Source organism: Leptosomus discolor, chromosome 5 (assembly GCF_034619465.1).
Source record: "Leptosomus discolor isolate bLepDis1 chromosome 5, bLepDis1.hap2, whole genome shotgun sequence".
Lineage (NCBI taxonomy): Eukaryota > Metazoa > Chordata > Aves > Leptosomiformes > Leptosomidae > Leptosomus > Leptosomus discolor.
The window spans coordinates 79,602,857-79,673,813 of NC_141395.1; the positions used below are offsets into that span (position 1 = coordinate 79,602,857).

Consider the following 70,957-nt stretch of genomic DNA (forward strand, 5'->3'; position numbering starts at 1 on the left):
TGCTTCCCTTTTCCCTAATGGCTCTACTAGGCCTCTTCTCTCCTCGTGCCTTCATTATCACAAGAGTCCTGAAAGACTTTGTTAACAATTAACTCATTCATCGAAGCCTTCAGGACAAGCTGCCTGAGCATCAGCTCACTCTTCCTGCAGGTGGTAAGCGCTTGTGATTGTAAGTGCACTGTCCTTTCAGGAAAGGTGTAAAGAGCTGAGCATGTCTGGGGTTTTTTTCCTAATAAACTTATCAGTTGGAAATTTAAGCATTTCTGTTAGGAAACTTTTTTTTAAGAAGGCCCTAGCCTTGCTGCTACAGTGTTTTGGGTTTTTTTTTCACTATCACTTTCATATGTATTCCTGTAGTCTGGTCATTCTAATGAATTCGGACTTCTTTTTGTTTATAGCTCAGTGAATTCAGTTGGACTCTCATCCAAAATCATCTTAACCAGAGCTCTTGACTACCCAAGGAAAAAAAAAAAGAAGTATCTATTTTTAGGTAGATTTTTTTTTAATGTTCTTAAATATTTTGTCCTATTTGATTTTTTCATTCACTTTTTTCAGGAAATGAGCTTTTTGAAGCACCAGTGGGTCTGACTTTGGTTTTGGTTTCTCTGTTTGCGATATCAGTTATGTTCGTCCCTGACCTGCAGGCGACAAACATTTCCCAGTCAGTGTTTGATTATTGTTGCTTTGTCTCAAAGCATGAAATGAGCAGTCTGCAGTCATGAGGAGGGGCAAACCCCACCATATCGGAAATACACCTGGGGAGGGTGGGTGCATTTTAGGGAAGTTGCAGCATCTCTTAGGAAGATAGTGCTGTTAACTGTCTTTTTGTCCTGTGAAGTAGGTGTCCTGAAGTACTCACTGTTGCTTAATACTGAGAGAGTGAAGGGACATCGAAGCCAACTGTCAAAGGACAAAGCAGGTGCTGCTCAAAGAAATCCTAGTCAAGGGGGAAGCCTCTTTGAGAGAGATGTGTGCACTGGAAAGAATGGAGAAATACATTTGTACAGATGTCGCGGTGTCTGACAGTTGTGGTTTTGCTTATGTTCGGTTCTGTGGGTTGTGAAGAGTTGTACTCGTTAGGGCCTCCGCTCTGCTGCTTATGGATAGATCTGTGGTGCTGTACATCTCCAGAGCCTTCCCTGTGGTGCTGTACATCTCCAGAGCCTTCCCTGTGGTGCTGTACATCTCCAGAGCCTTCCCTGTGGTGCTGTACATCTCCAGAGCCTTCCCTGTGGTGCTGTACATCTCCAGAGCCTTCCCTAGCTCATGGTACACTGTTACGTCCTGTGAAGCCTTATGAGATACTCTAGTACTCCGTATCTTCTCCTTCAAAATGTGCTATTAACAGTTTTTTCACCAGCCTTAAGGTGGTGGTTAATAAAAGTGTATAGCAGCCTGAGACTGTCCTAGAACGCTGGTTTTATTTGTTAAGCAAGTGGTTTTCAGTGGTGACTTGAAAATACCTTCTCTGGAGGTCAGCATGCAAGCCATGAACTTTTTTCAAGAGCTAATTTGTGTGCTTGAGTTAAAAATCTTGTGTTATTCTCTTTCTTTTTAAAGAAAAGTGAAATGCAAGAGTAAAAATTTGCCACTAGTATTTTATTGCAGCTTTGACTCCTCAGTAATTACATGCGTTATGGGATGTGCGTTCTTACGGATTATCTTAAGACCAGCAGCCTTTTTTCCTAGAAACCGTTTGTTGCCAAACAATCGTGTTCCTTATTTATTTACACACGTAGAGATGAAACGCAATTCTGTTTGTTGTGACACTTTTCAAAAGTCGCAGTAGCGTATAGATGCAGAACTATGTTTATGAAGTAGATCCAGAAAAATAGTACAAGGCTGGGAACGGTTGTATGTTTGCTTTTACGAGGTCAGGTAGCATTACATTTAAGACTTTAGGTGTGAAAGAATGAATTTTCATCATCTCTTTTTCTTTTTAAAACAGACTGGAGGCCAAGAACAGAGTGCAGCACTGGCTGTAGGTAAGAGCTGAAACTTAACCTGCTTGAAAACTCTCTTGACATACAACAAGCAAAAATTGTCATATGTTAAAGAGCAGAAGATGGGACTGTGCTGAATATTAGCAATTTCCTCTTCAAGAACTCGTTTTCTCCCATTTGTTTTTACAGCTTTTGGAAGCTGTAGTGTTCACTAGGAAGTCCTGATCTATGACCTCATTTCTGCATCTTTAGGGTTCAAGATGCTGAACCAGGTTGCAGGTGTTTTGGTTTTTTTGCTTGCATGGAACCTCACCACACAATCCGGTAATGACTTTGAAAACTCTTCACTGTAGCGACATGAAAAGTCCCATTGTTTCAATAAAGGCATTTTTAATGTGCACAGACTGTAGTAGTTTGGCCACATTTAAGAACTTACCCTGAAAGATGGTGTTTCATCTTGCCGGAAGATTTGTATGAAGAAATAATGTTTTGGTGGTTTTTCTTTCTCAGTCTCTTTTAGTGCAGTTACTGTATAACTTCTTTTCTGAACCTGATGCCTTATGCCAGAAACCAGTGCTCTGAACCGGCTTGTAAGATTGAAGAGGTAGCATATGCTGACGTGAGGGCTTTAGCTTTTAGTTTTATAACCTGCTACTTGTCATCTAAGCTACTGCATATAGTGTGTGTGTATTATACTTCATGTTTATTGTGCTGTGCCAGCAGAGCTAACTGTCTTCTGTCAGACCGGGAAGGTAATGCTACCAAACGTGAGGTAGGATTTTTATTTTTTTTTTTCCATTTCTGATTAGTCACCAAAAAGCTCTTTGAATTCTGGGGAGCTGGTTAAGTTGATTTGTCGTCAGTTTTGTTGACAATAGTAGAAAACACTTCCAAGTGCTGTGTCCCAAGCTATTTGAATACTCCATTTGTGAATTAAGAATATATGGCCTTATAAATGTGTTACTAAAGTAGTTGTGCGTTATTTTAGTACATGACTGATGTAGCAAAATACTTGTTTTGAAGAATCGCTGGTTTTGATGAGACTTATGTCACTTTCTTGTCATTCTTAAGAGAGCTTATGGCGATGCTGGGTCAGACCAACAACCCTTTTAGCCTATCTTGCTTCTCTGGGATTATGGAATGAGCCTAGGACTGGGCAAGCGTACAGCAATATTTTCTAAATTTACAATAAACTAACGGGAAAAAACATCCAGGGCCAGCAGCAGTGGTACCTTTTTCATTTGGTAGCTTTTACTTCCGAAGTCAGGAATAGGTGTATTAGCAAAGCTGCAATTAGAACTAGTGCAGACTTTTATTTACAGCGTTGTTTGCGTTTGCAAAGGATTTTGGGAGTCACTAAACTGAGTGAGACCGTGTGTCCATCTAGCCAAGTAGAGTCTCCAGGAATCGCCATCTTACTTCCCTCTGCATGGGTGCCCTTGGTTTCGCTCATCCTTCCACGCCCCCGCTTAGCCTCTACTAGAACAGCTGCTTCCGCGAGTCGTCCAGAAGAGCTGGGAAAACTCAGGGGGCGTTGCTGGGAACGGTACTGCCTGCAGAAGGAGGAAGGCTGTCCAGCAAACAGCTATAGCATGTGGCAAGAAACTAGTATTTTCTTTGAGGAAACTGAACCAACAATGTCTTGGGTATTGAAGGGAAAACGCGTCTGCTTCAGGTGCTGTTGTCCGCTTCAGCAGCCCTAGAGTTCATGCGTGTGTCTGAGGATGCTTTCACCTTCTCCTGCTGTGCTGAGACCAAGTAGCTGCCAAATGCTTAACAGCGTCTTAAATCAGGTGAGAATCACCGGTGCGAAGGGTTTGAAGGGACTGGCAGAAGTCCTGCCCCGGGAACGCTTTTAATAGGAAAGCACCAGTAAGTTGACAATAGTCAAGAGCTGGAGACTATTGAAAACTTTGCCCCGTTCTTTGAAGCTTAATCAAACTTAACTAGATGTCACTTTCCGAATAAGGTTAAAACTTGGAAAAAAGCTTAATATCCATCAAAACCTGAACCTTCAAGTGTGAGCAGATGCCTGGGGAAGGGCAGGAACAGGGAGGGCATGTACTGGTGCTTCTTCCAGTATGTAAGTGTTTTCAGGTCAAGTATTTTTGAGCCAGGTGTGATTATTAGGTGTATTCAGTATTCTTTCATGGCTTTCTGTCCTGCATACATACCTTGTTTTCCCCAAGAACTGCTGCAAACTCCTTGTCAGACGAGGTGAGATGGACTTGTAGAGTTCCCAGAGGGACTGGTGCAGGAAGTCATGACTCTGCATGATACTCTGCATACTGGCTACTCAACGAATTGCAGGTGGTATATACCACTGGAGAATAGTAAATGTTGCTCCATATTTCTGATAGGCGGATGAAAATAAATTGTCTTATGGTATCTTACACTTATGGGGTACCTTTGGATTGATTTTTAAGGTTAAAAGAAAATTTGAGGTATGTTGGGAGGGATGGAAAATTAGATAAAAGATGATCAGATTTAGCCCAACTGGGAGAATCTGGACCAATGTGGTCTGTTGGGGTTTTGTTTTGGTTTTTTGCTTGGTTGGTTTTTTACACTTGCTTTCTAGCGAGAAAAACTATCCGGACTCAATAAAAGCAGTTGATACTATGCTATGCCTCTTGTGGCTATCTGAAGAAATAACTGGAAATAACAAAGGTGGCTGTAGAACTTTGGTCTTGCGAGAAATCTCTTGTGAAACTTTAAAGAAGCGAACAACTACGTAGAGACCAGTTTTATTCCCCCACCCTGCCTGTCTGTTTTGGTACTGTTTCTGAGAACAGATGGGATGGGAAGGAGTATCAGTCTGCTAGCCACGGTCTGGTGTACCATCCCCAACTGGGTGTGTTTCATTAGCCTTCTATGTTCTGCAAACAGACTTTGGTGTCTCAGATGGACAGTCGGTGTCAGGTTCGTACGCACGAGGCTTGCGGTTTAGTACTGTGACACTCCAAAAAGCCACCCTTGAGACAGAATATCTCAATGAACGCTTATATCTATTAACCTGATGACTAGATAATCTATCATAATATTGTTAGGGAGGGCTTTGCAAGCCAAGGCACTGAAGGGGTGCAACAGTTCGGAGCCAAACTGAAAGAAAACGCTTCATTTGAGCACTAGTGATGCAGATGACTGTACTCCTTGTCCCGGTGCGTTAGGTGGCAGTGTTACCAAGGCTGCTTGTCAGAGCCTCCGTGCAGCTTCATCTAGCTTGGGTACTGAGACATATGGCAGTCTGATTCTCACTGAGGGGAATTCAGCTATTTTGAAAGAAAACACATTTCCAAATAAAGCTAGGCTTGAAGAGGCGTGCTTTTTCACAAGTAAAATACAAACTAAAAGCTGGTAGATCAATGGGACTAGACGCTGTAGTGAAGTTAAGGATTGAAAATGATTTTTTCTAGCAGTTAGATAAAACTTGCAGGTTTGGGGGTTTTTTTTGGTGGTTTTTTTTTTTTTCTTTACACTGAGATGAAAAGCTGGCAGGAGAAAGATTTATCATACAAGTTATTGATGCGTTTGGGTTTTTTGGAGATAAGAGCTTGACAGCTGTTAAATTACGGGCTGACATCCTTGAAATAGGAAATTTAGTAATGTAGTGTAGCACAGTTTTACTAGACATACTATCTTTTGTAGAGTAAGAAGCTTTTCAGTGAAATAATAAAAAAGCAGTCTGTAAATCTATGACATGTTTTGTTAAAAGCTTCTTTGCGTCTTTATGTACCTGATAAAGATAGAATGTGCTCAGCGCACTTTGAAAAACGGCACACTTCAAGGTCAGTCGCTGTTTCGATAATAATGCCACAGTATCATGGACTAAATTGCAGTATTTGGGCTGGAAGGAACTTGCCGGCTGGGACCTGTAAGACTCTAAAGAGCATGAGCGCATTTGAAGCTTACGGGTCTCTGGAAGATCAAACTGTAAGGCAGTGACCTCTCTTGGAGGAGTTGCAGCACTGCAGCAAGCTTCTAAGATCTCAAACTTATGAAGGAGAAGGCAAAGTGTAAATTGCATTCAAATGTAAACGTCCCTGAACTAAAAGAAGTTGGTTGGTTGGCTTGTTTCTGGTGGCTGCAGTCTAACTGAACTAAAAAGAGCATTTTGCAGAATTCAGTTAGAAAGCACGTTGAGCTCGCATCGTTTTGAAAGAGGAAAGCATATCTGATTGTTTTGTAGCCCCAGATTCACTCTCGGCAAAAATGTGCGGTTCCTCGTTGAAGGGTAAATCAGAGCAGGTTTTTGGAGCATAGGCTCTCCCCTTTTCGGTACAAGTTCTGTTTTAAAAATAAGAGTAATCCTTTCAGACAAATTGGGGTTTATTCCAGACTTGTGTGGGCATGCTAAGTTGTTTTATTGTAGCTGCTGTCAAATAAGTTATTCAGTGTCAGCTGTGCCACTAAAATATTCCCGAATTAACAAGGCTTTAAGTCTGCCTTTTCTAAAGGAACTGTGGATTCTTCAGTGCCTTTCCCTTGATTTTGTCTAAGTGGAAAAATGGACTGAATAAACACTGACCTGACCGTACTTTACAATTCTGGTTTTGAGGAATGTGAGCCTTTTTTCACTAGACTGTTTTCCCTGGCAGGCCTCCATTTTCCTGATATGTCAAGTTTTGAATTCAGCTTTGTTCAGAAAAGAGACTTTATTGATGATGTGCGATCTCAAAAAAGTAACTTCAGTTTCAACTAAAACAGTTTATTCTGTCAGTCAGTTTGGCCAAAAGAACTGACATCAGAGGCAGCTTTAAAGAGCTTTTAAGTAGCCTGAATACTTACTTTCCTATCCAAAAACATTTTCTACCTGGCTGTTTAAATTGTTTTTTTCAGGTAAGATACTGATGGTTGAAGCCCCAGGAATTCAATGGAGGTTTTTTTGTTTGGTGTTTATTTTTTTTGCCTTGCATGTTTTCTGTTCTTCTTGTGGTCGATTTGCAGCTAGTGGTTTGTGGAAGGATAACCACTAGGTGTCAGGAGCGGAAAGCGGTGCGCAGAGCTTTGCACAGGTTTAGGGCGTGAAGCGTGTCGTGAAGTGTATCTAAAAGCTGATGAAGCCTTGCATTTGCCAGAACAATTTGTCCAGCAATGAATTGAAATAGTGTTTTATAACTGACTGGTGACTGGTGTGTGTTTGATTCAGCAGTCAGATGTCAGTATCTGAACTCTGATACCTTTAGTTGGTATTTAGTAGGTGATGGGTTCTGAACATGAGACCAGCTTATCCAAAATCTTAACTTGTTTTAAGCTAATAGGACCAAAGTGCTTCTTCCTAAATCTCAAGCTCATAATTTCCGTATGTTGGTATCTTTTCCAGACTGAGTGATAACTACTCTATCTGTTTTACTATTGTCTCAATGATTATTTCTTGTCTGGACAATCTGTTTTATTACTTTGGGATTTTAGGTTTAATGGTAAATCTTTATTGCTTTAAATCCCGCTAATATCAATCGTAGGAGTTAGAATGTGTCAGAGGGCGTCTGTGTTTCTCTAGCACTAATCAGAAGATAGATGTCTGTGCATCAGAGTAGGAAAAACAGGTTTGGATCCGAGGAAAATACTATGGCTTTCTGGAAAGAGTGATGCCCGCGCTGTAGCTCACAAGCCTGTTTCCGTCTCTGCAGCACTCCAGCTTTAAGGTTGAGGGCACGTATAGTCTCGCTGCTCGTGAAGCTTGGCTGCTTCCTCGGGAGAGAAGATGTCACTGGATGCGATAGGCTGCCTGCTCTGTGATGCCGTGTGTTGCTAAGGGCTGCCTTGCGTTCAGCCCATGTGGGCAGCCGCCTGATCGCTGTCTCTTCTCCCCCCCCCCCCGCCCCTTTCATGGCTTACATACCATGGGCAGAAAATGTTCAGTAAGCCCTGAAACAATTGCCAGGCTGATAGGTTTATCGTTCCAGAAAACCAGGACAGGCAGACAGTCAGCTATGGTTTTGTTTATGTGGTAACACTGTAGTGTTATACAATAACATCAGGCTTTTCATGCCTTAAGTGTTTTTCACTTATTATTTTGTGAAAATAGCTCTGAATCAGAGGTTTATGCTACACCATTGACCGACTGAAAATTTAAAACTCAATCCCTGGAAGAAAATGTTTGCTCTTTCATTAGATGGGCTTTCCGTATAATGTTGCGCTTAACTTCCTCGTCCAGACTCCAAAGCATGGATACAGGGTTTTTGTGGAGAACAGTTTTCATGCTCTGGATGTTCCTCTTCAGGCTTAAGCTTCATTAAAAGTAGTTTTGGGAATAGTTTATACTTTTCCAAAAGATGAGCCGATGTTTTCTTCAAGCAGGCGTTCTTTAATGGTCACGAACGCATTTTTTAATCTATTTATTTAACTGGGATTTTTGACTGCTTTGACAAGTATGCTATTCTTCCTATAGAACAAAGCAAAATATAAAATGTCACTTATGAATGTCTTTGTAGTGTTTTACCTCTAACAAGACTAAGTTTTTTCCAGCTGCTCACCAGTTGCAAGCAAAATCCTTATGAGTGTACAGTTTTGTGGGTTGGTTTTTTTTTTCCTTTCAGGTGTGAGTGGGGGAAATTTATTTAGTGCTTGGCCGAATTTAGTTGCATCATGTATTTCTATTAAATTTCCCCTGGGCTTAGCTTAGAGGGGAAAAAAAGAATTGAAACATGTCAGGGATGTTTTCAGCATGAAGGGCATGCGTGCAAGACTTGTTTTGAAAATATGCCTTTGCTTTCCGCTTGTCTGATCATGACACTACACGCAACATCATACAACCCCATAAGGCTGTAATGGGCCAAATCACTGTAATCAAATGTGGCATTCCGTATGTCTTCCTCCGCAAGTAGGTCAAGTTTAAACCACGTTCTTGGCTCGTGCTCTGATTTCCCGTCACCTGCTCCACGTGGCTCGAGTATTGTGCTGGAGCGCAGAGCATGCTAGGAGGGGTTCTGGGCAGCTTCACAGGGACAGTTGGGTTTTGGACAGAGACTGGGGGATGGCTTTTTTTTTTTTTCTGCTCCGATTTTATGATGTTGGATTCATGGCAAGAGAAGATTTCAGTGGTCTAAAGTGTGCTTTCACTGAATCTTACACTGTCAGTTTACCTAATGAGTTATCTTTGGACACGGCGTTCTAAAATCCTAAAATCAGTAAGACCCCTGGGAGAAAAAACAGTTTGCAATTTTTGAAGTGTACTACGCTCTAAATGAGAATACCAAATAAAATTGGACGGGCGCGTGCTCTGAAGCTGTGGAAGAACAAGTAGGTAGCGACCTACTTGTGACTTAAGGCTGAGCATGTGAATGTTTTCATGTTGGTGATTGCAATATGCAAAATTCTTCTTGGATAAGGATTACAGCTTCAGTGTGGATTTTGTTCCGGTTGCGCTGGAACAATTGTAGGTCCAAAGGTCCGTTAACACCCACAGAAGTCACCTCCAGTCAATGTTCTGAGTCAGCTGTTTGGCTCTGAGGCAAAGCCCAGCTGCAGGATATGAAAGTCAGTAGTAGTGCTTGCTCTTGGCTTTGCTCTTTATACAGGCTCAAATCTTTCTTGAATTAGGGCTGACTGATGTGGCAGTGAGCTCAAGAAGGATGCAGTTAGTGCTGGAAGATGTCCTTGATGAGGCAATGATAGCTCAGCGTCGGGGCTAGTTGACTGGAAACACATCTGGCTTTCCAAAACAGTAGTTCTACTTAGTTCAGCTGAAGTTGTGGACTTTCAAGGAAATCAGAAGAGTGCCTGGTAAGTCGGTACTGACTGGGCATGCCACTGTGGTCGTTAGTTACCAAGATAAGCTTTCGTAGAACTACTAAAATCTTCTGTGCTGGTGATGCTTTTACAAGGCATCAAGGAGCAGAAGAGGTCTCTGAAAATACCCGTGATGGCTGGTTTTGTAGGCTGCTTCTTTGACTACATGCAGGTTGTCGTCATCTTGAATATTAGAGCCAGTAGTGGACCTTCTTTCACGTGTTTTGGGCCCAGCAGAAATGCAAATGACGAGCCATCTTGAACAAAACAAAAATCTCTAAATTTGGGTCTGTCAGGAGCCTGAGGTATCTCTGGGCTAGGTTGCTTTACTCTAGATTTTGCTGATAGAGCAGCCTCTCAGAAAGGTCAGTTTTCTATGCTGTGACACCACGGTCTCGTTTCTAGAAGGCCATTTCAGAGCTTGAGAAGCTAGTGCTTAGCCTTGCTGGACGAGTAAATTCCCGTCTGTTGGATCTTGCGCTCATTATCTCAAACGCTAAGGAGAGAGAAAGTGTCCTCCCAAGAAGTGCTGGAACAATGACATCTTCTCAACTTCCGTCTCAATTGAGTTTTCAAGCTTTCTTTCTAGCTTCTTAAAGTCTTTTTGGGTTATAATTTGGAGGAATGGTCGTTTTCACAGCTCTTAAAACTTAAGGAGTACTTGTGATCCTTGAATAACTTAGAAATCCTCTTGATACAAGTGTCAAAAATACTGTGTTTGTGCAGCTCCTGCTAGATTTCCATTCACTCCGTAAAAACTGAATGTGCAGTGAATGTTTTCCTGCTAAGAAAGCAAAGGCGATTGCGTATCTTGTGTGCAAACTGTGACGTGACTGAAGGTGATCAAGATTTTTTTCAGCATGCTGAATGCACGAGGGAGCCGTTACCAACTTCAGCTTCGTTACAAACAAGCGTTCGTGCAGCTTTGTGTTCATGCAAATGGAAATGTATTCCTGTATCGCATGTTGGGATCTTGCTGCTGTCGTAGTTGGATTAATCCATTCTCATCATCTTCAGTTTCTCTCTGCTTCTCAGAGAGGCAGTTCACTGAACTGTTACCATTAGGCCAGTTGCATCTTCTGCTTGAGTTTGTTTCACATCTACTGTTTCATTGTAGTGCCAAACCATTTATTGTGCTTCTCTGTTTGTTAAACTCACTCCCAGGAGAGAAACCATGTATTCTTATTCACTAACTTTTCTGAGGGATGGAGGTCTGAATGAAGGTTGTTTGTCTTGTAAAACTGACTCCTTGACCCCTTACTCATTTTAGGAAGTGGTGGGGGTTCAGTTAAACAGTCTGTTCTGCAGCGGTGGTATGCTCTTCTGTGAACTTGTCTTCAAAATACTTCAAGCCTATAAGCGTGCCCCTACTCTGACCTTCAGAAGTCGTGTTATCCAATATTTAAACCACATGCATGACCTGGTAAACTCTTAGGAGACTGGTTAATATCAAAACAAATGCAAAACCTGCATAGAGGCGTTTACTTGAGGTATTGAAAATATTTGGGTGGAGGAGGGGATGGTGCAGCTGAAGAGCTGGAGCGTGGCAGTATTTGGAGGTTAGAGTTCTCTTTAGGCAGTTAGTGCCATTCACTGCTGTGTATTTTACACTTGCTTGTTAACGTTGGAATTGAAATGTGTAATACACTGCTCTGAGAGCGAGGTCTGTTTTTTAAATCCAAATCTACAGACTCAGTCACCGTTAGAGAGCTTGTACTTTTGGGTTTTTATTGCTCCTGTTTGAAAACATTTGTTTAAGAATGCCTCTGTATTTCAACTTTTTCCAGTTTGTGAACGTCCTCGTTGATGGGGAGCGGACTAAGTGGCTTATTCAGTCCTTTGTTGCAGAACATGCTTGTGAGATACGGAAAAGTAATTTCTCTGCTTGCTGATGCTGCTTGTTTACACAGTGTTACTGCACATACAGCGTTTGAAGAGTTCGCTAAGCTTTGGAACAGAAAGCTCTGGAAAAGCTGCCTCTGAAGACACAGGTTTTGATGGATTAGTTTTTAACACTTCCGCTGTCTGAACTGGACGCCCTGATTTAAAACTTCCTTAATGTGTGTTTCTCACAGACTCAGAAATCCAATCTGACTTTCCAGAAAACTAAGTTCAAATGCTTGGAAAGCAGGACTTGGGTTTTCTTGAGTTTCAAGGAAGAAGTTGAATGCGCAAAAAAGCAAGTGTATATACCTAGTGATGAAGTTCTATGGGCAGAATCCACTGTGATCAGTTGGATTACACTCAAAGTCACTTTTTTAAAAAAAATACAGATTTTTAACTATTTGGTCATTCTATAGAAGTTGTTTGAGTAAAGACTATTGTAACTGGTGGTTGGAGCAAGGACTGAGTGATTTGCAACAATCTGGGGTTAATTCCCCCTTCCTTCTCTAACTTTTATGTGGCTGCTTGCTGAATCTTATGGATCCTGAAAAATAAATAGCGTGCTGTTCTTAGTTTTGCTTTTCCCCTCACACACCAGTTGCGTTTTCATGGAACTCAAGAAATCTGTCAAGACGTGTTCTGAAAATGTGTTTTGCCAGACCGTTTTGCTTTGTCTTCACATTGCTTCTGTTTTCTTGATTCCTAATAACGTAATGATTCTGACGGTCATGCTGCCTCCCTCCAGGTAAACATCAGTCTCCAGTAAAAATCGGGGCGGGGGGAGGGCATACACTGGTAGGTGGTTGGTAGGTTGGTAGAGTTACACTAATTCAAGACTTGATTTTTTTTAGATCTTATGCTTGAAGCCAAATGTCAGACTCTTGATGACTTATTCTTAAATAACTTGAAATCAGATTTTTGGGTAGTGTCTTGTGTTCGTCTTGCAGCAGCACTCCAGTGAACTGCTGTTTCAGGGCAATGGTTCTTAAGTATATTTTCAGCCTCTGTAAAACATGGGAGGGTCCTTGAAAAGGCTGCCTGGTTGTGAAATGTAGTTTTCATAGTCCTGCTGAAGGTATCGATTTCTGAAACTTATGGTAACGTTTGAAACGGTTTCATTAATTTATCTGACCTTGAGTAATCTAATGACGATTTAATTTTTCTTCCATTTTTCATTTCTTTTAGCTGGGATGTGACAGCAAGCATAAGAAGAACTGTTGAAACTTGTTTATCTCCTGTTTTTGGAAAACTCTAACTTGTGTTTAACTCGTCACTTTACATGATTTGACAGGAAGAGCTGTTCGTTGGCCACAGATTACTACTACTAAGAGGCTTTCTGAAATGTGTTTTGGGTTATGGAGTGATAGTAAAAAATCAGGCTTATGAGGACACCGGTTCCGTTTGAGGTTGCTTCTGTCGTCAGCAACAATGTCTTTGTTGGCTGCGGGTTGCTGCAGTTACGCAAACCGATTGCTCAGTCGTCGTACGTAACGTATTCGTTAAATGTATTAAACAAAGATGAAGTCGTCAGTAATTCACATCTTTGTTTTTCTGAAAGCTGTAACTTTGGTTGTTTTTTTTTTTTTTTTCAACCATCACGCCTCCTGAGAAGGGGAGTGGAAACGCGCTGTACAGTGCACGTTTCCTACTTCCCACCAGGAGGTGATGAACCCAGTGCTGAAAACCCGACAGGAGCCCTGCTCCAGGGAGCCCCAGGCGTGTACTGAAGACAGGAAACGGTTGACGGAACTAAATTATGTTGCCATTTTTATTTTTAGGTTTGCTGGCATGGGTAATCTCATTAAGGTGCTAACCAGGGACATAGACCACAATGCAGCACATTTTTTCTTGGATTTTGAAAGTAAGTCTCTCAGCCCTTCACAGCGGGTGCGTTTAAAATGGTAACAGTAGGGTTGCTTAGACCTGCTGCAGTGAAGGCTAGGGGACGCCGTTGCAAATCTGCGATTTGAAAGAGTTGCATGTGGTTCTTTTCCGTTCCTGTTTTATTTCTTTTTTTTTTCCCCTCCAGTAGTAGCCAAGCCACCATCATGCTACTGTGTAAATTTTCTTTCCTTGTGCTTAGTCATTTTGGGTCTCTGTGGTCCGTGATGTCCATCCATCTGCCTGCAAATCCCAGAATCATAAAATAATAAATTCTGTCAGTATGCCATAGTGATCTGTGCTGAGCAGGTGTTTACTGTAAATCTTACGCAAGAGTAAGTACGAAATCGTTCCTGATCCTGGTTTGGCCGTTCATGGTGCAGTTAATGTGCATTTTTCACCTCCAAAAGTCCAAAGTGGAATTGATGTTTTAGGCACCTTGTGTAAGAGATCTGTGGCATACCTGTTAGCGTTTTCTGCACTCTGCAATGATGTGTCTTACACGTTTCTCTGTAATGGCTTTCTGACAAAATTGTAAGGGCTGACCAAAGTGAAGCTCTTCCGTTCTGTTGTCCCATCAGGTAAAAATCATCTGTAGCATGGCTACCGTGTCAGTGCTTGCAAATACGGTACTTGGCCCTCACCGTGGTGCTCCTGCTCGGGACACTGGTGCTCGGGTGTACCGGGACAGAATTAGTCCCTGGCGAGGCCTTCGGATGGAGCTCTGCCCCTTGCTCAGAGGGGCGGCTGCGGAGCTGTGGGCGCCCTAGTCACTTGTTACAGGAAAGCTGCATTGCATCTCTGGGATCACCCGCTGTACGTCCGCGAGGTGGGGGTCTCCCTCCACCCACCAGGGCGGCAGCCTGAAGGACGGGTTCATGCCTGATGGAACTCTCTGATCTTCTTTTCCCCCACCGCTTCAATCAACTGTGTTTGGGCTGTTCTTTCTTGTAAAAAGAAAATTTTCTTTTCTCTCATTCTTGTCTTGGCAGGTACCTTAACATGGGGAACCTTCTAAAAGTTTTGACATGCACAGACCTTGAGCAGGGGCCAAATTTTTTCCTTGATTTTGAAAGTGAGAAGATGATTTTATATATCTATTACTCTTTGCCTGCAGTAGACTGCATTTGTCGTGTACTAAGTACATGTTTTCACTTTGCCATCCTTCTAACAGCTTTGCATGCCTGAGCTATGGATAGTTGTTCAGCGAACTTTTGTAGAAACCAATAATCTGTTTTAAAATAACCTCAGTTTCTAAAATTTAAAATCTTTATTTCAGGGAGGGCTTTCAAATTATGTTTTTCTGTTGGGATCTGATATGGTTCTCGTTTCAAACTGAAATCCTGTCTGCATTTAATCAAAACTTTAAAAAGAATTTGAATTATTTGAAGACTTTCTGAAATGCCAAGGAGATACGTGCGCCTTAAAGGAAGGACTGAATATGAAACCTGATTCTTTTTCCTTCGCTTCCAGTGTGCCACTGAATAAGGCTGCATATACAGGCTGGTTCACAACAGCTATTCATAGCTCCCCAGCATCATCGTGTTAAAGGTGTCTATGTGAACCTTTATCTGATTTGGCATTGAAATTTGACAGTTAACCTCATCCCCCCTTAAAAGGGGGGCTCAGAGTGTAGAGATGAAATTGCTTTTGAAAGAAGAGATGTATAGCTTGTCTGATCAATGCCAAGCGTTCTGGAAGGTTTACATATTGTTGGTGCTTCTGCTTTTCCTTTTTGTTGCATGATATAATATAGCCTAAGAATGGCAGGTAAGTGTTGTTGGCTGCTGCTATGCATGTTTAATTACTTTCTTTTGGGATATGCTGTTGCTTTACCGGCTGTACATCAGCAAGCATAAAATAAGAAAACTAATATTCAAGGGTGTTTTGACCATGTAATAATATACATTGAAATAGCATAAAAAATAATTGATGAAGTATTGTGATATGGATAATTTGAGATGCGTTGTATTTCCTTACCTTCCCCCAAATTATTTTTCAGTTGTGTTTGAAACAGTAGCAATTGGTTATATTAGTTCTAATATGAAAGCGAATGCTTGGAGAAATATGGGTTTTGCTTCGATGACGTTTAAAGTTTTAACTTCCCCAAACCTTTATCCTGTACTGTTGATTTTAGCAATTGTCTTTTCTGAATATATTGTTGTTGGAAGATGATAGCCGTACAAATTATTCTTAAAGAGAAGACAATAAAGGGCTGTGTTTAAAAGTAAATAAATAAATAAATAAATCAGACAGTGAAACTTGTTTAAAACCGTTTCAAATCTCACATATCATCAGAATAGGTACACCTTAGTGAAGTAGGGAGAACTAATATGAGAGAATATTGGAGCTGTGAAGCTCCAGCTTAATCTGCAAATACTGACCATTTAATTGGACTAAGTTGAATTCAAGTTAGCTGGATACAAGAGGCATAATTCTAAAATCAATTGCAATAAGAATAGCTGCTGTTTTCAAAAAGATACTGATTCTTTAGCTATCAGTTTTGTTTTGAAGTGCATGTTTTGAGCATGAACAAGATTTGGCATGAGAGTAAGAGGTTGCTGACATGAAATGTTTACGTATGCAGTCAAATTAAGTGACTTATATTATGGCTGAATTGTTAGACTGTTCTTTATTCATTTTTGGACCCTGTCCTGCGTTTGTTTGTGCTGCTATACTGTGTATCCCTGCTTCTTTCTACTCTGTTTCAGATAGCTTGCCTTGACAGGATCTTGGCTTTGACACAGTCAAGATCTTTCTTCAAGACTTGGCACTTAATCTTGTGATACTTAATGTTGTGTTTTTATGTGGAAGAGCTAGTAAGCTCTGTGTTAAAACCAAATTTGCCAATTCTGTGTTGCGCCTGGCCCAGTAATATGCAATTTGAAGTCTTTTGTTCTTAAATGCATATATATCTTTGGAGTGAGCAGGCTAGTTAAATGTTTCTTGCACAATACCATAAAGAGCTAAAAATCTAATGTTCGTAAAGCTTTATATAAATCTTATACATATCTTGGTGCCCGATTCCAGTGGTTTCACTATCAGAATACCTGCAAAAAATGTTCGGATAAATGATATATGGGCTGTTGGCTTTTCCTTGCTTTAACACTCATTAAGCTTATGTTTTCTTTGGGCGCTCTCCTTACCTATTTGAAACAAATAGTTGTCTTAAGTATTCTACTGGAGCCTCTGCAGTGCCACTTTAACGTGAGCAGAGGAAAATGCACAGCTTTAAGGACAATATTGTTAACATAAACCAGCCACCTACCACGTGGGAAACCTACCGCTCAACTTTCGTGTTGGTGCCATTACTGTCACAGCGCAAATCCTGTCCAAATTTGCTGATCAGAATAGTAGCTAAAATACAGAGTACTTTTGGTTGCAGATGGTGATCTCAAGGTAGTTCTGAAAGTATTCTGCATTACCTCCGAAGAACTTGGCTAAGTTTCAGAGGAGCCGCAAAGATAGCCTTCTCCGTAGTAATGATGGTAGAGATGAGTAAATTACTGCATCTCCAGCAGTCTGAGGTTTTTCTCTCCCTTGTAAGTTTTGTCCCAGACGATTTCAGACGACTTAATGTGTTCTGCCCTGGGAAAAAACTCAGTTTAACTAGTGTTTGCTGTGCAGTATAAACTTTTAACCCGAAATTTCTCTCCCTACTAGTCCTGTAGGCTAGCCAAGTATTTTTTTTAAATAGTCACTAACTGTGTGTGTTCCCCGCACGTAATATGTTGTCATGCTTCCGTAGCATTTAGTTCATATAACAGTGTTTGTATATTGTTTCAAGTCTACTCTTTTGTCTTTAATACGTTACTGTGTGAGCTTTTCTGAAGTCTATATTGCATCTAGTTCAGTAACATTCTGAATAGATTTCAAATCAATTTAAAGATGCCCATTTACTTGAGGGACCTCAGTCTTCACTTTGCTGACTATTGGACTGAAAATGGGAAGGTTGCCCTGAATAACCGGCAGGCAGCTCTCATGGCAACAGGGTCAAACGTCAGAGCAGTTCAGTGAACTGTGCTGAGCTGTATCTGTCCTTTCTATGGAGAACGTTGCCAGGGAAAGGCAAAGCCTTGTCATAAAGTTGTAGCAGGAACTTAGATCCATGGAAGAGGGGGAAAGGGAAATCCCTGAAATTGTATGCCTCCTTCATCCTGCAGTTTGCATGCCTGGCGTTGCTGGTTGCTTTTTCTTGGTTGTCAAGACTAACCCCAGCAGTACAACTCCCTTTCCTGCTCTGTGCACAACCACATTGAGGAAAAAGAGTTCCACAATTGGTGATTCTCAAGAGAAAGTCCCGTAGCTTGAGTCCTCTGGTACATGCTGATACGTGGGAATGCTACCTCCATCTGCTGAAGATAACAACAGGGCTTAGGAGGGGGATCTTCTTCCTCTTTCTCCACCTGTGATGGGCTTTCAGAATGCAGCACTGCAAAGCAAATAAACCAATTGCTTCGAGTCAGCCGGCACTAAGGCTTGAAGATTTCCTATATTGTGTCTTTTAAATCTATCCTAGTAACATCCTAAATGTGTTGTAAAGTGAATATAAAAGAATTTAGGTTTACTTTTTAAATTTAAGCTCTTTTCTAGGTGCAGAAGAATTACAGATGGGAGAGGAACTTAGTTGGGACAAATAAAGTTTGCAGATTTCCTGTGCTGGAGAGGACTTGGTGCACCGAAATGAAATACATACCAAAAGAAATAATCCAGTGCCTACTGGATTTTAAAATGTCTATATTTAGAAGTTTGTTATAATCAAAACAAACATGCAAAAAACAATAACCAAAAAAACCCAATGCCCCAACAAATTGAGTGTAAACCATTGTTTTAGGTTTCCTGGAACACTTTAGGGAAAGGAAATACAGTAGTTGGCTGGTTACGTGCGAAGTGAGACAGGCTAACAGAGGTGTTGAAGGTGTTGACTTGTGTAGCCAGCCGTTCAGTGAAGGCCACTTAATTTGTATCTGGAAGATGATTTTAATTTCTAAACTAGAGAGGGTAAAGAAAAAATGGCATGAAAAATTAAATAGGCAGGAGATGTACTCGGTGTGAGACGATCCAAGTGGCAAGTCTTGATTGCATTATTTAACACCACAATCTGGAATGCGACAGAGCTTCACGTTTTAGCCTGTATTTCACTGTAGCATTTCATGTTTGTGCATGAACTGCTGCCAGTCAACTGGTGCTTACCTGTCTGCTCTTTTCTCTCATTTTTTTTTTTTTGTCTTCATTTCTTACAGCAGTCTTCAGCAGCTTTCAAAATTAGAAATGTGACCTTTGTGGTGATCTGAAAAGCACTGGCCACTTTTACTCGATGCCTAATCAATGTGGTGGTCTTACGCTTTTTTTAAAAGGAGTGACCAGCTTTTTGTTTTACCCATGCTAATTCTTGGTGGTTCTCAAAATATCGCAGTTAAACTGTTACAAGGTCTCTATATAGGCATATTTGCTAATTATGCCCACTCTCTATGTGTTAAACCATAAAAATAAGCAGTATTATGCAAAAATTACAGCGAAGTCCAGACAGGCAATGCATGTGAAACTTACTTGCTCCTAATACAAACTTCATTTTCTAGTGTTTTTTTTTTTTTTTCTGGTATGCAACACTAGGATACTGTGATTTTTATTTTTTTTTTAAATTTTTTTTTTTAATGTAAGTATGTACCTTACTTCCATCGTTGTTAATGGGAGTTAACATATGGATCATGGAAAAAGCACTTTAAAAAAAAACAAAAAAAAACCCCCCACATTTCCCAGACTCTTTAAACTGCACAAAATCATGAGGATATGTTGTCCATAGATAGATTTTGTTTGTCCCTGTAAAAAAGAATCTATTGTTAATACCCTGACTTTTGGCATTGGAAATCCTGGATTAAAATATCGTGATACTTATTTCATAACATATTTTGCCCACGTAAACAGAGAAGTTTGTGGGTTGTTTGGGGTTTTTTTTAAGATCTTCAGTAGCAGCTACAGCAACTACCTAAATGTTTTTCCTTCAGCCTAAAAGGAACTAATCTTATGGCTTCCATCAGAATTTTAAAAGTTGGTCTGAGATACTTGTACTAGGTGATTACTTTTGAAGGTTAAAGCCTTTTATAGATTCTTCTCAAAACATACTTCTTGCTGAATCATGTTTCTTTAAACGTGTATGTGTAGCTTTTGGTGATGACGACCAAATACGCTTTTGGAAAGTCTTTAGCTTATTACGGAAAAATGGGGAGACGGCACATATCCTTAAAGAGGGTGGAGGAGAAAAAAAATCCAAACAAACGTTAGATCTTTTTGTTCTCAGCTCTGATTTTGCGATTAGAGCAATAAAGAATATGTTTTGAGAAGTAAATATGTTTAAAAGTAAAAGATATAGCTACTTTCCCAACCAGTAAAAGGGGAGGCAGGGGAGATAGAAAATAGTCTGATGGAGCGTTTCTAGATAACAATAAACATGAACATCCCCTGTAGTATGTGCAGTGAGGGTGTCGGGTGCTTACCTAAGTCCCTTCCATTGGGCTTGTAATGTACCCCAAGGTGAGAGTGATGTGGTAGTCGTAAAGACGACTTGTGAGGATTTCTTCTCCTACCTCAATTTTCAGTGATTCAGGAAGGATAGATTCCATGTGGATTTTTGGGGCGCTAAGTGAAGCTAAAAGGCTACTAAACTGAATACAATTATTCTCTTGGAGTTCCTCCTGCATTGTAGTAGCTCTTCACAGAATGAAAATTCTTGATGAGTTGCTGCATGAAGAATTTGTCCCCTAGGTTGTGCCTATTGAATTCCGTATTTTTGTTAAATATATATATATATTTAATATGTTCTGCTGTTTAGATGCCCAACCTACAGAATCTGAAAAGGAAATTTATAATCAGGTGAATGTAGTGTTAAAGGATGCAGAAGGAATACTGGAAGACTTGCAGTCATATAGAGGAGCTGGCCATGAAATACGAGAGGTGAGCTAGAGCGTTATGATTGTGCACAACCTGGGGTTGTTCGTTGTCTGATCCTAACCAAATACTGCTGGATTTTAACTGTGCTTGCGGGAGCTGTTTTGGCAGAGCATGTTGTCTATTAAAATTGCTGTCTTGAATTTCTGCTCTGGAATGTTCCTTTTTAACAGCGAAACAGACGTCGCTTGTTTCAGCAATATTAATGCACATTTGTGATAGCAAATGATGATTCTCAAGCTTTTATGGAATTGTTGCTATAGATTTTTCTTTATATTTCCACATAAGCTCCTCTTGAGCTAGTGGGGAGTTTGGAAAGAGCGTGGCCTGACCACAATGCAGTGTTGAGTAGTGTCGGCATCTTTCTGTACATTAATTGGAGAAGTCTGATGCGTGGTAATCCTTACACAAAAGGCATCTCCTTTTCAGTCCCTTTTAATTGGCTTTTGTTAATTGAAGGAGATGTTTGGAGCAGAAGCAAAGTTTCTGTGCAGTGTGTCACTCCATTTTGCCTTTACCTTTAAGAAAGGGTGGAATAAATACTCTCTCAACCCCCTTCACTTTTTCAGATGCAGCAATGGGGGCTGCTTTGCTCCAAAAGTGGGGAGTTACTCACTGTGACCTAGTCTAAGAAACGCTGTTAGATCGGAGGAATCTCTGCTTACTCCAGATGAATTTGAGATCCTCATAGCCGTTCAACATTAACTAAATTTTTTCTCTCTGTTAAATTCATAAGGTAGGTTTAAGAAGGGTAGCTGTGACACGAAAACACTTAGTAGGGGAGATAGGTTGCTTGTTCTTCAAGGAAGGAGCATGTTCAGGGAGAGGCTGTAGGACAGGGCAGGAACAGGAGCCTGCAGCTCCCATGGAGAAAGAGACGCTCCTGAGAGGAGGTTGACGTTGCAGGAAGGAAACTTTGTAGGGACCAAAGGAGCGTGCTGCTGCAACTCACAGCCCAGGGTTGACTGAGATGTTGGAATCAAGGACTTGACTGTGAGGATGCAGCAGAAGTGATCAGCATTTTTTATTTCTATTTTCTTAGTAATTAGTAGTTGCCAAGTGGTCTAGTTTCTCTCTTAACCTGGAGAGATTGAATCTGTCCGGGAAGCTTAGTGTAAAGACAAGGTCTATACGTATATACCGCAAAGCCCTTGTATACACCATGATTTGGTGGTGGTTTGTGTTGATGATGCTTAAAATGTTCCTACTGTAATATTTTGTCTGTATTTCACAGCAAATTTGTTTGATCCACACACCCCCAAATCAGAAATTGGTGATAGATGCCAACATTAGGATGAGGCTTTGATCACTCAGTTTTTTTGCTGTTGATTTTAATTAACTAGATCCGGTTGTGTAAATTTTCTCATTTGAGTAACTTTATTTTTAACAATGTCTTTATACTCTCCAGGTTGTTTTTCTATTCAGGATACTTTTTGGGGTTTTTTCAACACAAGTATTTAGAGCTTTTGGAACAGATGTGGGTTAGTACAGGTTTGTCTCTCAACTGGATCTTCTCTGTAGGAAGAATTTTTGCTTACTAGCTATTCAGACAGTTGCCCTGCATAGCTTCCCCCCCACCCCCAGTAGTGTATCAGTTATTCTGAATCTAAGCCTACTTTTTTCTTCTTCTTTTTTCTAATTCAAGGCAATACAGCATCCTAATGATGAGAAGCTGCAAGAGAAGGCATGGGGTGCAGTTGTTCCACTAGTAGGCAAACTAAAGAAATTCTATGAATTTTCTCAAAGACTAGGTAAGTGGAACGGTGTCCACTTGGGTTTTTGTCTTCATTAATTAGTACATTTGGCGTATTCGGCTGCGATCACATCTAGGTCAACCCCTTGTTAGGGGATAAAAGCTCACATTGCATAGATTCCTTCCATACGCTGGATTGAATCTTGTTTATATCTGTGTACTGCCTTCTTGCATGTGAAACCAAACTTGCCCCAGTGGATACTTGAGAGGAGAGAGAGAATGGGAGCGTACTTGTCATCCTCTTTCTCTCCCCTTTTAGTAGCTCTGGAAAGCGCTAACCAGCTGATTGTTTTGAAAACTAGTGGACTAATTCATCGGGAATGAATTCCGTAAATGCTTCTGATACCAAGAGTACTTAAAAGTGACTGTGTTGTTCCCCCCCCCGCAAACATCAGAAATAGTTTGGTCTCTGGAAATGCCTGATCTTGGTTCGTGCAGGTGCAATAATACTTCAGATGGTACTTCATGCCTCTTACAAAACCACCTTGACTGATGTTGTGCCTAAGCTGATAAAACCCATTAGACTTGATTTGTTTTTTTTTTTTTTTCACAAATTATCTGTTGTTACCTCACTTTTAAACGGAGTTATTAGCATAGCTCATGGAAAAAAATGAGCTTAAAAAAATGGAAAGTTTTTGCCGGCAAGTTCTGCTTTGTTAAAGAGGTGAGGTATTTTTCTCAAGAAGATGAGCAAGAAGTTGAATTATAAGCTTATCTTAAAAAACAAACATGCCTTCTGCTGTTAGGTGTGTACATCTTGAATTCTGTGTTCTCTTAAAGGCAGCAGTCTGTGCTAACACAGGTTATTGAAATACGTTTTACACAAATGTTGCAGACAAAGCTTGAACAAAACTTTTCAAGAAGTTTTTTTTCGTGGCTGTCAGTGCTGATCAGACCTAGTCTTTACAGCAGCTTGTAAGTAAATACTTTTAACAGTGGCACATAGAAGCAATTCCTCAAGTCCCTTTATTATTAGGCACAGTGTGTTTCGACAGATGTATATTTTAGGCTAGCATGCAGAGTATCAGTCAGGAGGGAGAGGAGAAGCAGGTGCAGTTGTATATTGCAAAACATCTCCTCTCATTTAAGAGGCAGGATTGCGAGGTCTGTTGGGAGCCCTGACCAGCACTCCCTATTCACCAACGCAACACCTGGAGCGAGAGCAGGCTCTTGCTAAGCAGTTTGCAGAAATTCTTCACTTTACACTCCGATTTGATGAGCTCAAGGTAAGAAATTGTTGCGATTTTGTAAGCACAAAGGCTAGCAGAAAGAAAGCAAGTCTGTGTAGTGAAGCCGTCTGGGTTGTGCTCTGTTCCAGGAAAAGCGTGATGGTAGGTACTCGGATATCTGCTGTGCTCGGCTTGTTCGTGTGACCTAGGGTTAGGTTAAACTGGAAAGCAGATGAAATACCATACTAGCTTTAGGCACTTGTTAGATTTCAGTTCGTATTAATCATGTTTCTTCATCTGAATTTGGCGTATCTCTTGGGATAATGCACTCCTGCTTTTAGCATGTGCACCCCCATGGTCCAGCTATTTTCCTGCTAATGTGCAAAGAACTGAGATGAAATTATATTAATTTGCTGGTCTTACCCTTGGAGTCAAACTAGCAAAGTTTGGGGTTTGTTTTTTTTTCAACCTACTGATTTCAAACTCCTGTTTAGGAGACTACTCCTTTTCTTGTTCTTGCTAGAGCTTGTTCTGAAAAATCTGAGAATTTAACCAGAAAGCTCTATGTTCTACATAGCACTTCCCAACATCGCAGGCCTGTTTACTTCAGAGGGTTGAATATTTTCTTGTTCTCAGCATTATATTTGATGGAAACATGTCCTTACATATTTTTTTTTTCTTGAGTTTGTCACAACTCCTTTGCTTCCATGTCTATATAGATGACAAATCCTGCTATACAGAATGACTTCAGCTACTATAGAAGAACTCTGAGCCGTATGAGGATTAACAATGTCCCAGTAGGTAACCCTTGGATGAGATGAAATGTAATCCTGTATTACCACCTATCTTTCATGTTCAAAACAATTGAATTCTTTTTTCCTTCTATTTTATAGGCAGAGGGAGAAAATGAAGTCAATAATGAGCTGGCAAACAGAATGTCTTTATTTTACGCTGAAGCAACGCCAATGTTGAAAACCTTAAGTGATGCTACAACAAAGTTTGTGTCAGAGGTAAGAGTATAAATTTACGGCTTGGATCGTGTACTTCAAAGCGCTACAGGACCAGTCATAATTTTGGAACACAAAACTCTTCTACCAGGCTTAATCTGGCATCTAGAAATTAAACTTGTATTTTGGAGCCTCAAGGAACACAAAAGTAGCTTTCTGAGACGCTGTAGAGGTTAGGGTGAGTGCAGCTAGGCACCTCGTGGGTGCGTCACAAGAGGTTAATGGGTAGCATGGCAACACTGGTAGCGATAGCTTTCCTCAAGGAGGGAGGGGGGAGCAGTAGTATGTATGTTGCCTGCGTTTTGGTGGTGGTTTAGAGCAAAACTAAAGAAAATTGAAAGGGAAACGGCTTGATTCTCTGTGCTCGACATAGGGAACAGCATTGAAATGTAGCTTCCTTGTCTCCTTTGCAAGACACTGTTGTTTCACTGTGTAAAGTCAAGTATACTTACAGTATCGTGGAACAGGGGAGGAACCTGAACTGGAAAGGTATTGCAGTATTTTTGACACATCCCTATTTATTAACTACATAAATATTAGTGGTAAAATCCAGTCATTACAAGTATTGTGCTTGTCTTCTGATAGCCTGTGGTGATTTTTCTGACGTGCAAAGAACGCACACTGTTTCTTAATAAAAAATAATTGCACATCACATGATTAATACAAAGATACATTTGTCTTTTTAATATTTTCCCTGAGTTCTGCTTTACACTTGAAACGCCTTGAGAAAAGTGGCCCCTTACTTTACATTTGAGATGTTTGTCTGCCAATTTTAAGTCTTACTGTTGCAGCAGATGAATGCATATGGCTATAGAGCAGGTTAAAGGATTCCTTTAAAACTTCCCCAAAGTCGGTAGTGTCAGTGGCGTATTTCTTCAGCTACAACCAAGCAAGCAAAACCCATGTGGTAGCCTTCGCTCGGGAAGTTGCTGATCTGTATTGTAATATTTTTAAAAACCAATGCGAGGCTGTACCTGACTTACTGTAGTTGTGTTGATGTCTTTAATTCCTCCACGTTGCCATGCCAGCAGATCACCGATTTGATTTAGATGTTGTAGTACGATATTTCACAACAATTGAATGTGAAACTGTTCATCCTCTTCTTCTGCAGAATAAAAATTTACCGATAGAGAATACTACAGATTGCTTAAGCACCATGGCTAGTGTGTGCAGGGTCATGCTGGAAACCCCGTGAGTATAAACAGTGCTTGTATATGCAATGCTGGTAAACCATCTCTGTATTGAAGGCCTGACTTGTGATGCATAAGGTGATAGAAATATAATTGGAGTAATTAGGAACGATGGCGTTTTTCTTTTTACCAACTTACGTTGTTTACCTTGCCGTGAAACTAACTTCTCATTTTGCTAGCCATGGAAGGCATGCGGTCTGCTTTTCAGAACATATTAATATTTAAAAATGGAGTGGCTATGAAAGCTAGACAACCTCTTGGCACTCTTTATAAATGGTTTTCTCATGTATAATTCAGGAAAATACACTATTTGAGCAGGATTGCCTAGGGCCTCCTGAAAGAGGGGCTGCGGGCGATGGGTTGGGTGATGCCTCCTTGCAAGTTGGCTCGGCTGGTGGCTGTAACAAAATTACAGCGCTGCTGCCTGGGGAATCGTGAGGGGACTTTTGGGCATGAAGGCAGTCTGTTGTCTCTGCTGCAAATTTGGGAGGCACTGGGAGTATGAACAAAAAGTCAAAACTAAACTTGGGGTTTTGTCTGTTTCCTCTGGGTTCTAAGTAGTTTCCCATTTGTAAAAGTACTGAGACATGAGGTACGTCTTAATTTAAATAAGTTTCTGTCCAGTACATTTGTTTTGGAGCACATTAAGAGCTCCAAACATTTATGTTCTTACCCTTCTTAGGAATGATCTGTCCCATTCAAAAAAAAATAGTTGAGTGTCATTCGTTAAGCTTGGGGTTTTTTTACTTTTTTTTTTTTTTTTTAATTTCCTGCGTTAGAAGTCTGGGTTATGTGTACATTGGGGGGTGGTGGGCAAAAGGATATCACAGAATCATGAGGTTGGAAGAGACCTCTAAGATCATCAAGTCCAACCATTAACCCAACACCACCATGCCCACTTAACCATGTCCCGAAGCGCTACATCCACAGGTCTTTTGAACACCTCCAGGGACGGTGACTCCACCACATCCCTGGGCAGCCTGTTACAGTGCTTGACCACTCTTTCAGTAAAGAAATTTTTCCTGATGTCCAATCTAAACCTCCCCTGGCGCAACTTGAGGCCATTTCCTCTTGTCCTATCACTTGTCACTTGGGAGAAGAGACCAACCCCCGCCTCACTACAGCCTCCTCTCAGGTAGCTGTAGAGAGCCATAAGGCCTCCCCTCAGCCTCCTCTTCTCCAGACTAAACACCCCCAGTTCCCTCAGCCGCTCCTCATCAGACCTGTTCTCCAGACCCCTCACCAGCTCCGTTGCCTTTCTCTGGACACGCTCCAGCCCCTCCATGTCCTTCTGGCAGTGAGGGGCCCAACACTGCCCACAGGATTCGAGGGGCGGCCTCACCAGTGCCCAGTACAGGGGCACGATCCCCTCCCTGCTCCTGCTGGCCACACCCTTTCTGATCCAGGCCAGGATGTTAGTATGTGTTGTTTTGATCTTTTATTTTCTGGGGGGGGGAAAAAAAAAAATACATTCCTGAAATGGTGTAGCAGCAGGGCACTATTTTAGGTTTGAGGATCTCTGTTAATCTCCAGGTAACTCTTTCTAAGCAGTGGTCTGACTCGTAGGAAAAAGGAAAACTCAAAATTTCTGGGGTTGGTGGGTTTTGGGGTTTTTGTTTGTTTTTTCTTTTTTCTCTAAGGATTTATAGTAGGATTTTTCTCTTTAATCTTATTTCTGACGTTACTGGTATGTACTCTTGCGTTTGATAGATAATAATCTGTGTTTTTTAAATTTCAGTGAGTATAGGAGCAGGTTTACAAATGAGGAAACAGTATCCTTCTGTCTGAGGGTAATGGTGGGTGTCATCATACTCTATGACCACGTGCATCCGGTGGGCGCTTTTGCCAAAACTTCAAAAATTGATGTAAGTTTATTGTTACTAAATAATCTTTTGAGTATTTAAATAGTGTGTAGGTTTCTTTTCTGTCCTCCAGGTTCTAGTAGCAGATGTACGCTTCAGATTGGTGAAAAATGGATAGCGGTAGGTGTTAGCAAACCATGTACACAAGTAGTGAGAAATACAAACTAGGCCTTCAGACGCGTAAATGGTCACTCTTAGGTCATGAAAAATCTGTTCTGCTGGAATTCAGGTTGTCTCTCAAATCACTTGTGAACAGTGGTAGTGCTGAAAGATTCAAATCAGAATGACTGGAAATAACAGTGGCATCTGGCTTGTTCCTTGCTGCCTGGTAAACACCTAGGGTCGTCATCCACCAGCCTTCAGGTCTTAACGTTCCGCTGGTTGATAGCGAATGCAGTGCGTGCCGTTGCAGTGTGCTGCTCCCTGGTTGTTCCAGGTGGACTGTTATCCCTTTGTATTAGCTGCAGAGCTCGTCAGTACGTCGCTGGCTGGATATCATCATTCTCAATGGGCTTAGGTTGTTGTTTACAGTTGCTTTTTCTAAGGTCGGTAAAGCAGAGCTTGACACCAAAGTGGCATTGTCTAAAGATATGCAGATTTCTAAGTACCTAAGCCATTCTGTCATAGGAGAGTGTAATACGGAAAGCTTAATCCCTTTCTAATATCCAGAAAGTGTCTTCACACTGCTGCAGTTTTAAATACTTTTTTTTTTATTCTCTCTGACAAACTGAATATGAAACACTTCTGTTAACGTAGAAGGTATTAGCATGAAAAAAACGGTATCATTTCTTTAACTCCTAGATGAAAGGATGCATCAAAGTTCTTAAAGACCAGCCTCCTAACAGTGTAGAAGGCCTTCTAAATGCTCTCAGGTACTCTTACTCTTTTATTTGAAATATTTGTACGTGCATTTTCATAAATTGTCCAGGACATTTCCTTCAGCAGCGAAATATGCAGTGTTACAGGTAAAAGGTGAGTGTGGCTGTGGCAGGCTTCTTTTCCAGTGTGTCTTGAGACCAGCGTGCGTGAAGAAGCGGCTGTGTTCGCAAAGCTCGGCGGTAAACCCGCAGTGGTTCATCCCAAGGTGACTTTTTGTGTCCTTGAACCGCACGCGGGCTAAGAGCGGTTCTGCGGAGGTAAGCGGGACCGAGCAGACGTTGTACCCGAAGTTAAAACCGATGACCAAGTGTGATCTGTCCTGAACGCAAACCAGAAGCTAACTGTGATCACATCTGCTGACTGAACGGCCAAACAAGCAAGCGGGCGGCTGCGGCCCGCGCGCCGAGACTTCTGCCAGCTTGCCACAGAAACGGCTGGATTAGCTTGCACTGGCCACGTCCTTAGCTGTGCGTGGTTTCACCACGGCTTAATGATTTTATTTATTGTTAGCAGAATATAAGAGGACTTTCACGTTGTTCTTTTATGTTTCGCAGATAGCTTCAGGCAGGTAAGGCAGATAGTTTTTTAGTACGTAACTCGAAATTGTTCCTCTTTCACGAAGTATTTATAGTGAGGTAATTAAGGCAAGAGTCTCAGTGTTTTCACTGTAGAATAGATGAGACAAGAAGTTGCCACGTTAATTGGAGAGGCTAAAAATTAATAATTCTGTATTGAAGCCTAAAAGCTGCTAATTTGGGTCATAAAACTGTATCTGTAGTCAGTAACGTGCTCTTCATGTGGGTGTCCGGCGTCACAGCAGTGGCAAGGAATGCCAAGACGCGATAGGCAGTTGAAGGCTTCATTCTTCTCCTTGAAAAAATACCGTAGTGCTTTGGTAAGAGTTAACAGTAACTGGGTGTTGGTCGTGCGCTCCCTTTGAAACGTGGAAGCTTTAGTTTGGCTTGCCTGAAAGCGTGCGGTTGCACTCGGTTAGTCTTACCTGTAGTGAAACTGCTTTAATTTCATTTGCCTTCTGTTTTTGTGTGAAGATGTGGTAAGGAGTGAAATGATGTGCTATTACGATAGCAACCGGTTATAAGTGGTTTCACACTTGGAAAGTTTTTTTGAGATTATTGGCTAAAGAAAAAAAATAGGCTTAATTTCAGCCTTTGTGTGGGTATTCCCGTACCTAAATCATTTTGTTATTTGTCTCTGAACCTTGTGTGAAATGGTGATCAGTCAAAACTCAAGCTTCCAGAGGGAAAAAGTTATATGAGCGTTTATTTTCTGACTAATTTACTGTGATTCCAGCTGCGAATGAGCGCTGATCTTTACAGGTACCCCACTTTTCCCATCGTGGTTTTGACACTGTGAAGGAAAGTGTAGTTCAGGTTCCCACTAGTTCAGGTTCTCACTCCGTTGTGCGTTGTTTGGTGGTGGTGAGTGTAAATTCAGCCTGGGCTGCCGCGATGACCTTTCGCCCCACCAGCCCATTTCATGCATACGTACTTTAACAGTCCTGGTTTCGTACATTTGATTACTCCTCTGGATGTTAGGATATTGAAATCCTTTTTAAATCACATTTGGAATTGTTAGGAAAGAGATGCAGAGATGAGCTGCTCTGTGGGTGTGATGAAAGCAGGCTCAAGATGATGCCATGAGAAATTAAGTACAAATCTAAGTCTCTGATTCTGGAGGAGTGTTAGAAGTTCTCATCTTTTCTCAAGAGACAGATAATGTGTCTTAAAAGCAAATGGGAGGTGGTAGGGATTTTGGAGGGAGATCAGCTGTTTATAATTGGAAATTCATGTCAGTATTGTAGTCGTGCTCAGCTTTCTCACGTGGGCAGAGTACCCAGTGCAGTGACATTTCAGGATTTTAGAAAACCTTAGGCCTCTTCTTTGTGGAAAGTAGAGATTACCAAAAAGTGCTGAAATCGATATTGGTCTTAATTTCCAAAACAAAAAGAGGTTGTACGTTCTTAAAGTGAACAACTAAAATATGACTGCAGTTGTGGATAACAATGGAAGTGCTAATTGAACGTGTTACAATTAAATTCCAGAATAAGTTTTTACTTGGGTTTAGGTTACAGTTAGGGAAGGAAGATCAGGGAAATTAATACTACTGAGAAGCCAACATTGAGGCTATCCAGTACTTGTTATTTTAGAGTAGGAGATGACTGTGTTTTTTGTAGTGATTTAAAAATGCGCTGATGTCCTAGAGCATTTTGAAGGGGGAAGGGGCTGGAATGAACACGTGTGTCTGCTCCTCAGTTTAGCCCCGCAGTTACTTAACTAAACAGGCCATTTGGCTGAAAAGCCAATGAATTCCATTCCCATTGAGGGATCTTAGAAGGGTTTGGTCAGTGGAAATTTAGAAGGGAAGCTTCTGAAGCTATGTTTGTTTGAAGATGTTTCCTACGGGCAGACACCTCAGTCTCACTGATAATTATCACAAGTGGTAACAGGAGTTTGCTGTGAAGTGGCCTATGAGCACGAAAGCCGACATCCAGCTGAGGCTTGTATTTCACTGCCCTTGGTGCAAGGCTGTTGGGTTACAGATCTGGCTGATAATAGCATTTTCCGACCAGAATGTCCGATCTGTGTACGCGCTAACTGGGGAGCGGGTGGTGATCCGTGGCTGAGGGGTTTACTCCGATACAGTCGGGTTGAGCCATTAGCCGAGAAATGACGTCTTTGTTAAGGCAAAGTAAAATAGCATCTATGCTCTTCTCAACTTGATTTTTGTTTCTGTGTTTAGGTACACAACAAAGCATTTGAATGATGAGACTACCTCCAAGCAAATTAAATCCATGTTGCAATAACAGTTACCTGGAATTCGCACCTGCTGTAGACAGTATTCTGCAATGACTGAGATGCACAGATTTTTTTTTTTTTAGTGATTGCAACTACTATCTCGTTCATTCTTGCTTTTTATTTTCTCTCTTCCTGTTTACCCTTTTTTTTTTTTTTTTAATCACTTTCTTGTTCTTGAGTAAGCTCAGACTTCTTTTCTGTGCCAAATCAATGAAAATTACCAATTCTGGAAAGTATTTCCACTTTTCAGAATAGCCATCCTAAGTGGCAGCTAATTATGCGTTGCATTTGGATTTCTCTGTACTGGGGAAAGATTTGTGACTTGAACTAAATATTTTTAAACTTGTGGTTTTTTTTTTTTCTTTTTTTGAAAAACTAATATTTAATATTGCTTCTTCTGCATGGCAAGACTGCCTACTTCTGCTATTTAAAAATCCCTTGATGACTTCATTTTCTATTGCAGCTTATTTTCATGTGCAACCATGAGGAAACTAAAAGCAGATTTGTTTAAATTAACTGTGTTTGTACAAAATGGTACCCAACACAAAGGTTTTTTTAAATGAGTAAAAACTGTTTTGTTTAAAAGTTACGTTTGCATTTTGACTCATTTTTGTAAGGATGTATGTTGTATGTTTAACCTTTAATAACTAACGTTAAACTGTGGTGTGTGCGTAGCAAAATTACGTATGCATGTTCCTGTCAAATGATTGGCTGTGGGTAAGATAATAAAATCAGCTTTCATTTTTCTAAGTGTGGTTTGATTTACCGGTATTTTGAGTGAGATGTCTTCGTGCTCTTTGGATTTTTACAAGAAAATAAATTTATAAATTTTATATAGTGAAAACTCTGCTGTTTCATTACCAGTAACCACTAGTCTAACCTCCTGCTTCAAGCCTGGCGTGTTTCAGGGTTCTTACTCTCCGCTCCGCGCTACTTCCCTGTCCCCAGAAATATTACTCGTACAGGGTCTGGCGGGACGGGAGGGGGAGAAGTTTGTCCAACCCATATAAATCCTGGTGGATGTTGCTGAAGAACCTGCAACCAGTGGTGACGTCTCAGTGCAGACATCAGGAATGACGTTGCAGATTAGGCTGCCAGCGTGGCTCTTTCTGTGCCGGCAGTGAGGAGGTGAACTTCCCCCTCTCTATGTACCAGTGTGTACTCTTGTGGACATAGATATTTGGAGCTGTGTCAAATCTGAGTGATCTTAGCGTACTAAACAACGCTTTCTGTTTGGCTCGCATTTTATTGCAACAAGGGTGAGGCTTTTCTAGGTTGGTGAAGAAAATAAAGCTTTTTTTTTCTTTTTTTTTTGGAGGCAGGATTGAAAGGGAAAGCAAGAATTGAGAATTACTAGAAAGAACATCTCTGGGAAATGGCACGCTTTGCACCGGTGGGCAAACATTGGTGCACCTCGTGTGTGTGGTGCTGTTGTGACTACGCCTGAAACAAGTTCTTAAGCGTTTTGGGAAAGCTCTGAAACCTGCAGGCAGGTGTGAACACCCTCAGCTGCATTTGCTGGACAAATAATGTTTTGTACATTTACATGGCGCGCCAGCTCCAAATACAGCACGGCAGCGTGACCGTGCTGGATTTCTTGTGGACGCCGCTTCTGCACCGTCAGGAGAGATGCTCCTTTTTACTTCTTGTTTTTTGCAAATAAGAGATCTGCAAAATTTTAAATTGTGACATTGGAGGAAGGGTTCGAAGGAGGTCTAAGTGTGTATTGCTGGTACCCATACGTTTCCTCTGTTAGGCAGGGTAACACGTTTTTAATTTCCAGCCAAAGATGCTCTAGCAGAGCTCCCTTCTGCAGGGAAAGCAACCCATGTGCTGTGCTGGCTGCAGGAATAAAATACTCTTGCTTTGACCTGATGCTGCTCTCTAGGCCTTTTTGGCAGCATCACGGTTGAATCCAGCTGAGGAAGGACAAAACTTGATTTGTTTGGGGTTTTTTAGAAGGAAAAAAATCTTTCCCTGAATTGTATGAATGTCACAAACTATCCAACCCACCGTTCTGCATGGATCTGAAAAATAAAATAATTAATCTTAGCCTTGTTATGTGAATACAGTTACGAAGTAATAATCACAGGGGGGCAAATCGTACTCCTCTCCAGTGTTGTTTTTTGGAAGTACAGCTTTCTAAAGGAAACTTAATTTACAGAGAATAGGTTTATAAGCACAACCTGGGTCTTTGACAGTTTTTATTTCCGATCTCGTTGGAAACCCCTTGAAATGGTCAGTCTAGCCTGGGTGCTGTTATGGGAGAACTAACCCTGAAGTGGGTTGTTTCTTTGTCTTGCCTCAATGGCTACTGACTGAAACAACACAGAATTGCTTCAGTCGACTCCCTTGGACAGCTCTTCCTTGCTGCTGCCCTGCCAATATCTTTGCTTTTAAACATCGTTGTTCTTGTGGCCTGAGAATAATTGGAACTTCCCTTTTTTTTCCCCTCCGGCGTTTGTGTCCTGCAGTTTTTCTGTGTACGCAGCTGGGAAAGGAGATTAGAGCTGGCACGCCTTGGAGTTGGCTGGCCCGCAGCTCCACCAGCTTCCCTCGGCGGCGCCTTTCCGAGAGAAGGAAACAGGCCTTCCAGTGCGTCGGGCATCAGCTGTTTGCATTTTTCAACTGGAACCGCCGTGTCTTTGCCGCTCAAGCTTTGGTCCTTGTTCCCTGCAAAACCACTCTTTAATCTTCTCCCTCTCTTTGTTTTAGTTCTTCTTTTACCTGTGGTAGTGGACAGGGGAGTCGCTGGCAGGCTTAGCGCTCAGTATTTGCCACTAAACAGCTTTTATGTAAGTTTTGGGGGAAAATAGCTCGCTTTGGGTGGCGCTGCCCTGGCGTAGGTCATAGCCTAGAGTCTTGGGGTACAGGGCTGGGTGGCACTTGATGGTTTAAATAAATGCCGTGCTCCAATTAGCCGTCCTCCCTCTGCTGGGAGCTGGTGTGACCACCCCGTAGCTGTCGGGGGGGGGGAGGCCCTCTCCTTGTGATGCCGTGTCTCGGAGTGTAACCACTCTGGCTTGCTTATGGGCCTCAGGTTCTGGACGCAGGTGGGTCTCTGGGGGAATTGGGTCCACAGTGGCTCGTGTGATGTGTGTCACCGTTCAGAGGCAGGAAAGCGGCTGCGTAGCTTCGCTCTTGGTCGCAGGGCTAATGGCTCGTGGGGTGGCACACACGCTGGAATTTTTTTTCTGCAGGTCTTTAGTAGCAGCCTGCTTGTATGGTACTAATTTGGTTCTTAAAATTCCACCTAAAAAGTGCACGAATTATGGAAACGTTTCTCCTAAAAAGAAGTATCCTTTCCGGTCTGTACCTTTTGCTTATCAACCACATCAGGATTTCACTTTGCCAGCAATGCTGCTCCTTTCCTAGTAGCTGTATTGCGGCTGGAGCAGAGCTGGAGAGGGAGATCCTGAGGTGGCTTGTTGCAGGGGGACTTGGAGCGTTCCCAGGCAAACACCTCATTCGGGATGCACCATCCTCCGGCTGCTCTCTCCTGGCTCGCAAAGCCACTGGCAGCAAGTCTTCTGCAGCGGGGGTGTGGTGACTGCAGGCTCTTGCTTCGCTAGAAGGAAGCTTGTTCTCCTTTCCTTCAGGTTTTCTAAAGGTAGCGTTGATTTTCTGTCCAGGGAAAGACTTAGGCCTCTGAAATAAATGTAGCTAATTAACCAGGAGTTTATGCAGTCACCGTGTTAGTTGTGGCATTTCCGAAGCGCGTCCTTGGAAACTCACTGCGGTGTTTGCTGGGCGCTGCAGGCGCGTGTGCCAACGAGTCCTGCTTGAGGCAGGAGGCATCCTTAAGGCTGTCTTTCCTGGCTGTGGTGAGGGGATTACTTTTTCAGAATTTTGAGAAATGCCCCTTTGCGAAGCGGCCTCTCTCATTAAAATAGAGAACCAGCCCTGAATTACCAGGCTCTGTGTTCTTGTTCTTTCTGTTGGTCTTTCTGCTGGCCTAAGCGAAGTTTTCTCACTCCTTTTCCCAAGTCTGGTGTAATGTCTGCTGGCTGATCCACAGTAGCAGCTCTGCACCCGGGGACAGTGGAGCAAGGACTAAAGCAATCCCAGTGTAAAGTTCGTGCTAGCAATTTTCATGTGAATTTTGCGATTAATTGCTATCCCATGAGATACTTCAAAACTAGATGACTGCATCCAGCTCTGTGCCCTGGAGCTGGGGCAGTGCTCTGATTCCCCCCCCTCCCCTGCTTCGGTGCTAATGATCCTTTCTGCCTGGTGTCGCCCTCCTGTTCTGTTACCGTGATGCTACAAGGGTGCCTGGACAGGCTCGTCACTTCTGTCGAAGTTACAACACGAGAAGGGCTGTATCTGGAGAGCAAATCTAGCCGGGTGTAACCTGACTGTGTCTCTTGGCTCTGAGCAATGTTCCGGTCCCTTTTTGTCGTAGCTGTAGTAGCGTGAAGGGTGTTTGTGGAGCTGGGTGGGGCAGAGGAGAAGTCACCTAGTTACTGCGGGGATGTTACAAGACCTGGGCAAGCGGTAGAATAAAGCTTTCCAAGTGCTGTAATTATTTCACCGGCAAAGGTGTGAGTGCCCGGTAGGCTGGTCGCCAGTTACATGGACTTGGTGGGTTACTGAGGTTACCCTTGTGTGCGGATGGTCTTGGAGCTCCCAGGGCCACGCTTACCTGTAGCCTTCCCTCGGCTGCTCTGCTCCGGCACGTCTGCGTTTCCCAGCCACAGCTTCGCACAAGACCCTGCGTTTTCCTTTTGAAAAGCGTTCGTCTGGTACATACGGAAACGCGCTGGCGCTGCTTGTTGTCTTGCGTGTGCTGCGGTGATTAGGAATGGCTGAAGACACGTTCTAGGACGGATCCTGGGAGCTCAAGTTTGTGCGACAGGAGTCGGACAAATTCAGGTGTGTTTGTTTTCTCCCCCGTAGCAGTCTGCTGTGAACTACAGCGGTCTGCTACCCCCTGCAGGCCTCTGCCCTGGGGACCTAAATTCTCTGCTCGCGCTTGAGACTTACCCAGAAGCCAAGACCTTGATGCAGGGGTCGGAGATGTCCGATGAGTGAGGTGAGGAGTTACTAGCACCTGGTGACCGTGATGGTGAAGTGGGATATTGGAGAGCTGTGCCCTCTCCTGGCTCCTGCCGTGGAGTTCCTCGTTCGTGATGGCAAACCCCTTTTGATCCCAAGGTCTCTGGATGTGTGTCTCTGCGCGTTCTCCCCTTCCTCGCCATCCAGGGCGTATTGCTGGTATCCCCATCTGCAGAAACACAGAGAGCTCCGGCTGCCGGTGACACCTCTGTGTCCTTTATGGCCTTGTTTCTTGCCGGTAACCATGTACACCGTGAACTGACAGTGAGGCAGAGGTGGCCCCTATAGTCATGGGAGTCTAAGACAACCCCAAGTCAGAGCTGGCCTGACCAGAACATGCATCTGGCCTGATCTGTGGCCCATCTTTTCCATGGATGCAGGCAAGGAAGAAACCGAGCTGCTTATTCTATCCTGGCTCCCCGTCTTCCCACATTGCGTGATTTCACGCGTGCCTGGTGTGTCAAAGTAATGCTCAAACCTTGGCCAAAGGATGGGCCAGAGGCCAGGCTTGGGAAAGGAGTATGTGCACACATCCAGCTCATCCCTTGTGGCTGGAAACACGCCCATCACGTGAAGAGGCACCCGAGACACGCGTCCGATTGCAGGGTGGAGGGAGATGTTGCGGTATAAAGCGTCCCCATAACCATCTGTGTGACCTCTGGTTATTGAAAAGCACTGTGGGAGCGCGTTTGCTGAAAGGCTTGAGCTTAAGTAATGTGGAAGTCTGAACTGTGCTGTTTCCTAAATAGCTTTTAAGCCTCGCCTTTCGCATCCTTCCTGTTGTTTTTAAGGTGGTACCTACATTCAGCGCTGCGCACCTTTGAAAAGGTTTGTAGTGCCCGAGAGTGAAATGCCTCTGAGACCCGGGCTAGAGGTGCTTTCCGTGTTTATCAGCTGATTGACTGCATTCTGGCTAGAAGAATGATGATTTAATGCCATGGGATTAAGGGAAATTTGGCTGATGTCGTGAGGAGTTTCCCAACACATCTCTTACGCTAACGTAAACATCTTGCAAGAGTATTGGAAGAGGATGGCTCCTTGGAGACATGTAAGCTAGACTGAATAAAGGGCGAGAGGTGTCCGTTAGGAAATGTTGCTGCACCGAAACGGGCCGGACTGACTGACAGGTCTTTTCCATCTTAAACTGAAGTTTGCACTGGAAATTGTGCTTATGAAATGTTCCTGTGTAGGCAGTTTGAGGTGTCAAAATTGAGAAGCTGGGAGGCGTTGGATCAAAGCGTCATCCACAGAGTGTCGGTGATAACTAAAAATATAACTTTGGCTGGAGTTGCAGAAAAGGCTTTCTTCCGTATTGCTTAAACCAAAAAACGCTCCTGGGAAAGCTGCTGCATGGCAGGAAAGAGAAACTGGCTGTCCTGAAGGTGGCAGTGACGCTCTTCTCAAACGACCCGTATTTACTGGCTGGATGCCACCGTTCTTTGAGAGTGACTGTCCCACCCACAAACTCTCTCTTCTATAAATTACTGCAATATTACTTTTCCCTTCAAAGACTCAGTGATCCATTGCTTTCTTTATTTCTCCCCTCATTTCGACACATTAACACAACTTGCTTCATCCTCTGGCTTTGCAAATGAGGAACAATTGATACTGCGGCGTAATGGCGTGTCTGCTCTCAAGGAGGGAACTCGTTTAAAAAGCGAACGGCCGCAGACCCCGAAGTTGTGCCCTCTGCTGATCTGCAAGTCTCGAAAGAATTTCCAAATATGCCGTTAATCACAAGCTAATTAAAACCTTTTAATTAACTTTTACAGGGTGGGTTTGGTTATGGAAGGCGCTGTTCAGGTCTTTGCAGCATGGGAAGCCCTAGTTCGGGGAGCAGAGCAGGTAGAGCGGAGCAGTGGGGTGTCAATCAGTCGCTTTGCTGAAGGACCTTCAGCCTCGAAGGCAGCATCCTCTTCGGTCTGTCCCCCACCTCCAGCGGAGATGGCTGTCTCTCGTCAGCGAGGCCGCGGGGATGCCGCCGTCCGCCGGGGCGGCACTGGCTGCTTTCATCCAGCCGAACGGCTGCTCCCTGCTCGGCCAACTCACGGCCCCTTCCCACGCTTTGGACTCGTATTTACTCTTCGGGTCTGAGCTCTGGTCTCTGCAGCCCCGAGCAGCTCCCCAGCGCAGAGAGGTCTCGTCTGAGGCTCCGATCTGTGAGACCCTTAAAAGACAGATCTGATGGGAGACCGAGCCCACCCCGTCTGCACCGGGGATAGATTTCTCTGGAGCCTGGGGGAGCTGGAGATCAAACCATGGGAAGTTTCTGCGGTCTGAACCTAGATCAGCATTTACAGCTATTGCTACGAAGAGTGCTCTGTGCGTCTGTGTGTGTGCATTAGATATATCTTCTAAACAGCCTACTGTACTGCTACTGTGAACACTGTAAATTTACGGTAAAACCTCTGTTGCAGGTAAGGGAGGAGCTGGTATTGTGCACTGCAGTGATTTCTTCAGTCTGCTGCATCTCTCTCCCACCCCTGGGCTGGGATTTTGGCCGCATTCTTTCCCCAAACTGTTTTGGTTTTATCTTTGTTTTGTTTTTTAATAATGTCAATAACAACAGATGCAGCTGAGACTGCAGAGAAGTTTCTGGGGTCTCATTAGCCCGAGGTTAGGAATATCCCACACTCAATTTCCCTTGTAAAGGAAGAGTTTGGCTCTCTGAATCCTCGCTGCCGTTTTCAGGTCTGAGCAAGCGGCCCAGGGCTGCGCCGAGCTGCCCGGGAGAGGCTCCGAGGGGCTGTGTAAGGGGATCGGAATTTGGTCAGTCTGCACCGCTTCCTCTTCGGCAAGGCGTTGGAGATGGAGGAGGGCTGCCCGGAGCTGAGCGCTGGGCTGGGTTCTGGGGATGTGCCGGAGGAGCGGCAGCGGGGCCCAGGCACGCTGAGCACCGCTTCGGGTGCAGCTCACGCTTTGATAGAACAAGCAGTGCACGAGCGTCAAGGAGCTCCGAGCCCGAGTGAAATCCACGTGACGGAGTCGCTGATCAAAAGCCGGTTTTTGTGCGAGGCTAACAACGTATGCTGACAAGCACGGGGCAGGCTGTGAATGGGGAAAGGAGACAACCTTGTATTTGGAGAAGTTTCTGGGGATGCTGACCAAATAGCACCTGGGGGCAGAATCTTCCTTTTCTTCAGGAGTGGTTCAGGCACTCGCCAGTCCTGTCACCTCTTCTAATCAACCGTCCGTTCAGAAATGCCCATTCCTCGGCAGGCAAACGGCACGAGCGCTCACTGAACCTCAGGTTTCCAGCACGGGCTTTGGATTCAGGCCAGGAGAAAGGGCTGATAGCTCTTTAGCAGTATCGTTGGAAGATCATCACCTGTTGGGACTCGGAGCAAATGCTGCTTCCCAGCGCCAGCAAATGCTGCTGACCATTAGGTGCCGTCTTGCTGGGGAGGAGCGTTCGAGGAAAATGCACGAAGATAATTTGAATCTTTCGTAGGAGGGTTTAGGCAATGAACAGCCGCGACAGACGGACTGCCCAGGATTTGTGGTGTTGAACTTGTCAGGCCCCACAGGGATTGACCTCCTCCCGCTTTTTTGCCTGGCTCCTGCGTGCAGCCGCGAGTGAAACTGGTTCGGCGGGCCCAGCCCTGGCGCAGGCGCCGCAGCGGTGGCACGTCGCGGTGCCTGGTGCCTCAGGACAGACTGCTGCTGCCAGCGCGCCGCGGCACAAGTGGGCGCCTGCGGCCCCAGCTGGCCGACGCCGCTGGTTTGGAGATCGTGGCCCTGCGTGGTGGCGGCGTCAACGTTTGCCGGTGCTGCCGTTGGCGACCCCTTCGCCTGTTGGTCGTGGCACTGACTGGCCTGGGTTGGAGTGCTTGTGCTTTCCGTGGCTTGGCAGGTCCCGGAGAAACCCTCCTGCTCTCCTCCCCTTCAGCCACGGCTCAGCAGGGCCCCAAAAGAAGCTCAGAGAGGCACGTTGACGGGGCATCTCTGCCGAGGCTCGCCCGCTCCCTCCGTCGGCGCTGGCTGACCTCAAGGGCCGGGGTATTTCTGCGTCTCCTGCTTGCAGATGGAACCCTTGGTGAGACTGTGGCTATAGGGTAAATCCGGCACAGCCTGCAGCGCGTAGGTGACTCTCACTAGTCCAAAACACTGCCGTGTGTCGCTGGACCAGCAGCGGCTGCCCCAGCCCATCTGGCTCCTGCCCTGTGCGCCCCTTTCCCGTGTCATTCCTCAGCTCACACCTCCACCAGGGGATGGGTGGGCCTGATAACATCCGAAAAATCGCTAGGTGTTGGGGACACAAGTGTGGGGTTAACCATTAAATTCCTCTGGTGACCTGCTACAGCGAAAGAAAACACAGTTGGGCAGGAGATGAAAGGTTCCTGTGCTGAGGTTGTGGAGCTGAGGACCACCATCAGCCTTCCCGGCTGTAAGAAGCATCTTTTCACCCTTCTTTGTGTAAGACTTGCCCAAACCCAGCCCCTTCCACAACAAACCGCTCCGTGCATTCCTGCCTCGGCAGACTGAAAGCAGAAGGGATGGTAACCTGCATCCGTGTAGCTACACGCGTTGTGGGGCGTCTGTAATAAAGGGCCCACTCAAGGCTGGAGAGCTGTTGCTTTGGCCGTGCAAAATGGGTGATGAAAGTAAGTTTCCCCAAAAAGAAAGAAACAATGAATGGATCCCACACTATATGGAGGAAAAAGAAGCAAAGCAGGCTGCACACCGCAATTAAAGTTTCAGTGAATTAAGATTGTATTGTGTATCAATAAGTACTATAGGTGTTACTTATTTTCTTTATACAGGTTATCTGCAAAAGGGTTTAAGCTCGGGTCTCCTGTGGTGGGAAGCTTTTTTTCTCATTCTAGCTTTCTCATATGCTAGAAAAGCACTTTAACAAATAGATTCCAGCATCTAATTTGTCTAATGCTAATATATACATATATGTAGTGTGTATATTGCATAAATAAAAAACAGATGTTTGTAATGGATAAACTACTCATTGCAGCTCCTGGGGGGAAAAAAAAAAAGTAAAAGTAATGGTTTGCCTGTAACAAAAGGTGTGATTTTATATAATAATAAATTTCTATAATCTGTGTAGAAAACCAAACAAACTATAAGCTACAATTGCTTTTTTAGGAATTTAGGAGCTGCTAAGCTCGCTCAGACCTGCGAGCCTTCTAGCCCAGGACTTTGACAGTGACCAGAGCAGGGTGGACCGAGGGTGTTCCAAGAAACCCTGCAACAAGCAGTTAGGTTATCCCTTATCTCAGAAAAATTTCCATTCCTCCCCTTCCCTCTGTAATTGGAGGTTAGCTAATGCCTCAGATCATGAGTTTACATCTTTCCTGAGACTTCGTTTCAAAAATAACTTTAAATATTTACTGTTGTAACTCTGCTCATGCTTGTTACTCATCAAAATGTCTAATCATGCTTGGAGTCTTGCCAAGGTTTTGTTATCGTTCAGTTTTATCCCATTTTCCTGCTGCACGATAATCTAAGGATGGATAAAAGCAGTGATCTGTAGAATGACCAAATAAAGACTGCTAAGGGTTTGGGGAAATTACCAGGAAACAACAAAGTTTTCCTATATATAGTTTTTCCATTTCGTGTAACTTACTGTTACAGGAGCGAAAAAGCCCAACTGCAGGCTTTGACACCACATTTTGGGATCGTTTTCCGCCCGGATAACTCTGCTGACGGCAATCCTGAAGCGTGCTGCGCAGACCTGGCCCCTCCTGACGGGAGCCGTGATGTGCTGCTGGCTCAGAGCCACCTCAGGTGCCGGGGTCCAGCCCCCTCCTCATCCTTTCCCTGCACTAAGGGTGGGTCTCGAGGGCAGAGCTGCAAGGATCACCCCGCAGGAAGCAGACGGGAGGACCACTGGTGACCCAGGCGCAGGGATATTTGGGGACGTGGGATTTTGGAGAGGCTGGGCACAGCACACTGAGGAACTCCTGCCATCTGAGGCAGGTAAGTCGTGACAGTACGGAGGCACGTGTGGCCCTGGTGGGTGACTTAGCCACGTTTGGCGTAGAGGTGAAGCAGTCAGACGTGGAGGTCAGCTTCGTGGAGGTGCACAGTGGGCTGGACACATCCAGAGTGCCTGGGGATGTGGGATTTATCCTGCATCCAGCAGTTGGCTTTTCTGGTAATTCAATAGCCAAATGTCGTGCTTGTGCTGACACACGGCACCAAAAAAAGCCGATGGCCATGTCTGTTTTTCCTGCGAGCCACAGGCCGTGGCACCACAGAGCAGATATCTGAGAGTGGCCTCGTTAAGGGGTCAAGGTATGAAGTGATTGTGGTTCGCTTGCAAGAGAAAAACTGTAGCTGGCAGCTCTGTAGAGCACAGAGCTTTTCTGAGACACCTTGGTCCCTCTGGGATTAGCCTTCTGGGGTCAGGACAGGTCTCTGCCAGGCATGCAGGTGAAAGCAAGGCACTAGGGAAACGAAGCAGGGTTCTGGTGGGATGATAACCTCATCACAGACTCCCTCTTTGGAGTCAGTGATGAATGAGATCCTGCTGATAAACTGTCTGCCATGATATTATCAGGATGCATCTCAGTGTTAAAAGCTGGTTTGATGTAGTGGAGTTTGGTTTCCGTTTCACTCCAATCACAGTGATAAGACAGTGACATTTAGATGGGATAAATGATAAATACTCTGCTGTATTCCACAGCCTGGCTTTCCCCCCCCCTCCCCCCTTTATATTAATACCAGGCCTTATTATAGATATATTATTGTGCTCAGGAAGGAACTGTGAAATTTGCAGTTGAGGGACTCTCTTGCAAGAGGGAGAAGGCTTCTTCTCAGGCTAAGTGAATATTTAATCTTGGACCCATCCTTTCCCATGTCTCCCTCCATGATTGAAGCTGCTGAATAGAAGGGAAAACAAATGTAATCTGAAAGTTCAGTGAATAGTCAATAAATAATCTATTCACCATGGAGGGGAGGCCTTGCCTTTGCTAGAAAAATTCATAGGCACTTTCCAGCGTTGATGGGTGGACCTTCAGAAAGCAAAGCATCTTTCTGAAAATCTGCTGTTGGTTTGTACCTCAGGACCTTTGATTTAAACATCGAGCCCTCAGTGCTGGAGCTGTAGAAAGAAATAAGAAATAGGAGAGTTGCTGCCCTAGTGGTCAGGTCAATGTGATTCATGGTTACATGTTGGGATGCAACATGGAATGGAAAAGACAAATGGACTGGAACAAGTGGCTAGTCATAAAATGAAGTTTTTCAGAAAAGGCAGTATCCTAATTCACCTAGCTGTTGTTTTCTGGACATGACTGAGTGGTCCCTGGGTGAAAGAGGCATTGTGGCGTGATTTAAAGTAGGGCAATGTGGCCACGTAGCAAATTTTGATGGGAAGTTTGCCAAAAAGTGGGAAAAAGTTGCATGACTCAGAACAGTTGAGCCTCACAGCTTCCAGGGGTGAGGAATGATCTGGATACCTTGTGACCTCCTAGGCTGCCTCTTGAGAAACCTTGAAGGCAAAGGCAGACGCCTCAGGTCAGTGCTGGAGGGGATGCTGAAAGAGTGAAGTTGAGGCTATTCAGGGTGTTGGTTTTATCCCATCTTAACCATTGCTTAAGATCATACTTGTTCTTCAGGCTTCAGTTATTGCTCTAGCAGGCAATTTATCCGAATGAGCGAATAGCACCACGCTCTTTTCCTTCAGCTACAGCTGATTCAGATCCTATTAGTGTCTCCGACTCCTTGAAATTGCTCTTTGTCAGATTCATCGCCTGGTGCTTTCCTGCACGCAAGCGTAGGGGCTGATGCAGCTGAAGTACGAGACACACTGGCCTCCATCCCCAGCGTTCCTGACAGAGAGGCTGAGGTAGCACATAAACCCGTCCTCATGCATTTAGATGTCTTCATCAGCAGAGAGCACCGTTTGGGAAAGAGACATTTAAAAATCTCTTTGTTGTGTTTATAGGTTCTTTAAAGCCACTTAGTCATTTGATAGCAGGTTAAAATTAGTCCGTACAAGATGAGGCATCAACACAGTCTTTTCCCAAAGCTCCTTATTAGCATTGATTTTTCAGTCAGGAGAAGAGTCAAGTAGTGGAAGATTAAATTAATGATACTGCAGTCTGTACAGTTTGCCTGGAAATGCCTGGCATCTTGTGCAGGGACTTCATCACGTGGTTTTCTATGATACAAAACCTGAAGATTCAGCAACGAGAACACAAAAAAGGTCATTCCCATTTTTGGGGTGTTTTTCTGAGTAGGATGAAAACCATTTTTTGTCCTCCATCTTTTGTTTCAGTAGTAGTCAGTGGTTGACATGACCCTCGTTGTTCAGAACTTCATTTAGATAATTTCCTGGTGATTGTGGTCTTTGAATTAATAAGTATACTTGGAAATAGTACATTGATTCTTTCAGGAAAACCCAGTAAGAATTAGATTTTTATTTTTTTTTAAATCTTGTCCCAGTCTTTAAGAGTTCCACCACCCATTGCTTTCAGAGTAGCTTTTAGTAGCCCACTGTATCGTTCCATTTTTCTGGATGTTGGTGCATGACAGGGAATATGATATACCCACCTGATGCCATGTTCCTTAGCCCAGTTGTCTATAAGAGCATTTTTGAAGTGAGTCCCATTGTCCAACTCCGCTCTTTCTGGAGTACCATGTCACCACAAGATTTGCTTCTTGAGGCCCAGGATAGCGTTCCAGGCAGTGGTATGAGGTATGGGATGTGTTTCCAGCCATCCAGTGGTTGTTTCTGCCGTTGAGAGCACATAATACTCTGGCGGGTTCAAGGGAGTGCGATATAATCGATCTGTCAGGCCGCTCCGTGTTTGTGCTTTGACCATCACCCTTCATACCACAAAGGTTTCAACTGTTTAGCTTGCTTGATTGTGGCACATGTTTCAGTCATGGATAAATCCATCCCGCAGTCACGAGCCCACTGGTGTGTCACATCTCTTCCTTGATGACCTGAGGTGTCATGGGCCCACCGGGCTAGAAATAGTTCACCCTTATGTTCCCAGTCTAGGTCTGTTTGGAACACTCCTCAGTGGCCAGAATTTTAGGTACACGTACATCTACATGATGTACCTTTTCAAGTAGTTCCTCTATCTGGGCAGCAATATCTTGCCACAACACAGCAGCCCAAATCTCTTTACCTCTATGCTGCCAGTTATTCCGCTTCCACTGTCTCAGCCACCCTCACAAGGCATTTGCTACCACCCATGAGTCAGTACAGGAGTACTGTCCACTTTTCTCGTTCTGCAACATCGAAGGCCAGCTGGATGCCTTTTACATCAGCAAACTGACTTGATTCACCTTCTCCCTCAACTGCTTCTGTGACTCACCATGTGGGACTCCACACAGCCGCCTTCCACTTCCAATGGTTCCCTGGAAGGCAGCAGGATCCATCAGTCAACAGGGCATACTGTTTTTCATTGTCTGATAATTGATTATACGGTGGGGCTTCTGCAGCACATGTTACCACATAAAATCTTGGCCTTCTGGCCAACCAGTGATCACTTGTAAGATTCCTCGATGATTGGGATTCCCTGTTCCGACTCCCTGTGTGATTAATGTGATCCATTTACTCCAGGTAGCATTGGGGGCATGATGAGTGGAGGGAACCTTACCCTTGAACATCCAGCCCAGAGCTGGTCATTGTGGTGCCAGGAGGAGCTGTGCTTCAGTACCAGTCACTTCTGAAGCAGCTCTGACTCCTTCATAGGCTGCCGATATTTCTTTTTCTGTTGGAGTATAGTTGGCCTCGGAGCCTTTATACACTCAACTCCAAAATCCTAGGGACTGACCTCGGGTCTCCCCGGGTGCTCTCTGCCACAGACTCCAGGCAGGACCATTATCCCCAGCTGCAGTATAGAGTACATTTTTAGTGTCCTGTCCAGACCGGCCCAAGAGGGACTGCATGTAAAATCTCTTGCTTGATTTGTGCAAAGGCCTGTTGTTGTTCAGGGCCCCAATTAAAACTGTTTCTCTTTCGAGTCACTTCATACAGAAGTTTTACAATCTGACTGTGACCAGGAATATGCATTTGCCAAAAACCCGCGACACGTAAGACAACTTGTGTCTCCTCGTTAGTTGTTGCAGACATGGCTGTTATTTTGTCAATCGCATCCATCAGGATGCGGCAATGCCCGTCTTGCCATTTGATTCCCAGAAACTGGATTTCTCATGCAGGTCCCCAGACCTTGCCTCTTTTGATGGCAAAACCAGCTTCCAGAAGAATGTGAATTATTTTCTCCCCTTTCTCAAAAACCTTCTTTTGCTGTACCACCCCTCACAATGAAGTCATCAATATATTGCAAATGACCAGGAACTCCACCCTTTTCTAGTACAGACCGAATCAGACCATGGCAAATTGTGGGACTGTGTTTCCACCCCTGGGGCAGTCGATTCCAGGTCTACTGGACTCCCCTCCCGGTGAAAGCAAACTGCAGCCTGCACTCCATTGCCACAGGAACAGAGAAAACCACATCAGCAATATCGATAGCGGCACACCACTTGGCTGCCTTCCACCCAGTTCACGCTGGAGTTCTAACATGTCCGGCGCAGCAGCACTCAGCAGTGGTGTAGCTTCATTCAGGCCATGAGAGTCCACTGTCACTCCACTGGACTTCTGCACTGGCCATACAGGACTGTTACAGGGTGAGCGTGCCTTGCTGATCACACCTTGGTTCTCCAGTTGACAGATCAGGTCATGGATGGCGATCAGGGAGTCTCTATTGGTACAATATCGTCACCGGTGCACTGTTGCAGTGGTGCTGGGCACCCTTTGTTCTTTGACCCTCAGCAGCCCCACCACAGAAGGGTCCTCTGATAAACTGGGCAAGGTAGGCAGCAATTCAATTTCCTCCGTCTCCACTGCTGCTACACTGAACGCCCATCAGTAGCCTCTCAGGCCCTTGAAATACCCTCTCTTGAGGTAGTCTACACCAAGAATACCTGGGCCAGTCACAGCAGGGAGTCTCTTCCGCCTGTGTCCAGTCAGACTCATCTCTGCTTCCACTGCTGTCAGTTCCTGTGACCCTCCTGTCACTCCATAAGTACAAATGGAGTCCATTCCTCTGTAACCTGATGGCATTAAGGTGCATTGTGCATCAGTGTCAACTAAAGCCTTCTATTTCTGTGGTTCTAACGTGCCAGGCCATTGAACCCACAGAGCCCAATACACTCGGTTGTCCCTGTCCTCCCCCTGGCTGGAGGCAGGGCCCCTCTAATTTTGAACAGAGCGTCCACCAGCAACATTTGCACACGAGCAGCTCGTGTGGACTATACTGTCATCACCATTACTCACACCTTTGAAATTAGGATCTGAAGCCCATCTATGCTGTCTGCAGGGCTGCCCCCTGGAAACTGGAGCAGCACTTCTCCTGGCAGAGTCCCTTTCTGTGGTCATTTTACCTTCTAATTTGTCAACACATGCCTGTAAGACAGAGGTAGGTTTTCCATCTCATCTTCTAATGTCTTCCCCATGGTTCCACAGGAAAGAACACAGGGCACCTCATGAGGTGTGCTAGTTCTCTTGAGCAGGCCTTTCACAAAAACACTCTCCTGATGGCCGAGACACACACCAGTACAGATAAGGAGTGGAACCTACCCTCCAACTGGGCCAATCTTTCCAACACTTTACTAAGCAATTCCATGGATTTATCAGATGCTTGCTCTACAGTAGAGATACCAGCCCATGGGGAAACAAAGAGATTATCTGCACGTTGTTGCAGCCAGTCATCCATTTTACCCACCACTGGTGCCTCACCACCCTTCCAACTAAATAACGGCCTATGAGGGTGGCACACTCAGTACCGACTTGCGCCACATGGGTCTGGTGAACCCGAGTTCATTTGGATCTACCAGGGTTTGCAGGTTGTCCAGGTCAGAGAAGATCAGCTCCCGCGCAGTTATTTCTCCCAGACCTCTCTCAATGACTGTCCACTTGCTCAGGCGGTATATGACATCTTCTCTAAAGGGATACCTGTTCCTTACACTCAACAGGAGTCGCCTCCAGAGAGAGAGGATGTGCTTCTCTTCCAAGACCTCTGTCAGTACCAGTTTCTCTTGCCATTGGTCCCAGCTATTTGGCTCCTCTACCTCTTAAGTCAACACCAAGGGCTCCATTATCCCAGCATCAGAGCAGCCAAGCAACAAGTGGTTCTCCTTTATGCCATCCATAATCCTTACAGATATCTTGCAATTCACCCAGGGACAGAGATAGAGTTGTCACCTCTTCTTCCTCTGCCCGAGATGGCCCTGTAGGACCTGCTCTTTTCTTGTATTGTCTTCTCTACAGGGGCAACTGATACTGGCACTGACTGAATCCCTAGGTCAGCTGCATCACCTATCACCAGGGTCTAAGTAGTTGTAACACTTTCCACAGGGCCTGAGGTAGCCTCAGTGCTCCCCACAGGGGCCAAGACAGCTGCACAGCACCCTCCTTTATACCAGAGTTTTTCTCTAAGCCCAACCAAGAGCTGAAAGATATTCAAAAGGACTGATAATATGAACATGGTGGTGGAAGCATCCCAAGGGTATTCCCACTTGTCTTTGCCCATTGCCATTCCATAGAAATCAGAAATCGGTGTAACTACAAAAGAATTTATAATACTGCAACCAACCACCAAACTGCCCAGCAAAGCAGCACATCTAACCCTATGCCCACAAGTGATAAACCATAGAAAAACCAATAACAAGCAGCAGTAAGCCTGCCCACAGCTCCAAGAGCAGTTTTAACAGCAAATAGCAGATGATTCCACCCAGTAACCATCCTGCCCACATCACCAACATGATGAATACTTGTAATGATTCAATCAACATCTGTTCAAACTTCGGCCCTTGGAGACTCTTAAATCAAAGGTTTACAACTCCTCCAGGTGAACTATCGAAGTTGGGTCCCAAATAAAAATTGGGCACGATAGACTGGCTACATTTAGGCCTTATCCGGGGCTGAACTATAACAGCTGCTCTGTCACCCAACAACCCCTCACCCGCCAGGAGGTGGATTCAGGAAAAGGAGAGGAGACCCATGGGCTGAAGCGAAAAGAGACTTAATGCAATAGCACTAACCCCAACAAAGGCGTACAAAGTTATACTCAGCCAAACGAACACGCAGCAGTCACAATCAACAGGAGAGCAGGCCTCAGGAGCAGGGAGAAGCCAGGGGAGAAGCGGGGAAAAGCCAGAGGAACTCCCCTTCCTCAGCAAACCTTCCCCATTTATAGTGACCGTGACATTATGGGATGGGCTACACCATACAGGTCAGCTGCCCTGGCTGACTCGAAACCTCTCATGGCCTGCGTACCATGGCTCAGCTCTGATTCTATCCCAGCCAAACCAGGACGCTTGTTTTGTACCAGTGACATCACCAGAATTGTGTTCTTGTGCAAAGCTGTAATTGCAAACTTCTTAAATGAGAAACATTGACAAAAAATTGCTCGTGAGCTTTGTCTGGCAATTGACCAGTCACCAGCGTTCTCCATAGACCTTGTCAGATACCTGTTCTCCATAAGTGATGTGTCTTTTTTTGGTTTGTTTGCTTCTCCTTGAAACAGTTCACAGACCCATTTCCAGTTCCTTGCAGCCCATCACTGGTTGGTCCATGCCTTACAGGCTGCAAAACACTGGTTTAGCAGATACTTGGGCATTGGACCTGTGCATCCCATGGGAAAAAGGATCTTAAGGCCTATGGAAGGACTGATGAGGTGGCTTCTTTGAAGGTGCAGGCCTCAAGGTGACCATGGAGGGGCCACAGTAAGGAGCCAACTCTTGTTTATTAACTGTCAGTGGGGCGATGGTGTGCTGAGCCCAATGTGGGGTGGTGGCCTCTCTGGAGAGAGGGGACTGTAGCTGAGGAAAATTAAAAGGAAAGAGGGGCTGGAAATAGTGACTCCATCTCCCCTTTCACTTGTTTATTTTTGCCTCCAGGCTCTCCCTTAGAGGGATTATGCAAGTTTCCAAGCCCAAATTTTGCCTTGTGGGAAAAAAAAATGTGTTCCAAGTGTTGTTTCTTGGGATGTTAAAGTGCCAGGCTGGGGTCCTTGAGGAAGATGTGGCCCCCTTGTCTCTGCAGCTTCATTAGCTCTCCTTCTGCCTCTCCCCAAAACCATATGTTCGAGCTCTGCAGGAACATCCTATCATCGACACTGTAGCAACCAGTTACTTTATGCTATTTGATGCCATCATTTCATAAATCAGATCAGAAGATGACACTGGGTCATTCTGTCCTGACTGAAGTGATTAAGTGGATCTGTGCTGTTAACTGCAGTTATCTTCTGAAAATGTCAGACTGCTTGCCAAGATCTTGCCATGAGTTAAATAAGCATCTGCTGGTTGAGAATTCAGACTCCAGAGTGGAGGTGATCACGTGTAACTGCAAAATTAAACCCCACAGATCGAGCAGCTCCCTCGGACCACCAGATCCTGCATCTTGCTGCCCCTTGGCGTTGTGCTTCTGGACAGAAAACTCACGTGCCCAACTGTTTGTCCCAGCTTTATGGCTTTTGTCCAGCTGAGATACCATGTAGGTGACAGTTGTTTCTTGGAGGGGAAAAGAAGTTCTAAGGAAATTAAATATTATTTTAAAAAGAAAAGCCTTTTTCTGTGTATTCACTGTACTGAATTAATTCAGTGGCTCCTCCAGACATCTGGCAAGTATTGTGGCTGTGTCTGAGAGATTTTGGAGAAGGAGCCTTGGCACTGACTTTAAATGCAGTACAAGAAAACCGAGAGGGGAAGAAATTGCTGCTTTAAGGAGGGAGAACATTTGCAGCACTGCAAAATGGCACAGGGAGCTTTAACTGCAGGCTGAGTTGGGATTAACATCCCTGCAGCAGTGTTTTGAACTACCTCCTGGCTGTCTGGAGGTCGTTCAGGACCTGTCGCCCCCCCCGCCGCGGCAGTGCCGGCGTTAGCATTCTTCATCCACAAATGGATGCTGGCTCACACGGCTCTTTAATAGTTCCCTTTAGGATCTGAGGACATAAAGCATTAGGAAACTTGCAGTGTTGTAATAAAAAGCACTGGGGATGTTTAGTAAGACAAAGTATTAGAGGCTTCCTTCTGCATAAGTAGTCTGCGAGTGTATGTATGTGTGTGTGCACGTGTGTATATACACACGTGCGCACACGCACACGCACACGCACACATGCTTGCTTCAGACTAAGTGCATAGACAGAAAGCCAAGGCTTACCAGCCTTTCCTAGGTTAGGGAAGTGCATAGACAGAAAGTCAGGACTTGCCAGCCTTTCCTAAGTTAGGAGAAGATCATTGATGTTCCTAACATACGAAAACACAATTGATGATGAATTTTGTGGATCGTTTTTTATTGTATTCTTAGGATTGCTCTGCAGACACATGAAGACACTGTGGAAATGTAAATGAAGAGTCTTTACAACAGAAATGCCCTTCCCACTGACAGTGGGAAGGCAGGACTCCCAGCTTTTATTTCTCTTGGACTTTTCAATGTTATCTTGCCTGTCGCACTAAACCTCTCCGCACCCCCAGTTAACTTTGTCGCTACAACTTGAATTCCCCTGGTGCTGTGAGGCTGCAGGAATAAGACTAGACTGGTGGGACAGTAGAGGAAGGACAATTTGTGTTGTTTGGCCAGTGCCTGTGTCCTAGCTTGTCACTGTCCCAGGACGGTTGCTATATTTACTGTTAGCTTTGCTGTGAATAGTTGGAAGAGTGTGTTCACGTGCAGGTGGTTAAAGAAATGGCATAAGGTCACTGTTACTCAATTCCTGAACGTGTTTTAATGGCAATTTTCAGCTTGATTCGCTGGATTCAACTTCTTGTTTATAAGTGTGTCTGCCTCCGTGAAGAAAGAGCATCTTCAGAAGCGTCATAGTAAGAGTGTCTCAGCTTTAGAAGAAGGACGGGGGTGGTAGCCACCCCAGCCCGCGTTGTGCTAAGGGATGTCCCCCACATGAGTCCTACAGGATTAACTCGTCTCTCCAGGCGAGGATTTTCCGTTTGTGAAGGTAACAGTACTAAGCTGTGCAGGACACGTTTCTTTCCTACTAATTCAGTGCCGTGCCGGGAGAATTGGCCCCTTGTGGGCTGGTGTCAGTGGCTACAGGCATTTCCCCTCGCGGCATGCTGCAGCCATATGGACGCAAGGACACACGCCTCTTTCACAGCCGGTGGTTTTGCTGCAGCTGACTTTTTTCCCCTGTAAAGTTTTGATTGCCTGAGATAATACTCAAGCTCAGAAACAGTGTGGCAGCAATGATCCCTTGCTTGTTGGCCGTAAGAATTTATCTGCTTGTTTATCACCCTCCCTTGTAATACCTTAAGCGCAAGGTCAGGACAAGAAAAGATTTAAAAGCCTGTTTTATAGGCTCATGTAAATACCAGTGCCATCAACAGCATTATCCCAGCAGGATGTTAGACCTCAAATTCTTATATAGAATTTTAAGATAAATTTCCAAAATAAGGCATAGTTCAAAATCGGATGATTTTCAAATTAATTTTATTGAATTTTTGCATGACTTTGTCGACATTCAAAGGGAGTGAAAACTGTTGTGTCACATCCTCAGCTACTGCAAACTGTCAGAATGTCACTGAAGCCAAAGGAGGAACGATAATTGTCATCGTTGGAGCTTTTTGGCATTGTGAAGTGGTGAGGAAGGGACACAAATGGTTTCCCCACAGGCCCCGTAGTGAGCGACCCACTGTGTCCAGCTTCCACTGCGTCCAACTCCTGCATGGCAGGTTTATCATTTTCTTTTGCTACTTGGTAATTTCAGTCTAACCCCTTTCCCCACTTCTTCCTGCAGAAGTGAAATACAAGAAATGAGTCAGGTCTCTCTCACTCTGGATGCATCTCAAAATTCCTTGGAAATAATCTTACTGAATTCTGGTAATAGTTGGCGTGGATTTTTTTCTATCCGTGGCATATGGCTACTAATTGTCGGCCTGCTTTTCAGGTGGTTGTGGAGGGCCGTCAGTGGGAGTAAAGAGTACTGAGCACCTTAAAGAATGTAGTTCATCTCCGCCACAATTTGGTGTGACAGATGTTCTGTGAAGTTCACTGGGAGGCAGGGGTACCCTCCTTGCATTAGGGCTTTTAACAAAGAAATGCCCATATATATATATATATATGTATTTAACTTTTAAAATTCCCCCCCCCCCCCCTCTTTCTCTGGTTTATTATGTACATATCATCTTCCCTAAAGTTCCTGGAAAAAATGATTTCTTGACCATGGAATTACTTTTAACCATGGATGGATTTATTTCCTTAAAGACATCCACCTACCAATTATTTTTTGCTGCTTCCTCCCCTCAATGTCTTTGCTTAGCACGAGCAGACGCATTCCCAACCCCTAATATTAGTGGTACCCAGCAGTAAGTCTGAAGTCGGTGCAGATTTGCCAGATTTTCACTGATTTCTCTGGGCAGAAGGAATGGAGAACATTATGCATAAGCTGTGAGTGTCCTTTAGCTTCTTGTGTGAGTAAAAGAGCTTTATGTGGGCGCAGGCACTGCTGTGATGGAGCACAGATGGGGCTTGGGCACGTAGGTACGAAACAGGGAGCAATAGGGGCTCAGATGCCAGCACCCTGCAGTTTACATACAGGGCTGTATTGCACCTCCCAGCAGCGACAAGTTCTCACCTCTTTCATACCAAAATGCGCGCTCTTAAAAGGAAGAGAAAAGCAGCCTCGCTTGCTTCTTGCAAGCAGCCAGTGGCCCACATGTGGGACCTCCTGAGGTTGGGCAGATGGTGGGGAGAGGAGATGCCCTCAGATGAGGTCAGGTAGCGGGTGAGGCCAGTGGAAATCTGCTTTACTTCAGCCTCTCTCACCTGGTTGATCTGAGCCACCTCTATTTCAACTGGTTGAGGGTTTGCAACACAGTGAAATGTTGCCTGGGAGCCTGAAGTCCACCAGGTATCTCTGGTAAGGAAAAGCTACAGTGGTTGTGTCTCCAAGCTCAGGTTGACTTAGAGACTCACCGGAGTTACAGACATGCTCAGCTTGGTTTGCGTGAAGTAATGTGCTATTTTGCTGGATTCCAATCATGTGTACACCATATGCTGTGGATGAAGAGAAGGCCAGTCACTCTGGGTTAAAGGATAGCCTTTTCACGTGCTTTCTTCCCTCCTCCATTCCTTCCCCCAAACCAGAAGTGGTTTTCACTCTCCTGCCCTTAACTTGAGCTCTGTAGGACACCAGCTAAGGGAACATACTCGCTTTGTATGGTGAATTAATGAGTTCAAACGGTCACCTTACACAGCAGAGATGTGTGGGAAAGAAACCTGTGTCAATGGGAAACATGTGTGCGCCTGTCCAGAGGACGAGGCATCTGATTCATAAATCACTGGCAGGGAGGTAAGGAGAGATGTGTGTGTTTGGTAACAACTGTCGGACTTAAATGGTGCATTTTACTCTTTCTCATCTCAGGTCTCCCAAGAAGATCATATTTTTGACTTATATGTTTTCTCTCTGGTGCTGACCAGAGTTTAAAGCATCCAGAAGGTCAGTCTGTTCCCGTTTCGTGTTGTCTTGTGATTCCTGGTGATGCTGTGTGCACACGAGCGCTGTCAGGATCTGCAGGGTATGTGTTTGGGGGAATGAAGGAAGGCTGCAAAAGCCATCTGAGAGCTGTGTCTTGCTTGCCCCTTTGTGCTTGGAGTGTGTTAGTGCTGCAGTGAGTAGGACACGAGGAAATTAAAAAACTGCTTATCTATGCTGGAAGCATTTCCAGCAAAGACATGTGAATGTGTCTTAGGGGAGAACACAGAGATTATATTGTCTTGCTTATATCAATTGCCTGTTTAAAAAGATTCGGATTGAACTTGCAGTAGCTCTAGATGTCAGGCAGGGAGTTGTCCCACGACAGTGAAATCTGCAGCCGTCCAAGAAGCTGCCTGCGTACCTAGGTGTAGGCAGTTCTTGGGGATGGGGTTAACATAGGTCTGAGATCCAAAAATGGCTTTGTGATTGAGCCTGTATTTCGCAGGATCTCCTCTTCCCTGCTGTGATTTCGCATTAGTCATCGCAGCTGTAGCAGGTGTGGAGGTTGAGGAAAGCCCCAAGCCTGGGGTGCTGGCCTTGCCCGTGGAACCAGGCTAAGGTAGGAAGAGCTGGTTTAGGTGAGAGAGAAAATAGGTGGAAAGAAATTTTGCCAGAAGATGGCAATTCCATCTGATATTTTAGACATGCCTCCCTTTTTGCCCTTGTGCTGTCTTCATTAGCAGTCCTCAAGGGTTGCCTTCTGGGCTGAGGGAGAGGAAGACCGTGCTGAAGCAAACCACGCTGTGTCTTCTGCCACACCTGGGAAGATCAAGCAGGTCCTGCCGAGACTTTGCAGTTCCTGTTCACGCCAGACGTGACGTTCCTAATCCCTTCAGTCCTCGTGGTAGTTTCCGCAGCTCTTCCTCGATAACTAACTCCAACTGGCACAGCTGAGACATCAGCAAGATGAATCCTTGGAGCACAGCCAGCTCTTGCTTTTATTTTGCACTTGTGTTGCTGATGTCAAGCCTTTGAACAAGGCCTCGGGCTGCTGTTACAGCGCTGGGCGGACGAATACAAGGAGGAGGTTCTTGTCTTGTGGGGAATGACAAGAGTCACAAGATCTCCAACGGGATGCCAGACTGCAAGCGTTTGTTGTGGTCCAAGCCACTGCTTATTTCCTCCAGTGACGCAAACTTGTGTCAGTCCTTTTTGGTGGTTGAGCGCGTGCAAAGGGAGATGCTAACCTCCCCGGCATTTCTCCGCTCGTACATGCGCACGTGTTTGCGCAAACCCAGAAATGACAGGCTTGATTCAAAGGCCACTGGGTGGGGTTGTTTGGTGTGTGGGCTGCTGGAGGTCTGAACGAGGAGCCGTCGGGCTGGAAATCTCTGGGTGAAGATCCGTAAGGAGTGTGGAGCGTGTCACACCTCACGTCGCTGAGACCAGCAGAGACTGGATCTTAAACCTCTCAAGATGCAAGCAAAAGCTTTCCAGCAAGAGCTAAACATATGCCATAGACATCTGTAACAGATGTGGGAAAGAAAGAGCACACTCTTAACTAGCCTATGATAATAATCATAGCCTTGGAGATAAATACCCTCCTGTCAGTGGTTTCCAATGCAATCATTTACAATCTGGTCAAAGCAGAGATGAGGCTTCGTGGTTGCATGACGTTGAATTTGCCTCTATGAAGAAAAATCTTCATATTGGGTGGTGCCTACAGCTTTAGGACCTATAAGCTGTCTGCTTGTTTGTTAAGAAAATTATTTAGTCCTCAATACCTCAGTAGCCTCTTTCCAATTTAATAACAACACTCCTCCTCTCTGGTTTTACTGTAGTTGTGTGGTTTTATGGGTATGTGAGAGCAGCAGCGAAATGGTCGTTGTTGTTGACTTGCACCACCTTACTGAATGTTAATAGTTGAAAATGCACCTGCGTTGCATGTGCTGAAGGATTTATCGTTTCCAGAATATTCAGTAGAACTTACTATTTTCCAGGTGACACTGTTTATGCCTTCCTGTTCCTGACATTGTACAGCTCCTTGAAATCATCACTTTGTTCCTTTAAATAAAAGCAATTCCCACTGTGCAGGAGTAACAACCTGTACGGAAAACTTTTCTTTTTTGGAGTGAAAAAATAATTTTTCTCTGTGGAAATCAAAGATTTAGTACATCTAAGTTCTTCTAAAGGAAGTTGATTTCTTTTCTTTTATTTTTTAATTTTTTTTTTTGCTATCTTTGCCTGTAATGGAAACTTTCCCAATGCTTTTCTGGTTTATGATGAAGATTCCTAGATGCTATAGCAGTAATGAGACTTCCTTGGGTTTATTGCGTCTTATACAGTCAAGGGCACACAAACTGGAGTTCTGACTTGACATCCTCGGCAAGACATGGGACAACTTCAAAAGCCTGTACCTAAGCTAAAATATTTGGCTGACATATTTGGCCCTGTCAGCTGCAGCTCTGGGGCTCCTGTGCAAAAGGATTCCATGATGCTGTAGTCAACGTGGCTACGTCTTGAATAGCTTTTCCAATAGGAACCTTTGCTCTTATATTTGGGAGAGAGCATTTCTACAGGGCAAAAGCACCATGTGCTTTGATTTGCCCTGTTGTGAGTCGGAAAGTATAAGTAGATTTATTGTAAATATTTTTCTTGCTTGAATGATAGATTTTCGCCCTCCCCCCCTTTAAAATATTGGGGGTTTTATTTCTTTAAGTCTCAGATTTGATGCTTTAAATAATTTTTTTTGACTCGTTCCCAGAGGGTATAAAGAAAAAAGATTCTCTGCTATTATAAATTAATTAAATTACAGATCAAACTGGAGTGTTACTACAGGTGCAGAAAGCTTTCCTCTGCCTTCCTGACTTCTCCAGTGTTATTATCTGGCATGACAGATTTCCTACAATTGACCTACCAGCTTTCCAGCAGCTAAGTATGGCCAGTCATTCTTCTTAGCAAGAATCAGCCAATCCTTCTTTAACATGGAGTTAATGAAGTGATGAAAATTTACATCAGCAAAAGATTTATCACAGTATTTTACACACAGCCTTACTACTGAATTAAAGACATTGAACGGTTCCATAAATACCAAGCATTGCTGATAATCTGAGACTTGAGGTTTTAATTCTGCCACTTTATAGTTCAACTGGTAGAAAATAAGCATGAGATATATTTTTTTCCTCTTCAGTTCAAAATATGCTTATTTTGTTGCTCCAGTAAAAAGAAATGATCACTTGAGCAAAAATTATGATCCTGCTAATTGGTGATCTAAGAAATCTAAGGTTTTAGGCAGAAGATTTTCGTTGTATGCAGTGAAAAGATACTCTGGTATCCCTAAAGCTTTCCTCTTTTGTCTTTGCATCTGCTATACGGAGCAGTCAAGTGTCAAATGCCAACATGCATACAGCCAAATGGGCCAATGAGTCCTCCTCTCATCTTTTTCACTGACCCTTAAGTCTTTATTTCACTTTAATGAGTAGAAGCCAGAGATAATTCATAAAGCCTGACACCTGGTTGATCATCTGTAGCTTAAATGAGACCTTGAAGAACATGAGTATCCAGATGGGAAGAACCCGTGCGGTCATTGTGAACCTACTCAGGAACATCTGGCAATCCCAGAAATAGCATTCCTAAAATCTATGATCACAAGTTATTAATTTTTTCAATCAAATGGGTGGGTGCTGTGGGGTGTTGCTGTTGCACACTATTCCCAATTCTTTTTTAGTGTGTTTAAAAAAATACACACCTGGGTTTGTGCTCTTACCATTGGATGGAGGTGGTGTCTGTGTAAAGGACTCACTGGAAGAGAGTGAGAATGCACAGGCAGGCAGTGAGGTAAAGACCAGGCGCTATGTGGGCTCCAACTAAGCCAGATCAGGAGACAGTGAATGCTTCTGCATGAATAAGCAAAGCCAAGTCCCAAATGTCATGACTTAAACCTCTTTCTTCTTGTCTTCTGCCAAGCAGAGAGGGCTTATCCAAGCAGTCCTGAGAAAATACTGTTCCCTGAATGTCACCTGGGATGAAGATGAGTGGCACAGGTCAAACCATGTCAGGGAGCCCACCGGCACTTGCATGGTGAAGTCAGTCATTGCTCAGTGCTCGAACCTCTTCCTTGACCAGGGCTCATTTACCAGTATGGAGGTAAAGTTGCTAACCATGAATACTGGTTTTGGGTAGAAAGCAGGACTGTTGGGCATTGCAGTCGTTCAGAATTGATGCATATGTTCAAGGGCTTGCTTAAGAATATATTTAGATTTTATGACTTACATTTATGTGTCCCTGGGAAGTCTTCATCCAAGGTCCAGATATAGACTGTATCTTGTTCAAGAATGACGTTGATATGATGACCAAACATGCTATAACAAAAAAGACCAAGTCTCTAATATTCAGAACAACTGAAGGATTTGAGATTTTTCTTCTTGTTTTGGGTTAGTGGTTTAAAAGGCAAAGGGACTGAGAGCTGACGGCCTTGGTCTTGGTATAAAACCTCTGTGTCAGACTCTTCATCTCTAAAACAGACATGAAAGCTTCTCTACTTCAACAGGTAACTGGAAGGGATAGAGGGGTGAAACAGCTTATTGCAGGCTCCTTCCCAAACCCCCATCCTAGCTCCTGAATTTGTAGACTCACTCTGTTGGCAAAGCACTATTCATCATGATTTCCTAGGAAAACAGGAGATGGGATAGCTTTTTCATATGTTTTTTTTTTATCTTCTCAACTACCTAGGAGCAATCACAAGTAGAGATCTACTCATCTATTCAAAAGGGCTTCTGTTAACTTCCCTTGGAGAAACACTCCCGATGCTGGGCTTTTGCTATGTGCGTGTGCAAATCCCTCACGGTAAACAGCAGAAATGATAGATTTTGGAGAAGAGCAACTAGATCTCTAATAAAAGTGGGTATTGACTGCTAGATTCAGCCCAAAGCCACATCTTTTTGGTGCTCCTCTGTTCTCTTAGCACCTAAATCTGACCTTGATCTGAACTTAACATTACTGCCCCGTGCTAAGAATTGCCTTTCTAGGCCCCTGGTGTCAGCACAAGATATTTCTGTGGCACAGTGACAGCTACATGCAATTGTGTAAACTTTCCAAGCCAACAGGGTCATCCACCTTGTGTTGTTGATGACTGTTACACTCTTAAAAACCAGGGAAGCCTGCAGTGAATTTATTGAACTCACTTGTGCTGTCACAAAACAGTAACACTGTATGTCAATCTCTTGTGACTGGGGCGTGAGGAACAAGGGTTAGCTCATGAAGAACCACTTTGGGGTTTTGCAAAGAAGAAGTGTCAGCGCAGACTCAGCCCTTCGCAGGAAGTCAAGAGACACCTGCACCCCTGAATGGCCTGGTCCTGCAGGGGAGTCCCTGCATGTCCCAGGGGAGGACAGGCTGTGGCCGCCAGAGCAGTGGGTTTGGGGTAACTAGCTCTGAAGCTAGTAGCATTGCTGGGGGAGCAGGCTAGAGCGTTTTTGCCTTGGCCTTGTGGCAAGTCTGGCTTGTCCCTTGAGATCAGTGGTGTGCTTGGGTGTAGCTGGAGTTCTGTGTTCATGCTTTGCTGTTGGTTGTGTTTCTCTGAGCTTAAGGGAAGACGTGCACAAGGTTTTTCAATGCTGGATCTAACGCTGGTGTGCAGACACCTAACTGTGAAGGCAGTATACCTAGTCACTTGACAGCAGTCGTATAACCAGACTTTCTCCAGAGAAGGTTCAAGGTTCAGACCCTTGAATTCAGGGACTTGGGGATTCACGAACCAAATCCCAGATGACTCTCCACAGTGAAGCAGCTACAGTCGCATGGACTCTTTTTTTGAAGGCTGCCTTGTTCTTTCTAAATGCTGATGTTCCTTATTTTTAATTCTGTGCTGCCATGAAGTAACTCAGAACTTCCTTTACCTTGAAATCCCCAGCTTCCTCGGACATGGTTCAGCCTTGTTTGGCTCACGTGGGTCTCCTCAGTCCGCCTGAGGCGTGGTAATGCTCGGTGGCGTGGTGTGGTGGTTTGTGTTGTGGCAGTCAGGCGCTGAGGCAGGCATGGTGAAGGGCACTGGAGCTAATTCACACCACCGGCACTTGGAGTACGGTGTGTCCGTTGAAACACACGCGCTTCGCAATGGCATCCACAGAAAACACCCGCTTGCCCTCTCCTCATATCACTAAGAAAACAGAAACTCCTTTGCAAAGGTGAGAAACTCCTGGCACCTGAGAGATCAAAATTAACAAGAAGGATTTTGTTGGATCAGATGGGAATGGTGCCTTCTTGACTGCTATCAAGAGAGGCTGGGAGGGCCTGGCAAGAAATTCCTCTCCTTTCTTGTTTCTAAGTGGAGGAAAGACAGACATGAGCAAGTGCCTGGATCTGGAGCCCAGCTTAGGCCAAATCAGGACAAGGGCTGAGCTCAGGTCCAAATTGTCCTCACTCGGGTTTGGCTGCCAATGGTGGATATCTCCCAAGATCCGATGGTTGCACAAGCCTTTGGCTGGAGATCTAGTAGAGATTGTTCAGCTTCATGCTGGTGAAAGAGGCCCTTCTCTGAAGTGAGAGTATCGAAAGCATCTTCTGGAAGTGTAGATACAGGTTTGGAGGAGTATGGCAAGAGAACATTTTAATTCAGGGACCAGTATGGAGTAGTATCACGTGGTGCAAATTGTCCAAGAAAAAGCTTAGGCTGGAAATGAAAATGTTTGTTTCTGTCAGAAACAGCTGCTCTAGAAGAGATTCCTAGAAGAGCAGTGAGGTCATGGGTGGATTTTCCCAGAGGAGACTGTGGCTGCCCCGCTATTACTGCCTTCTGCAGTTTTTTAAGCAAAAGCCTTTTGTAAAAAGAATAGCCCAGTGTGGACAGCTGTGACAGCAGTGGATGGTTACCATGACCCAGCAGAGATGCAGTCCTGTCGGGATAAAGTCTAGGCAATAAGGTAGGACCATGCAAATGTGAGGTGTCCTCCAGCAAAGGCACCAGCAGTAACATAAAAAGTGAAGTAGTGTTTTGCCAAGGGAGAGCGTTTGCTGTCTGTGTCCATTTGCTCTGTGGTGGGGGAGAGGCCTCTGCACAAACTCGTATGCAGTCCCCAGCTGCACTGCTGGGATAAATTTTGTTGGCTTTTCTGTGCAGTCTAAGACCTGCACACTTAGCCGAGTTTGTCCCTCAGAGTTATCTTTTTTTATCTCACCCTGGCTTCATTTTCCTACGGATTCTTGGCCTTTGCCTTAACATGGTGCTGCATGATGGTGCATAGCTCTCGCCTAGAGAGCCAGATCCATTATTTCCAGAAATGTGCCAGAAATAAACACAAGCTGTTGACATTTCTGTTGGCACGTTAAAGTTCTGACTGTGGGGATTTGGGACAATGAGATTGGGGCGGGTTGGGTTCATGTCATACTGCAGGTATCAGTGGCATGTGAACTCCTCTCTCTCTAACATACACTTGCCTGTTTGGTTTTACATTTCTTCAGCATCACTTCGGGTTAGCTGTGGTTGCACATACCGGGCAGATATAGTTTCCCCACCTGTCTGCTTTGTTCAATCTGCTTCTAAATGCGTTTCCCTGGCAGTGCTTTTCATGACAAGTTCTCCAAAATTCCCACATGGTGCAATTGCTGTAAAGACTGTTTACGGAGTTGGGATCTAAAGCCCCTTTGAGTGGGCAAGGACTTTCATGTGAAGAGATTTCATAGCCCTATGACTAACAGTGCTTTTTTTGTTGTTTTTTTGCCAGTTGGTGCAGTCCTATGATGTGATCAAGTGGTTGAAATGTGTCAGTCTTGAGCTGTGTTTGAGTGCTGTAGAATGTGCTGAGAATCTCGGGGCATAGAGATGTAGACATATAGTTTATTTTCACCCCGATTCGCCTTGATGCCCAAATTAAATAGCCAAAGCTCATCCAGAAGAAGGGAAGGGAAGAGGAAAGGGAAAAAGAGAGAAAGGAAAGAGGAAAGGAGAGGAGGGGAGGAAAGGAAAAATGTTTTAAAAAGATGGGATGGCTTTCACTAAGATCAGAAATTTGTCCGGCTTATTTGCTGTCTGAAGATACCAGTAGCTTTGCTAATCTCATCCTGATACTTTCATAGTGTGTACTATTAAAGTGCATGTATTTGATAAAAAAAAAGAAATACCACTTCTTATGTAAAAAATAACCTTACATTAGGGTTAATTTTCTAAGTTTGCTATTTATACCTGTGGGTATCAAGAGAGCTGGGAGCGCCTATCTCCCAGTCCATTGGCAGGAGGCTCATCTCTGCACGGGTGCTGTTACTGCAGAGCTGATGTCCAGCCTCCAGTTTAATCCTGGGGGGTGCTCTGAAGAGACTCCTACCCTTCTGAGCACAGGTAGGGCGATATTTACTGCCACCCTGGGAGACATGGAGACCTCTAGGAGTTAATGTTTTTTGCGATTTTTATGTTGTGGTGATGCAGTGCCAAGATGCGGCTGGGTAACGAGGGAAGGGAGGATGATATGGGAGCTCAGCCGTGTTTGAAGTGTTAAATAATTTGGAGTATTACAGAGGGTGCCGGGTCATGACCATGCAGGTTCTCACTGCCTTAGCTTCTCCTTGTTCCTCAAATAACAGCAATCATTTTGCCTGCGAAAGCATGGGATTAGAGGTAAGTATTTAGCAGCATTAATTCATAGTCTTTGTAAAAGCTGCTTCCTTCTTTGCCCCATCCCAGAGCAGTTAAACCTTCTCTCTGCCAAAATATAATAAATTGCAGGTTTGGCCCCTAATGATTCCTCGTCCGGGAAGCTAGTGATGCGGGCGATTTATCTCCCAGTGATTAAACCTGCAGACAAAAAAGGGCGAATTGCCTGGACTAAATTACTGCCCATGCATTATTCAGCCGGCTGTGGGGAGCTCTGCGTGGCGGGGGGGGGACACACAGGCGGAGGCCGGCCACCGCCATGGCTCTTGGGAGGGTTCCCGTGCGGTGTGCACCCCACGCCGGTCCCCATCCCGTGTCCCCCCCCCCCCGCGGGGAGTCGTGGGGCTGTAGATGGCAGCAAAGGCTGCGGGATGGGAAGATGCTGGCGGGGGCTGGTTTCTTCAGCTCCCTTGGAAGCGGGTGTGTGGGTGATGGTCCGAGCTTTGCAAAGCGAGGGGAAGAAGAAGGGTATTCACCCCGCTGTTGGGGATGAGAAGAAGACATGGGGGAGGATCTGTCCTCCAGACGGGAGAGAGGTGACTGGGGAGAGCAGAGCACTCCGTGTTTTGGTGTGTTTAACTGAAAAGCCCACTGCCCTGCCCAGATTATCCAAATCCCGTCTGTGCTTTTGCTGCCGCCAACCCTTCTGTTGGCCCATGGAGAAGGCTGGTGCTACACGGAGTGGCCTGGAGGTCTTTGCCTTCTCCCCAGGTGCGCAGGAACCTCTCTGCTGCTCAGGGGCAGGAGGAGACAGTGGAGGGAGTGCAGCAAATCGTCTCTCCTGCTGCTCTGCTCTGATGGTGGCTAAACATTTTTTCCCCCAGCTTCCATCATAGGGCCCAACAGGATATGCAGAGGTTAAGCTTTTGGTTTTAGGTGAAACTTATGGGGACCCTCCTGATCTCAGCGCCTCAGGCCCTGTGGCTGTTTGACCCTTTGTTTCGTCAGTTGGACAAAGAGTCAGTGAGTGGGACACGGTGCTCTGGGGTGAGCTCCTGGAAACGATGGGGATACTGGTGGAGCTGGGGCTGATGATCAGTGTGTCACATCTGGCACAGGAGGCTGCACAAGACTTCAGGGAGCATCGCTAAGGCCCATCCTGGTTTAGAGGTGAGCTCTGCCGGCCCTCCTGACGGGTGGGGCAGCTTTGGTGCATTAACCCCCCACCACCCTTTTCCCTGCAGGGTGACCAAGCTGGGGGCCGTCTTATCCTTTAAACTCACAGGGTTGAGAGATGCAGGTGCAGGGGAATATACCCAGATAAATGCTCTTCAGTGAGCTCAAATGTTGGCCTTTCGTCCTGACCCTGACCATGGTGTCCCTGGCACCGCTGCTGGAGAGCAGAAGGAATTTACCCACTCGGCTGCTCCTTTCCTAACTCTTCTCTGAGCTCTTGGTTTCAACGCCCTATAGAATGGACCAGGAGCCAGCAAGTGTATTTCATAACGTGAAAAACTGTATTTTTCTCCTGGACAAACCAATGTAAGATCCGCATTCAGTCTTCAGCAAAATCATCTTAAATCTTTTCCTTTAGGCTCCTTCTACCTTTGCGTGATGCAAGAGTAGGGCAGGGGGTGTGCACAACTGCTAAGGAGTGAGTGCTGCGGTGCTGTTCACTGAAATAACGTTACTTGGCAGGCTAAAAATCTGAGTGCAAGCCACCTTTATACTGTGCCAACTGGCTATTTTGAGTCTGGGAAACGGGCAATGCCTCTAGGGTGCTAACAGTTCAGGAATTCTCTTTATTTTGACTGCACACGCATAATAGAGAAACCAGCGCCCTTTGCTCCAGCAAGACGTAAGCAAGCATTGAAAAGTAGCAGGGTCCTGGCTGATTTCTCTCCACGGTGAAATGCATCTTTTACTTCCCAGTCTCAAAGTATGGGAAAGAGTTTTGGACAGTGATCAGGACCAGGAGAGTTTTTCATCTCAAAGCAGTTGAGGAAAACTGCCTGGCTGTGGGTGAATGTGCAATGATGGCGCTGTAGGAAGTTAGGTCGATGTCTCTGTGCCAGGGATGGATGGCAATCCCAAATGGCTGCATTGTGTAGCCTCATCCCTTGTGAGTCAGACCTGCCTCATACCCAAAGGGCTTCTTTCCCTTGGGCAACCCTTATGTGGCGTATCATGTCACTGAGGTTCATGCAGTTACAAAACCCTGCCTAGCTGAAAAAGGGCAAGAAGCACTTTGGGGTCTGTCATTGCGGCTCTTCTATAGCTGCTTGGGGACTTGCATGACAGGGTCTGGTGTTGGTCTCACTTACATCAGTATCTGTCCGGACTTACTGGAATTGCTTGAACTGAGGGTCATGTGGGGGCTGGTGAAACCGAATGGATGCAACTGTAACGTGAGAACAAAAAGAAATGGTGCTGCACCCATCAGCTCTGGTCCATGAATAATAGAGATTCCTGGTTTGCAGGATGTGTGGCAATTGTTTAATTATCTCAGTGTTTGCTGGATTCTTCTTCTTTTTTTGTCACTTCTTTTAAAGCAGCATGTTTAAAAACAAGGTTGAAGGAGATGGGGTGAATCCATGAAGCCCTCGTGCCCCCTCTTGGGGTATGGAGCTCCACCAACAGTGCCCCCAAGAGCCGTTCCCCAGGGAGATCACCCCTCCCACCTCCATGGGCCAAAGGCACCGTGGGATTTGTGTGCTTCTACTCAAAGGGCCTTTGAAGGAGACAGCGAGCGCTAAGGGAGAGCTAACAAACGATCCCTCCTGCTCCTCCTTGCCCTCCTGGCAGCCTGGGGGCCACGTGGCTTTAATTAATCAGTCGGCTCACACAGCGATGCTGACACAAATGGCACCTGCTGTCATCCTCTCCCATGTAAGTGCCAGTGATAAATGGCGTGGGGTGTGCTGGCCAGTGATTCCGGTTGGCCGAGCGGAGATGGATGCTTGTGTCCCTCTCTGTGACGGAGGAGTTAATCATAATGAAGAGCAAACATGTAGGGCAAGCGGCTCCAGCCTGCTCTTCCAAGGAGGGTGCTGTGGGCCGGTTCACAGAGAGCCTTTGCCAGTGGTTTAGAAAGGCACAGAAGGGACCCTGTTGTCCCTTGTGTGGCAGCAGTTGGGTTTGACGCAGGTTAGTCATATTTTAGGTACCTGTGAATGGGAGGCTGGTAGCTGCTGCTCATCCTTAGACCTTCCCAGGTGAAATGTACTATGAGTTCTCCCCCAGCAGGAAAGTCCTGGCTGGTGCCACCAGGAATGCAGCTCTGCTCCAGCCTGTGGGAACTGGAGACACTGCTTCTGCCATGCCCATGTCTGCTAGGCAGGGCTTCAAGCTGGGTCTAGATTCCACAGAAGAAATGGGAACTAGGTATATCTTCAGATCCTGCTCACTGAAAGGTTTTTTCACGGTCCTTTTGGTACATCCAGAGGGAGGAGTCCTGCTTTTCCAAGTACCCTGAATCCCCCCTTGCTCCTCTCTCAGCCAGCACTGCCTCACTGTGAAATCCCAAAGCCCCGTCCACCATGCATATACCTTCTAGGACAGGAGATCCTATGAACAGTACTGTGACCCACTGCAGAGCATGTTGTGAGGTGATGCAGCAAGGACTGTCTCCGTGCCTGGAATATCAGAAAAAGGGACAGTGCCACCAGCGGGCTACATACTCCTCCCTGCATCTAGCCAAGGAGACCTCTGCAGGAGGTCTGTGTCAAGCATCTGCGTGGGTATCAGTGGAATTCTTCCCCCTGCACCTGAGCTCAGCCACAGCTCTCAGTGCCAGTGACTAATAACAGTAAAAATTTTTTGAAAGGAGCCAAGACAGAGGGCACGTGTGCACGTACCCAACTCCCTTTTTGCAGAAGTGTTTCACGGGTATCAAAGATACTCACGTCATGGGGTATCTGGTGGTGGAAATGACACATGGGCTGGAGAAAGAGCATAGTGATGGGGCCAAGAGTGTGTCCAGTTTGCCAAGCCTGAGCTCTGTGGGATTTGTCCTGGCTGTGGTCAGTCCCTCAGTGGCTAAGGGACTGGATGGGGAATACAAAGTCCAGCGGCCAAGGAGAGAGCTTTTAGTGTCTGCAGTGGTTTTTTGACTATGCTATGTGACTGAAAAATTGATATTTGTATTGTCATTGATTTCTCCAGGATGATTTCAGCAGTCTCTATTAAGGGTCTCATTCTCGAAGTAATTCTGTAGTTATTAAGAGTAATCTTTATAAATGACGCTATGATTCTGCATAGTCTCGTCCAATTAATCTTACTGTATCACCTATGATTTTTCTTTGCATGTGGGAATTGGTGTAGAGTTCCTTGTTGTTTTACTAAAAGAAGACCCCAAAAAGCCTTCCAAGCACCAACTTTCTTCAGTCGGCGCTGAGCACTGTGATTTAAGACTGAAAATGCATGTTTCTGTCTGAAGTTTTTGACAGTGCAATTTGAATGTGAAGAAGTGTCCAGTCTTTTCTCCTCTGACAGCTCATTGAGCAGGTCTGTATGTCAGTGCATCATATGGGGACATTACCCAGACTGGGGTCACCAGGGCGACCTTTACTCATCACTTTGCCACTGAGCTGGACATGCAGGGAACTGGAGATGCTGTTTGCATGCCAAATGAGATCAGTGTTCTCGATCTTCCCTTTTCTCTGCTTTGGGACCCATTGATCACTGTCAGCGAGTGTCTGTTGGGTCTCCCCTGAAAAAAAAAAAAAGCCGTTTTCTGTTGCTTCCTATCCAGATCCCGTCAAGGGCTGAAAACCCCTTTTGACTTCAGTGATATGTGGATCTTTTTCTTTGAAAAGATAAAATAAAATACATGATTAATTAAAATACATACTCTTTAATATCTTCATCAACGACATAGACAGCAGGACTATGTGCACCCTCAGCAAGTTTGCAGATGACACTAAGCTGAGTGGTGCAGTTGACATTCCTGAGGGATGGGATGTCATCCAGAGGGGCCTGGATAAGCTTGAGAAGTGGCTCTGTGTGAACCTCATAAGGTTCAACAAGACTAAGTGCAAGGTTCTGCAGCTGGGTCTGGGCCATCCCTTGTATCAATACAGGCTGGGGGATGAAGAGATTGAGAACAGCCCTTCCAAGAAGGTCTTGGGGGTGCTGGTGGATGAAAAGCTGGACATGAGCCAGCAATGTGCGCTCACAGCCCAGAAAGCCAACTGTATCCCGGGCTGCATCAAAAGAAGCGCGGCCAGCAGATGGAGGGAGGTCATTCATCCCCTCTGCTCTGCTCTGGTGAGACGCTACCTGCAGTGCTGCGTCCAGCTCTGGGGCCCCCAGCACAAGAAAGACATGAAGAAGATCCAGGGCCTGGAGCACCTTCTCTGTGAGGACAGGTGGGGAGAGTTGGGGTTCTCTTCAGCCTGGAGAAGAGAAGGGTCTGGGGAGACCTTCTAGTGACCTTCCAGTACTTAAAGGGGGGCTACAAGAAAGATGGGGCAATCTTTTTAGCAGGGCCTGCTGAGATAGGGCAAGGAGTAATGGGTTTAAACTAAAAGAGGGCAGACTGGGTATAAGGAAGAAATTCTTTATGATGAGGGTGGTAAAACACTGGAACAGGTTGCCCAGAGAGCTGGTAGAAGCCCTATTCTTGGAAACAATCAATGCCAGGTTGGACGGGGCTCTGAGCAACCTGATCTAGCTAAAGATGTGCCTGCTCACTGCAGGAGGATCGGACTGGGTGACTTTAAAAGTCCCTTCCAACCCAAACTATTCTATGATTAACTCTGCTCCAAATCCTATGAAGAATTAGAACCAGTATCAGTAAAAAAAGGTGCAGTTGACTCAAGAACAGCTTGTGCAGCTCTGGGCACATAGGACAGGTTTTGATCTGCAATGCAGGTGCTGTTAGAAAGCAGAGGACCACGTGGTCTGCAGACAGTGTGTTAGTCCACAGCCATGGACTACCTTGGTTCTCCTCTGCCTTCTCAGACTCCAGCTTCTGGCTGCTGTTCAAGATGGGACACAAGTTCTTACACGGGATTAAATCTCCCCATCCCTGTGAAACAGATAAAGCCTTTTCTTTCCTCTTATTGCTCCAGGTTAGAAGTTGTTGAAACTCAAAGTGCTGAGTGTGGGCTGCCCAGAGTTTTACTGTTAACCTTCTTTGTGCCAACGAAAGCTGAAGAAAATTTTGAGATAAGTGGGGAATGTACATTCCAGGGCATTCCAGAGCTTTGTTACAATGACCTCAAATTGCTCAAGTTTCTGTTCTCTCTTGCGACACTGGACTGCTGGTCATCCTGGAGCACTGCTTCTGGTTGGAGCTGGTGTCCATGAGTGGAGAGATGACACTGCCATTGCATAGATGATTCCTGAGCAAGCTGACACAAAGGGTTAGAATTGGATGGATATGTCTCATTTCCAGCCTGGACCAACCCCTTCAAGGTAGTGGTTATATTTTCCCTTGGAAAGTATAAATGGAAAGTGCAATGAGACAGTGGTGGTTTTCCACTCTTCAGTGATCGCATATGTTTTCATCCTAGGGTGCACCACTCTTGTGGAGCTACATTAGCAGCATTGCATGTGTTTTCAGCAGAGATACCTTGCTGTGACTTGACTGTGGAAACTGAACTTCTTTTTCTACCGCTGCGGTGTGGGGGGGCAGGAATTAAATGACGACTGATGCGGTTTTTTGTCATCGGTTTTGTGGGTAATCAACACTCTTCATAAGCTACACGCTGGACAAGTTAAAGGCGTGTTTGATCCTTATCTTCATTTTCTAGAAAGAACTCAAAATTCTTAGGATTAACGTAGCACATGAGTGTAACTAGACTTTCACAGGGTATTACCTGTGCCTTTGGTTCCTACAAAGGACATTCTGGTCTTTTCCCTTTGGACCACTTCTAAAATGTGAGCCCACTGTAAAGACCCTTTAAAAATCAACCCTTACACCCACAGAAAGATGATTTAGTACTATGGCTCACTGACCATTTTGTTCAGGCACTGCCACCAGAACCTGCTTAATGAGCTGATAGAAAATTCTCCCAAGGAGAAGGAAAGAGTTCGGTGAATCGAAAGAACTTGAGCAGACTCTTGCCTTGGTCAATAGGACCATGAGTCACAGTGAGAGCAGAGGCACTCCCAAGACTTCCTTTTACCTAGCGCTTACTGACTGCTGAGGTGACTCCTGTCCTTCAGGCTCCTCCTTGTTCCTTCCAGGTATATGATGGATGGTTTGGAGATCAGAAGAAACCTGGCACAGTGCTGCCTTTGCTAGCACCTCCTGAGCTGCACATGACAAGGGAGTGAAACGTGAGTGTAGAAACATTACTGGTTTAAACTGGGAACACTTACAGAGCCCTGGATTTCACCTCTTTGTGCAAATCCTTGTGGCTATGTCAAGTCCCAAGCAACAAAATATCTGTGTTTGTCTTCAGGGAGTTTAATTTTTTGTATTCCTCCATTTTAATTTCCCTACTTGAGACACTTAGGCTTGATTTCCCTGGAAGCATTCAAGGTCATGTCGGACAGGGCTTAGAGCAACCTGATCTAGTGGAAGGTATCCCTGTTCATGGCATGGAGGGTAGGACTAAATGACTTTTAAAGGTCCACTTCCAACCCAAACCATTCTATGATTTTCAGTGGGTCTAAGCATCCATGGGTTCTGTTACTGCTTAGCCATCTACTTTTATCCAAATCCCCCCCTTGCAACATGTTCTCCCCAACTTCAGACTTTGGTCGAACTGTGTTTTGGCACTGCTTATACAAAACCTACTACAAATATACAGCCTCTCCCTTGCTTTCTCCCCAGTATTTTTACTTTGCTATGTTTCCCAGACGCATACATTTTAAAATCCCTTGTCACGTTACTATCAGACA

At 44.7% G+C, this 70,957-nt stretch overlaps 1 protein-coding gene across 4 annotated transcripts; it reads left to right on the forward strand.

Moving 5' to 3' along the window:
* Positions 1-1,963: 1,963 nt before the first annotated feature.
* On the forward strand, positions 1,964-31,890 carry CYRIB (CYFIP related Rac1 interactor B). 4 transcript variants are annotated; one of them, XM_086466215.1, is made up of 11 exons: positions 1,964-1,985; positions 13,334-13,416; positions 20,266-20,387; positions 22,027-22,132; positions 23,224-23,360; positions 24,023-24,100; positions 24,197-24,313; positions 25,422-25,501; positions 27,239-27,365; positions 28,164-28,234; positions 31,002-31,890. In XM_086466215.1, exons 2-11 carry the CDS (start codon positions 13,344-13,346, stop codon positions 31,063-31,065), a joined length of 975 nt encoding a protein of 324 aa, XP_086322341.1. In that variant the 5' UTR covers positions 1,964-1,985; positions 13,334-13,343; the 3' UTR covers positions 31,066-31,890. The 4 variants fall into 4 exon arrangements, with proteins under 4 accessions (XP_086322341.1, XP_086322340.1, XP_086322339.1 ...); XM_086466214.1 differs by lacking the exon at positions 13,334-13,416 and adding an exon at positions 14,429-14,511 and having other exon boundaries at positions 1,975-1,985; positions 24,023-24,104; positions 24,201-24,313; XM_086466213.1 differs by lacking the exon at positions 13,334-13,416 and adding an exon at positions 14,429-14,511 and having other exon boundaries at positions 1,975-1,985.
* The last annotated feature ends 39,067 nt before the right edge of the window (positions 31,891-70,957 follow it).

Bases quoted from the DNA above. Each gene is read 5' to 3' on its own strand.
- CYRIB (XM_086466215.1), top strand. From the start codon at position 13,344: ATGGGTAATCTCATTAAGGTGCTAACCAGGGACATAGACCACAATGCA. The intron at 13,417-20,265 runs GTAAGTCTCTCA...TCTGCTGTTTAG, and splicing joins TTTTTTCTTGGATTTTGAAA to ATGCCCAACCTACAGAATCT. The intron at 27,366-28,163 runs GTAAGTTTATTG...TTTAACTCCTAG, and splicing joins CCAAAACTTCAAAAATTGAT to ATGAAAGGATGCATCAAAGT.